This window comes from Musa acuminata, chromosome BXJ3-2, assembly GCF_036884655.1.
Source record: "Musa acuminata AAA Group cultivar baxijiao chromosome BXJ3-2, Cavendish_Baxijiao_AAA, whole genome shotgun sequence".
In the NCBI taxonomy this organism is placed as follows: domain Eukaryota; kingdom Viridiplantae; phylum Streptophyta; class Magnoliopsida; order Zingiberales; family Musaceae; genus Musa; species Musa acuminata.
The window spans coordinates 13,689,163-13,757,500 of NC_088350.1; the positions used below are offsets into that span (position 1 = coordinate 13,689,163).

Genomic DNA, 68,338 nt, shown 5'->3' on the forward strand with positions numbered 1-68,338 from the left:
GGCCTTCGCCTATTGAAGGAAGGCCTCTAGTTGACGTCGGTGACCTCATCGGTGGAGGAAGCCAAAAGTGGAGTAGGTCAAGACTGACCGAACCACTCTAAATCTCTGGTTTGCGTTTATTTTGAGCACTTTATCATTACTGCAAACCTCCTACATAGCTACTGCTCTCTGCGCCTTTACGAACAAGTTTCTAAGTGCTGATCTTTCCGAATCTGCATTCAGACGTAAATCGGTGTTTTCATACATTACAGTTTACGTTTACGTTTTGATTCTGCAAAACTATCTTCTGCGCTTTTACGAACGAAGTTTCTAAGTTCAGATCCCTTTAAAACTGTGTTTTAGACGTACACTACTTTTAAACGTAAAACTACGTTTAGACGTAAAACTGCGTTTAGACGCAAACTGCGTTTAGACGTAAAACTACGTTTAGACGTAAAACTACGTTTAGACGCAAACTGCATTTAGACGTAAAACTACGTTTAGACGTAAAACTGTGTTTAGATGTAAAACTACGTTTAGACGCAAACTGCACTGCGCTTAGACGCAATCTGATCTTAGACGCAAACTGTGCTTAGACGCAATCTGCATTTAGACGCAAACTGAATTTAGACGCAAACTGTGCTTAGACGCAAACTATTTTAGACATAAACTACACTTAATCATAAATATTCTTAGAATCAGCTTTTGCATCAAAATAGTTTTTATCAAACGAATGCAGCTTTCGTTTTTAATCGCTGAAAGATTTCCGCTGCACTAATTCACCCCCCCCGCTCTTAGTGCTCTCGATCCTAACACAAGCATTCTCCAAATCACTAAAAATAGGTGTCATTGGAAAGCTGTTTCAATCTATTTTTAGATGAACTCAGATTTATAATTTTTTGAGTTCTTAACAGGAAGTTACAACAAATAGAGTAAAGGAAGGTCAGAATTGATCATCCCTGTTTTGCAGACTTGATAGAATCAATTTAAACAGAAGTTTCAGAAGGCAAACATACTTCAAAATTTCCAACTAGGTGTCAAAAGAAAGTTATGCGAATCTAGTTTCCAAAGAACTAAGCTTTGCATAATCCTAGAGAGTTATGAGCAATTTAGTAACAGAAGGTCAGAAATTTCAGTCCCTATTTTGCAGAATCTGTAGGGTTAATTGAAATAGAAGTCTTAGTAGGCATTTAAACTCCAAATCATTCAATCTTAGTGTCAAAATAAAGATATTTGAGTCTACTTTTAAATGGAATAGGATTTTCCTAAATCAGAGTTTAGTGATAAAAGTTAGATCCAAAACAATGTATGGAAGTCAGATTACCGAAAAATTTCAGATTCATGGCTTTGTATCAAAAGGAAAGAACGGTTTGATACTAAGCTGAAATCTTTTGCATTATGAAGAATTAAAAGGAAAACAGAGATTAGGAATTCTGTAGGAAGAGGTTAGAACACTTGCCTTAGATGAGTTTGATTCCCAAATATAGGGAGTTGATGCAAAACCTCAAACAAAGTTTCCTCTTCTTCTTCTCCTTCTTCTTCTTCTTCTTCTTCTTCTTCTCTTCTTCTTCTTCTCCTCAAACTAACGTTGGCCGAAAACTTTCTTTTTAATGGTGCCTTAAATTACTTAGGTTTGGCTCATGCTAAAATAGTGAGGTGGCAAGCATGCATGGGGGTTTAGGTGTCAACTTTAGAATAAATGCTAAGTGGCTCATCCTTGTTAATGACACATGTCCTCCATTTTATTTTATTTTATTTTTATTTACTCAATTCTGAATATTCTATAAATCATCTCAAACATTTAATATTTACTCTTAGGTCCTTAGCCATAAACTTTAATATAATATTATTTAATAAAAATAATTATTAAATAATCCTCATATTTACAAACAAGCATTTACTAATTTTTTTTTTTTAAATGGGGGATGTTACAGAAATTGGGATATACGATCTCCCTAGGTAACACAATCTACTCTATACGTAGTTTTAAGTTTCACGAATTTTGCGCACCAATCTTCTCACGACGACGAACCACTTTTTGGGAATCGAGGATTTTGTTTTCTTGTTCTTCCGCTGCACATGTGATGTCGCCCCCAAGATTTCCCAACAGTGGTATCAGAGCTAGGTTGTTCATGCGAATGATTGTTTTTGAACTACGTGTGTTGTGTTTAGGAAGAATTTTGACGTCAAAATCGTTGACGCAAAAACTAGGAAGGGCAGCAACAATTGCTTCCCTCGATCTACGTGCGTGTAGCGCAGCCAAAGGCGGGCAGCACAGGGGCTGCGTTCGACGGGGCTGGCTGCCGCCGCTACTCCCGCGGGCGAAACTCCCCCCGCCCCCCCCCCCCCCACAGGGGCGGCCACCCGGCGGGACAGCACCGCTTGCGGGCGTTGCCCCACCGGCAGAACTGCCCGCGAGGGGGCGCCCACCTGCAGCGGCAGCGCCGCCAACGGGCGTGCCGCCTGCAGGCGAGGGCAGCACCCTCGCCCCGCCGCATAGGTCGCCGCCAGCAGGGTGGCGGCGACGACAGCAGTAAGAGGGAATTAGGGTTTTAGGCAAAAGGACAGTTTTGCCCTTGTGAATTTGAGAAATTCTCGTTTCTGTCTTTTATCCAAATTACGAAAATACCCTTAGGAATTAAGAAATTCCCTACATGTCCCAGATTTCAAAAAATATTAATTAATTAAAAAATTTAGTTGATTATTATTTTTATTATTATCTTGTAGTCCTACATGATGATGATTATTTATACATGTGATGTATGATGTGTGGACGGATGATCATGGACCGTGTGATGTGTGTACTTGTGATTATTATTATTGAGGTATGCGAGCCTCCATTATATTTCTCGTTTATTATCGGGCCTGCGTGCCTATGATTAAGTTGTAATCACATGAGGAGGCACAGCGGGAGCGTGGATGCGATAGCGGGACCCACGAGGCGGACGATTGCGATGCATCAAGATGCATCAAAATGTTGACGGAATCGACGAGGACGAGTTGGACGATCACAGGGCATGGAGATGCACCGTTGCACACATAGATCTTGATGTGAGTGATTAGGCCTACTGGCTCGGGCCTATTCATATTAGGTTGTGGTCCATGATCATCTGGTGTGATTGCTTATACGCATACTAGATATGTATATATATTTGCATGCGATGTAGATATATATTAAATATGTATATGTGTGACATGTCATATTAGGAGACCAATCATAGAAACATCTCTCGATAATATTGAGTCGGTAAACGTGAGGCAATTAGATTGACCCACGTGGCCTTCCATCGTTATAAGTAGGAACCGATTCCCGGTATAGGTTGAGTTGGTCGAGTCCCTCGAGACTCACCTATATCGCGATTCGCTATCTTGCTTACGACATAGAGATGTCACTGGTGACCTGAGGGCATGGTATGCTTGGTCGAGTCCCTCGAGGGTATATCATCAAATCAGACTCATCTTGTAACGAAGGTGTTGACTTAACCGAGCATCATGATTGGTCGAGTCCCTCGAGGCCATGGTGATTCGGAGGCCGAACAGGATGGGAATCACAAGGAGTTGTAATCAGCAAGAGTTGCCTACCTTTTAGGCTTAATGTGATTGGTCAAGTCCCTCTAGGTTACACTAAGACGCTGATTGGATCCTGATCCCCACTAGAAGTCTGCCGGAGACTTCCATTTCACATGTTGAGGGTGTCGCGTGACTCGTTAGTAAAATAGTGGGAGCATATTAAGATAGAAGTCCATATCTTGATAGTTTATTTCTTGCAAAATCTGCATGTTATTCATTTCAGCTACATCTTTATTTTCAGAAAATGTCGCTTTCAAATCCCTTACGTGGCATACTTGATGTCAACCGCCTCACTGGTCCAAATTATACGGATTGGCTCCGTAACTTGAGAATTGTTCTCACGGCGGAGAAAATCGTGTATGTCCTTGATACAGTGATGCCTACGCCCAAAGAAGGGGCAAACGAGGATGAGATCGCTCGTTACGTGAAGTACATTGATGACTCCACTCTTGCTCAGTGCTATATGTTGGGCTCTATGACTCCTGATTTACAGAGACAACATGAAAAGATGGATGCCAGATCCATTCTCCTACATGTCCACAAATTGTTTGAGGAACAGGGAAGGACTCAGCGATATGAGATATCCAAGAGCCTCTTCCGCGGTAGGATGACTGATGGGACACTGGTTCAGAACCATGTCCTAAAGATGATTGAGTGGATAGAGAAACTCACAGGTCTAGGAATGGTCCTAGAGGATAACTTGTGTGTGGACATTGTGCTTCAGTCCCTACCAGATTCCTTTTCACAGTTCATAATGAATTTTAATATGAACAAGCTTGAGGTGACTCTCCCAAAGCTCCTCAATATGTTGAGGGAGGCAGAGAGTACTATTAAGAAAGAGAAGCCAGTTCTCTACATTGGTGAGACCAAAAAGAAAAGGAAAGCAGAAAGGTCCCTTAAGAAGGGAAAGGGCAAGGGCAAACCAAGTAAAGCAAAGGATGCTAAGAAAGACTCAGCAAAGGACAAAGGCCAGTGCTTCCACTATGGTAAAGATGGGCACTGGAAGAGAAACTGCAAAGAGTACTTTGCAGAAAGGGCGAAACAAAAGCTTGATGAAGCTTCAGGTACATTCATGATCGGTCTCCATTTGTTAGACTCTTATGATAACACATGGGTATTGAATACCGGTAGTGCTTATCATATATGCAATTCGTTGCAGGTTCTGGCAAGGCCTAGGAGACTAGAGAGAGGCGAGATGGACCTCAAGATGGGTAATGGAGCAAAAGTTGCTGTAGTAGCTGTTGGCGAGGTCGCCCTACATCTGCCTAGTGGAGCTTTTATTGCATTAGATGCATGTTATTTTATTCCTTCTATTATCAAAAACATTATCTCCATTTCATGTTTAACAGTTAGTGGATATAAATTTGTTTTTGAGAACAATGGTTGTTCGATATTATTAGATGATAAGATCATCACGAAAGGAACATTGCATAATGGTTTATTTATGTTAGACACTACTCCACATATCATGAATGTAAATGTGTCCAAAAGGAAACGAGATGAGTTGAACAGTACATACCTGTGGCATTGTAGGCTAGGTCACATCCATAAAAGAAGGATTCAAAAGTTACTAAATGATGGATATCTAGATCCATTCGACTATGTGTCATATGCAACTTGTGAGCCTTGCATTCGTGGAAAACCGACCAACTCTCTATTTAGTGGAACTGGAGAGAGAGCCACTGAACTGTTGGAACTCATACATAGTGATGTATGTGGACCCATGTCAACTCATGCCATTGGAGGTTACTCCTACTTCATTACATTTACTGATGATTTCTCAAGGTATGGATATGTGTACTTAATGAAGTACAAGTCCGAGGCTTTTGAGAAATTCAGAGAGTATAAGAATGAGGTGGAGAACCAGACTGGAAAGAGTATCAAAACTCTTCGATTAGATTGAGGAGGTGAGTACTTAAGTACAGAGTTTACTCAGTTCCTCAAGGACCATGGGATATTATCCCAATGGACACCTCCTTATACACCTCAGCTCAATGGTGTCTCTGAAAGGAGAAATTGTATATTATTAGATATGGTACGGTCCATGATGAGTTTCGCTGACCTACCCATCTCATTCTGGGGATATGCCCTAGAAACCGTAGCTTACCTTCTGAACAGAGTTCCAACTAAGTCGGTAGTGTCTACACCATATGAGATATGGAAAGGGAAGAAGCCTGATCTTAAGATTGTTAAGATTTGGGGCTGCCCTACCCATGTTAAAAGACACAACCCCGATAAGTTAGAATCAAGGACAGAGCGATGCAAATTTGTGGGATACCCGAAGGAAACTTATGGGTATTATTTCTATCATCTCGAGGACCAACAGGTCTTTGTAGCTAAGAGAGCAGTATTCCTTGAGAAGGAACACATTCTTGGCGGAGACAGTGGGAGAATGATAGAGTTGAGCGAGGTTGGAGAACCAAGCTCAAGCACCACTCTACAGCCCGAGTCTGTTTAGGTACCTAATATACAAGTTTCAACTTTACGTAGGTCTGATAGAGTATCCCATCCTCCTGAGAGATATGTGGGACATATTAGAGGAGAGGATGTTAAGGATATTGATCCTCAAACCTACGAGGAAGCTATTATGAGTATAGACTCCGGGAAGTGGCAAGAAGCCATGAATTCTGAGATGGATTCTATGTACTCTAATAAGGTTTGGAACCCAGTTGATGCGCCCGAAGGTATTATACCCATCGGTTGCAAGTGGATCTTTAAGAAAAAAGATCGGAGTAGATAGAAAGGTAGAGACCTATAAAGCAAGGCTAGTGGCTAAGGGGTATCGTCAAAGGCAAGGTGTTGACTACGACGAAACCTTCTCACCCGTAGCAATGCTAAAATCCATCAGAATTCTATTGGCTATTGCAGCACACTATGATTATGAGATCTGGCAGATGGATGTGAAAACCGCATTCCTCAATGGGAACCTCGAGGAGGAGGTGTATATGATGCAACCTGAGGGATTCGTGTCCAAGAACTGCCCAGATAAGGTGTGTAGGTTGCTTAGATCTATTTATGGACTAAAGCAAGCTTCCCGAAAGGTAAGTGTGTACAAAAAGGTAAGTGGGAGCGCTATCACCTTTTTGGTGTTATATATGGATGACATCCTGATCATTGGGAATGATGTAGGAATGCTATCCACAGTAAAGGCTTGGTTATCTAGACATTTCTCCATGAAGGACTTAGGGGAAGCATCCTATATCTTGGGGATTAGAATCTATAGAGATAGATCTAATAGGATTCTTGGCTTGTCCCAATCCAGGCACATAGAAACTATTGTCAAATGATTTGGCATGGAAAATTCCAAGAGAGGTCTCATACCGATGAGACATGGGATATCGCTTTCTACGAGTATATCCTCAAAGACTCTAGAAGAAAGGGCGAACATGGATATGATACCTTATGCCTCAGTAATAGGGTCTATCATGTATGCCATGCTATGTACTAGGCCTGATATAGCGCATGCTCTGAGTGTCACGAGTAGGTATCAGGCGGATCCAGGCTTGGAGCATTGGAAAGCAGTAAAGTGTATCCTTAAGTACTTGAGAAGGACTAAGGATCTTTTACTAATATATGGAGGTAATAGTCTTAAGGTTGAAGGCTACACTGACTCTAGTTTTCAGTCTGATGTCGATGATAGCAAGTCGAATTCAGGGTATGTGTACACCTTGAATGGAGGAGCAGTGTGCTGGAAGAGTTCCAAGCAAGATACCACTGCTGACTCGATCACAGAGGCGGAGTACATTGCTGCATCAGATGCAGCAAAGGAGGGAGTCTGGTTGAAGATGTTCATCATAGATTTGGGAGTCATTCCGGATAGCGAGAAGTCGACTTCCTTATATTGCGACAACTATGGGGCGATTACTTAAATAAGGGAACCCGGGTCTCATCAGAAGTGTTCTGAGGAGGTTCCAGCTTATCAGAGAGATCGTAGCCCAAGGAGATGTAGCAGTGGAAAGAGTTCCATCCGAAGATAACATTGCAGATCCATTGACAAAGCCATTATCTCATTTTGTCTTTAAGCGTCACAGGGGTCTGATGGGGATCAGACACATAGTTGATTGGCTTTAGGTCAAGTGGGAGATTGCTAGTCATAGGTGCCTAGCAAGCCAATCACGTGAGTGATGGCACGTGTGACTTGATACAGAATCTTTTTGCTTATTATATTTTGGCGTATATCACTTTATAACTATTGCATAAATGCATACATATATTGTGATGTCCTTGGATTTGTGCAATTGGAATCAGATCGTGATGAGATCAAGATAATGAGATCGATTCACCTTTCAACACATATCTTAAATAATCCCGGTCATAGGTTACTCGAGAGAGACATCGTGATAACCGGACAGACTGGTGTGCTATATACCCGTCCATATGATGGATGCAGCTGGTCTCATAGCTGCTCGTGTAGGGACACTAGGGATACAGTACAGGTGCTCATTGGAGAATGAGTTCACTGATTGATTTGCTTACGGAATGCTGGATGGTTGATGATGCCTTATTGTCAGACAGCGATTCCGTAGTCCTAGTGGTATATCTGGTCCTTAGACTTGAGACACCAAGGGTGTCCTGTATGAGTGCTCCACTCTTTGATACCAGACCTATAGGTTTGGTTGTCCCAGATCTAGTACAGCTGGTAATTGGGAGTGGTAGTCAACCTTACGAGGGCTATTGAGTGTCGATAGAGGATCATCCACTCTCGGCGTCATGAGAGGAATATCCCATGTGTTCTTGCTCAGACAAATCCCTGGCCAGGGTCATTCAGGTTGAGAGAGAAAGAGTTCTCTGGGAGAATCCGATTAGAGCGAGACTCGAGTAGAAACCGTATGGGTCTGACAGCACCATGCTCGATATACGATCTCTAGGATATTAGATGGATGAGGGACTATAGGTACAAGGTAACTAAGGATAGACAGGTCCAATGGATTGGATTCCCCTGTATCGTCTGGGGACTACGGCGTAGTGGCCTAGTACGTCCGTAGTCGATGAGTCGAGTGAATTATTACAGAGATAATAATTCACTGAGTTAGAAGGAGTTCTGACAAGTATGACTCACAGCTAGCTCGATATTGGGCCTAGAGGGTCACACACATATGGTAGGCATTGCCATGAGTAGAGGTTCGGATATGAGATATCCGACGGAGCCCTTGTCTTATTGGATGCAGATCCAATACCCACTACGGGAGGACCCATTAGGGTTTGACAGGGGACCTCTATAAATAGGAGGGATTCAGAGCCTCATGGGCTAGAGCCTTTGCTTACCTTTCCTTTTCTCCTCTCCCTCTCCACCTCAGAGCAGGCCTTGTGTTTTGAGGAGCGTCGTCGCAACCCTGCTATGTGGATCACCGCTAGAGAGGAGGATGCTTGACCTCCTTCACTCTCTCCTAAGGATCTGCAAGAAAACAGGGATATACGATCTCCCTAGGTAACACAATCTATTCTATACGCAGTTTTAAGTTTCGCGGATTTTGCGCACCAATCTTCTCACGACGACGAACATCTTTTTGGGAATCGGGGATTTTGTTTTCTTGTTCTTCCGCTGCGCATGTGATGTTCATGCGAATGATTGTTTTTGAACTGCATGTGTTGTGTTTAGGAAGAATTTTGACGTCAAAATCGTTGACGCAAAAACTAGGAAGGGCAGCAACAGTTGCTTCCCTCGATATGTGTGCGTGCAGCGCAGCCGAAGGCGGGCAGCAGAGGGGCTGCGTCTGCTGCAACCGGTCAGGTTCCCTTATTTTTAGTAATCGCCCCATAGTTGTCGCAATATAAGAAAGTCGACTTCTCTCTATCCAGCATGACTTCCAAATCTGTGATGAACTTCTTTAACCAGACTCCCTCCTTTGCTGCATCTGATGCAGCAATGTACTCCGCCCCTGTGGTCTAGTCAGCAGTAGTATCTTGCTTGGAACTCTTCCAGCACACTGCTCCTCCATTCAAGGTATACACATACCCTGAATTCGACTTACTATCATCGACATCAAACTGAAAACTTGAGTCCGTGTAGCCTTCAGCCTTAAGGCTACACTTTACTGCTTTCCAGTGCTCCAAGTCTGGATCCGCCTGATACCTGCTCGTGACACTCAGAGCATGCACTATATCAAGCCTAGTACATTGCATGGCATACATGATAGACCCTATTGCTAAGGCATAAGGTATCATACTCATGTTCGTCTTTTCTTCTAGAGTCTTTGGGGACATACTCGTAGAAAGCGATATCCTATGTCTCATCGGTATGAGACCTCTCTTGGAATTTTTCATGCCAAACTATTTTGACAATGGTTTCTATGTATTTGGACTGGGACAAGCCAAGCATCCTCTTGGATCTATCTCTATATATTCTAATCCCCAAGATATAGGATGCTTCCCCTAAGTCCATTATGGAGAAGTGTCTAGATAACCAAGTCTTTACTATGGATAGCATTCCTACGTCATTCCCAATGATCAGGATGTCATTCACATATAACACCAAAAAGGTGATAGCGCTCCCACTTACCTTCCTGTACACACAAGGCTAATCTTCATTCTTAATGAAGTTATAAGATCCGATTGCCTCATCAAATCTTATGTTCCAACTTCGGGAAGCTTGCTTTAGTCCATAAATGAATCTAAGCAACCTACACACCTTATCTGGGCAGTTATTGGATACGAATCCCTTGGGCTGCATCATATAAACCTCCTCCTCGAGGTTCTCATTGAGGAATGCGGTTTTCACATCCATATGCCAGATCTCATAATCATAGTGTGCTACAATAGCCAATAGAATTCTGATGGAATTTAGCATTGCTATGGGTGAGAAGGTTTCGTTGTAGTCAACACCTTGCCTTTGACGATACCCCTTAGCCACTAGCCTTGCTTTATAGGTCTCTATCTTTCCATCTACTCTGATCTTTTTCTTAAAGATCCACTTGCAACCGATGGGTACAATACCTTCGGGCGCATCAACTAGGTTCCAAACCTTGTTGGAGTATATAGAATCCATCTCAGAATTAATGGCTTCTTGCCACTTCCCGGAGTCTATACTCATAATAGGCTCCTCGTAGGTCTGAGGATCAATATCCTCAACATCCTCTCCTCTAATATGTCCCACATATCTCTCAAGAGGATGGGATACTCTATCAAACCTATGTAAAGTTAAAACTTGTTAGGTACCTAAATAGACTCGGGCTGTAGAGTGGTGCTTGAGCTTGGTTCTCCAACCCCACTCAACTCTATCATTCTCCCACTATCTCCGCCAAGAATATGTTCCTTCTCAAGAAACACTGCTCTCTTAGCTACAAAGATCTTTTGGTCCTCGAGATGATAGAAATAATACCCACAAATTTGCATCGCTCTGTCCTTGATTCTAACTTATCGGGGTTGTGTCTTTTAACGTGGGCAGGGCAACCCCAAATCTTAACAACCTTAAGATCAGGCTTCTTTCCTTTTCATATCTCATATGGTGTAGACACTACTGACTTAGTTGGAACTCTGTTCAGAAGGTAAGCTACGATTTCTAGGGCATATCCCCAGAATGAGATGGGTAGGTCAGCGAAACTCGTCATGGACCGTACCATATCCAACAGCGTACGATTCCTCCTTCCAGAGACACCATTGAGCTGAGGTGTATAAGGAGGTGTCCATTGGGAAAATATCCCATGGTCCTTGAGGAACTGAGTAAACTCTGTACTTAAGTACTCATCTCCTCGATCTGATCGAAGAGTTTTGATACTCTTTCCAGTCTGGTTCTCCACCTCATTCTTATACTCTTTGAATTTCTCAAAAGCCTCGGACTTGTACTTCATTAAGTACACATATCCATACCTTGAGAAATCATCAATAAAGGTAATGAAGTAGGAGTAACCACCAATGACATGAGTTGACATGGGTCCACATACCTCACTATGTATGAGTTCCAACAGCTCAGTGGCTCTCTCTCTAGTTCTACTAAATGGAGAGTTTTCCACGAAGGCAGGGCTCGCAAGTTACATATGATACATAGTCAAATGGATCTAGATATCTATCATTTAGCAACTTCTGAATCATTCTCTCATGGATGTGACCTAACCTACAATGCCATAGGTATGCACTGTTCACCTCATCTCGTTTCCTCTTAGACACACTTACATTCATGATATGTGGAGTAATGTCTAACATAAACAAACCTTTATGCAATATTCCTCTCACCAATCTCCCCTCGGCTTTGCTAGAATTTACAATAAATTATAGATGTGATAAGCAATACTGGTATCCAATACCAATGCACTATCACAAAAATCTGACAATTGGAGATTGATCATGAATGTACCTGAAGCTTCTCCAAGCTTCTATTTTGCCCTTTCTATAAGGTACTTTTTGCAGTTCCTCTTCCAGTGCCCATCTTTACCATAGTGGAAGCACTAGCCTTTGTCCTTTGCTCGGTCTTTCTTAGCAACCTTTGCTTTACCTGGTCTGCCCTTGCCCTTTCCCTTCTTAAGGGACCTTTCTGCTTTTGTTTTCTTTCTGGTCTCACTAGTGTAGAGAATTGGCTTCTCTTTCTTAATAGTACTCTCTGCCTCCCTCAACATATTGAGGAGCTCTAGGAGAGTCACCTCAAGCTTATTCATATTAAAATTCATTATGAACTGTGAAAAGGAATCTGGTAGGGACTAAAGCACAATGTCCACACACAAGTTATCCTCTAGGACCATTTCTAGACCTGTGAGTTTCTCTATCCACTCAATCATCTTTAGGACATGGTTCTGAACCGGTGACCCCTCAGTCATCCTAGCGCGGAAGAGGCTCTTGGATATCTCATATCGTTGAGTCCTTCCCTGTTCCTTAAACAATTTGTGGATATATAGGAGAATGGATCTGGCATCCATCTTTTCATGTTGTCTCTGTAACTCAGGAGTCATAGAGCCCAACATATAGCACTGAGCAAGAGTGGAGTCATCAATGTACTTCACGTAGCGAGCGATGTCATCCTCACTTGCCCCTTCTTCGGGCGTAGGCATCACTGTATCAAGGACGTACAAGATTTTCTCCGTTGTGAGAAAAATTCTCAAGTTACGGAGCCAATCCGTATAATTTGGACCATTGAGGCTGTTGACATCAAGTATGCCATGTAAGGGATTTGAAAGCGGCACTTTCTAAAAATAAAGATGTAGTAGAAATGAATAATATGCAGATTTTGCATGAAGTAAACTATCAAGATATGGACTTCTATCTTAATATGCTCCCACTATTTTACTAACGAGTCATGCGACACCCTCAACACCTGAAACGGAAGTCTCCGATAGACTTCTAGTGGGGATCAGGATCCAATCAGCGTCTTAGTGTAACCTCGAGGGACTCGACCAATCACACTAAGCCTAAAAGGTAGGCAACTCTTGCCGATCACAACTCCTTGTGATTCCCGTCCTGTTCGGCCTCCGAATCACCATGGCCTCGAGGGACTCGACCAACCATGATGCTCGGTTAAGTCAACACCTTTGTTATAAGATGAGTCTGATTTGATGATATACCCTCGAGGGACTCGACCAAGCATACCATGTCCTCAGGTCACCGGTGACATCTCTATGTCGTAAGAAAGATAGTGAATTACGATATAGGTGAGTCTCGAGGGACTCGACCAACTCAACCTACACCGGGAATCGGTTCCTACTTATAACGATGGAAGGCCACGTGGGTCAATCTAATTGCCTCACGTTTACCGATTTAATATTATCGAGAGAGATGTTTCTATGATTTGGTCTCCTAATATGACATGTCACACATATGCATATTTAATATATATCTACATCGAATGCAAATGTATATACATATCTAGAATGTGTATAAGCAATCACACCAGATGATCATGGACCACAACCTAATGTGATTAGGCCCGAGCTAGTAGGCCTAATCACTCACATCAAGATCTATGTGTGCAACGGTGCATCTCCATGCCCTGTGATCGTCCACCTCGTCCTTGTTGGTTCCGTCGACATCTTGATGCATCTTCATGCATAGCGATTGTCCGTCTCGTGGGTCCCGCTATCGCATCCTTGCTCCCGCTGCGCCTCCTCATGTGATTATAACTTAATCATAGGCACGCAGGCCCGACAATAAACGAGAAATATAATGGAGGCTCATAGACCTCAATAATAATAATCACAAGTACACACATCACATGGTCCATGATCATCCGTCCACACATCATACATCACATGTATAAATAATCATCATCATATAGGACTACTAGATAATGATAAAAAATAATAATCAACTAAACCTTTTAATTAATTAGTATTTTATGAAATCGGGGACATATAGGAAAATTTTGAATTCATAGGGGTATTTTCAATATTTGGACAAAAGACAGAAACGAGAATTTATCAAATTCCGAGGGGCCAAACTATCTTTTGCCCAAAAAACCCTAATGCCCTACTCCCCTTTGTTGCTGCTACCGCCACCACCCTGCTGGCGGCGGGCTGTACGACGGGGCAGGGGCGTCGCCCCTGTAGGTGGGCGCCACCGTGGGTTGGCGCCCCTAAGGGTGGCACTGCCCCCACGAGCGCTGTGCCCGCGGGTGGAGTGCCCCGCCGGGCAGCCAACCTTGCGGGGGGGTTTGCCCGCAGGAGTAGCGGCCGCAAGCTCCGTTGCCCTGTGGCGCCTCAGCCCGCGGGCGCTGCGGCCGCAGGCGCCTCGCCCCGCGGTGCCTCTGCCAGCGAGTCCAGCACTCGCAGGCGTCGCCCTTGCGCGCGGGCACAGTGCCCGCATGTAGGTGGCCGCCTTGCCCATAGCCCTGCCTACCGGTAACATGCGGCAATGACCGCGGGTGGGGCACCCGCAAGCTGGCAGCCCCACCGGCTGCAAGCAGGCCGTCGGTCGGCTATTGTAGGGGCAGCCCCTGTGCTACCTGCCTTCTGTTGGGAAATCATGGGGGCGACATCACATGCGCAGCGGAAGAACAAGAAAACAAAATCCAGATTCCCAAAGAGATGTTCGTCGTCGTACGAAGATTGGTGCGCAAAATCCGTGAAACTTAAAACTGCGTATAAAGTAGATTGTGTTACCTAGGGAGATCGTATATCCCTGTTTCCTTACAAATGCTTAGGAGAGGGTGAAGGAAGTCAAGCGTCCTCCTCTCTAGCGGTGATCCACACAGTAGGGTTGCGACGACGTTGCTCAAGACTCCAAGCGTGCTCTAAGGTGGAGAGGAAGAGGAGAATAGGAAAGGCAAGCAAAGGCTCTAGCCTATGAGGCTCTGAATCCCTCCTATTTATAGAGGTCCCCTGTCAAACCCTAATGGGTCCTCCCCTAGTGGGTATTGGATCTACATCCAATAAGACAAGGGCTCCGTCGGATATCTCATATCCGAACCTCTACTCATCGCAATGCCTACCATATGTGTGTGACCCTCTAGGCCCAATATCGAGCTGGCCGTGAGTCATACCTGTCAGAACTCCTTCTAACTCAGTGAATTATTATCTCTGTAATAATTCACTTAACTCATCGACTACGGACGTACTAGGCCACTACGCCGTAGTCCCCAGACGATACAGGGGAATCCAATCCATTAGACCTGTCTGTCCTTAGTTACCGTGTACCTATAATCACTCATCCATTTAATATCCAAGATATCGTATATCGAGCATGGTGTTGTCAGACCCATACGGTTTCTACTCGAGTCTCGCTCTAATCGGATTCTCCCGGAGAACTCTTTCTCTCTCAACCCGAATGACCTTGGCTTGGGATTTGTCTGAGCAAGAACACATGGGATATTCCTCTCATGATGTCGAGAGTGGATGATCCTCTATCGACACTCAATAGCCCTCGTAAGGTCGACTACCACTCCCAATGACCAGCTGTACTAGATCTGGGACAGCCAAACCTATAAGTCTGATATCAAAGAGTGGAGCACTCATAGAGGACATCCTTGGTGTCTCATGTCTAAGGACCAGATACACCACTAGGTCTACGGAATCACTGTTTGACAATAAGGCATCATCAACCATCCAGCATTCCATAAGCGGATCAATCAGTGAACTCATTCTCCAATAAGCACCTGTACTGTATCCCTAGTGTCCCTACATGAGCAGCTATGAGACCAGCTGCATCCATCATATGGACGGGTATACAGCACACCAGTCTAACCAGTTATCACGATGTCCCTCTCGAGTAACCTATGACCGGGATTATTTAGGATATGTATTTAAAGGTGAATCGATCTCATTATCGTTATCTCATCACGATCCGATTCCCATTGCATAAATCCAAGGACATCACAATATATATATGCATTTATGCAATAGTTATAAAGTGATATACGCCAAAATATAATAAGCAAAAAGATTCTGTATCAAGTCACACGTGCCATCACTCACGTGATTGGCTTGCTGGGCACCTATGACTAGTAATCGCCCACTTGACCTAAAGCCAATCACCTATGTGTCTGATCCCCATCAGACCCTTGTGATGCTCAAAGATAAAATGAGACAACGGCTTTGTCTATAGATCTACAATGTTATCTTCGGATGGAACTCTTTCCACTGCTACATCTCCTCGGGTTACGATCTCTCTGATAAGTTGAAACCTCCTCAGAACACTTCTGATGAGACCCGGGTTCCCTTATTTGAGTAATCGTCCCATAGTTGTCGCAATATAAGGAAGTCGACTTCTCACTATCCGGAATGACTCCCAAATCTATGATGAACATCTTCAACCAGACTCCCTCCTTTGCTACATCTAATGCAGCAATATACTTCGCCTCTGTGGTCGAGTCAGTAGTGGTATCTTGCTTAGAACTCTTCCAGCACACAGCTCCTCCATTCAAGGTGTACACATACCCTGAATTCGACTTGCTATCATCGACATCAGACTGAAAACTAGAGTCAGTGTAGCCTTCAACCTTAAGGCTATTACCTCCATATATTAGTAAATGATCCTTAGTCTTTCTCAAGTACTTAAGGATACACTTTACTGCTTTCCAGTGCTCCAAGCCTGGATCCGCCTGATACCTGCTCGTGACACTCAGAGCATACGCTATATCAGGCCTAGTACATAGCATGGCATACATGATAGACCCTATTGCTGAGGCATAAGGTATCATATTCATGTTTGCCCTTTCTTCTGGAGTCTTTGGGGACATACTGGTAGAAAGCGATATCCCATGTCTCATCGGTATGAGACCTCTCTTGGAACTTTTCCATGCCAAACCTTTTGACAATGGTTTCTATGTACCTGGACTGGGACAAGCCAAGCATCCTTTTGGATCTATCTCTATAGATTCTAATCCCCAAGATATATGATGCTTCCCCTAAGTCCTTCATGGAGAAGTGTCTAGATAACCAAGCCTTTACTGTGGATAGCATTCCTACGTCATTCCCAATGATGAGGATGTCATCCACATATACCACCAAAAAGGTGATAGCGCTCCCACTTACCTTCCTGTACACACAAGGATATTCTTCGTTCTTAACGAAGTCATAAGATCTGATTGCCTCATCAAATCTTATGTTCCAACTTCGGAAAGCTTGCTTTAGTCCATAAATGGATCTAAGCAACCTACACACCTTATCTGGGCAGTTCTTGGACATGAATCCCTCAGGTTGCATCATATACACCTCCTCCTCGAGGTTCCCATTGAGGAATGCAGTTTTCACATCCATCTGCCAGATCTCATAATCATAGTGTGCTGCAATAGCCAATAGAATTCTGATGGATTTTAGCATTGCTACGGGTGAGAAGGTTTCGTCGTAATCAACACCTTGCCTTTGACGATACTCCTTAGCCACTAGCCTTGCTTTATAAGTCTCTACCTTTCCATCTACTACGATCTTTTTCTTAAAGATCCACTTGCAACCGATGGGTACAATACCTTCGGGCGCATCAACTAGGTTCCAAACCTTATTGGAGTACATAGAATCCATCTCAGAATTCATGGCTTCTTGCCACTTCCCGGAGTCTATACTCATAATAGACTCCTCGTAGGTCTAAGGATCAATATCCTCTACATCCTCTCCTCTAATATGTCCCACATATCTCTCAAGAGGATTGGATACTCTATCAGACCTGCGTAAAGTTGAAACTTGTGTATTAGGTACCTGAATAGACTCAGGCTGTAGAGTGGTGCTTGAGCTTGGTTCTCCAATCTCGCTCAACTCTATCATTCTCCCACTATCTCCGCCAAGAATGTGTTCCTTCTCAAGGAACACTACTCTCTTAGCTACAAAGACCTTTTGGTCCTCGAGATGATAGAAATAATACCCACAAGTTTCCTTTGGGTGTCCCACAAATTTACATCGCTTTGTCCATGATTCTAACTTATCGGGGTTGTGTCTTTTAATGTGGGCAGGGCAGCCCCAAATCTTAACAACCTTAAGATCAGGCTTCTTCCCTTTCCATATCTCATATGGTGTAGACACTACCGACTTAGTTGGAACTTTGTTCAGAAGGTAAGCTGCGGTCTCTAGGGCATATCCCTAGAATAAGATGGGTAGGTTAGCGAAACTCATCATGGACCGTACCATATCTAATAACGTACGATTTCTCCTTTCAGAGACACCATTGAGCTGAGGTGTATAAGGAGGTGTCCATTGGGATAATATCCCATGGTCCTTGAGGAACTGAGTAAACTCTGTACTTAAGTACTCACCTCCTCGATCTGATCGAAGAGTTTTGATACTCTTTCCAGTCTGGTTCTCCACCTCATTCTTATACTCTCTGAATTTCTCAAAGGCCTCGGACTTGTACTTCATTAAGTACACATATCCTTACCTTGAGAAATCATCAGTAAATGTAATGAAGTAGGAGTAACCTCCAATGGCATGAGTTGACATGGGTCCACATACATCACTATGTATGAGTTCCAACAACTTAGTGGCTCTCTCTCCAGTTCCACTAAATGGAGAGTTGGTCAATTTTCCACGAATGCAAGGTTCACAAGTTGCATATGACATGTAGTCGAATGGATCTAGATATCCATCATTTAATAACTTTTGAATCCTTCTTTCATGGATGTGACCTAGCCTACAATGCCACAAGTATGCACTGTTCACCTCATCTCGTTTCCTCTTAGACACATTTACATTCATGATATGTGGAGTAGTGTCTAACATAAACAAACCATTATGCAATGTTCCTTTCGTGATGATCTTATCATCTAATAATATCGAATAACCATTGTTCTCAAAAACAAATTTATATCCACTAACTGTTAAACATGAAAGGAGATAATGTTTTTGATAATAGAAGGAACAAAATAACATGCATCTAATGCAATAAAAACTCTACTAGGCAGATGTAGGGCGACCTCGCTAATAGCTACTACAGCAACTTTTGCTCCATTACCCATCTTGAGGTCTATCTCACCTCTCTCTAATCTCCAAGGCCTTGCTAGAACCTGCAACGAATTGCATATATGATAAGCACTACCGGTATCCAATACCCATGGGTTATCATAAGAGTCTGACAAATGGAGACTGATCATGAATGTACCTGAAGCTTCATCAAGCTTTTGTTTCGCCCTTTCTGTAAGGTACTCTTTGCAGTTCCTCTTCCAGCGCCCATCTTTACCACAGTGGAAGCATTGGCCTTTGTCCTTTATTGGGTCTTTCTTAGCAACCTTTGCTTTACCTAGTCTGCCCTTGCCCTTTCCCTTTTTAAGGGACCTTTCTGCTTTCCTTTTTTTTCTGGTCTCACCAACTGGCTTCTCTTTCTTAATAGTACTCTCTGCCTCCCTCAACATATTGAGGAGCTCTGGGAGAGTCATCTCAAGCTTGTTCATATTAAAATTCATTATGAACTATGAAAAGGAATCTGTTAGGGACTGAAGCACAATGTCCACACACAAGTTATCCTCTAGGACCATTCCTAGACTTGTGAGTTTCTCTATCCACTCAATCATCATTAGGACATGGTTCTGAACCGGTGTCCCCTCAGTCATCCTAGCGCGGAAAAGGCTCTTGGATATCTCATATCGTTGAGTCCTTCCCTATTCCTCAAACAATTTGCGGACATGTAGGAGAATGGATCTAGCATCCATCTTTTCATATTGTCTCTGTAACTCAGGAGTCATAGAGCCCAACATATAGCACTGAGCAAGAGTGGAGTCATCAATGTACTTCACGTAGCGAGCGATCTCATCCTCGCTTGCCCCTTCTTCGGGCGTAGGCATCACTGTATCAAGGACGTACATGATTTTCTCTGAGAACAATTCTCAAGTTACGGAGCCAATCCGTATAATTTGGACCAGTGAGGCGGTTGACATCAAGTATGTCACGTAAGGGATTTGAAAGCGACATTTTCTGAAAATAAAGATGTAGTAGAAATGAATAACATGCAGATTTTACAAGAAATAAACTATCAAGATATGGACTTCTATCTTAATATGCACCCACTATTTTACTAACGAGTCACGCGACACCCTCAGCACGTGAAACGGAAGTCTCCGGCAGACTTCTAGTGGGGATCAGGATCCAATCAGCATCTTAGTGTAACCTCGAGGGACTCGACCAATCACACTAAGCCTAAAAGGTAGGCAACTCTTGCCGATCACAACTCCTTGTGATTCCCGTCCTATTCGGCCTCCGAATCACCATGGCCTCGAGGGACTCGACCAACCATGATGCTCGGTTAAGTCAACACATTCGTTACAAGATGAGTTTGATTTGATGATATACCCTCGAGGGACTCGACCAAGTATACCATGCCCTCAGGTCACCGGTGACATCTCTATGTTGTAAGCAAGATAGCGAATCGTGATATAGGTGAGTCTCGAGGGACTCGACCAACTCAACTTACACCAGGAATCGGTTCCTACTTATAACGATGGAAGGCCACGTGGGTCAATCTAATTGCCTCACGTTTACCGACTTAATATTATCGAGAGAGATGTTTCTATGATTTGGTCTCCTAATATGACATGTCACACATATACATATTTAATATGTATCTACATCGCATGCAAATATATATACATATCTAGTATGTGTATAAGCAATCACACCAGATGATCATGGACCATAACCTAATGTGATTAGGCCCAAGCCAGTAGGCCTAATCACTCACATCAAGATCTATGTGTGCAACGGTGCATCTCCATGCCCTGTGATCGTCCATCTCGTCCTCGTCGGTTCCGTCGACATCTTGATGCATCTTCATACATTGCGATCGTCCGTCTCGTGGGTCCCGCTATCGCATCCACGCTCCCGCTGCGCCTCTTCATGTGATTACAACTTAATCATAGGCACGTAGGCCCGACAATAAACGAGAAATATAATGGAGGCTCGCAGACCTCAATAATAATAATCACAATTACACACATCACACGGTCCATGATCATCCGTCCACACATCATACATCACATGTATAAATAATCATAATCATGTAGGACTACTAGATAATAATAAAAATAATAATCAACTAAACCTTTTAATTAATTAATATTTTCTGAAATCAGGGACATGTAGGGAATTTCTGAATTTATAGGGGTATTTTCGTAATTTGGACAAAAGACAGAAACTGGAATTTCTCAAATTCCGAGGGGTAAAATTGTCTTTTCTCCAGAAAACCCTAATGCCCTACTATCCTTTGCTGCTGCCGCCGCCGCCGCCACCCTGCTGGCGGCGGCCTGTGCGGCGGGGCGAGGGCACTGCCCTCGCCTGCAGGCGGCACGCCCGCTGGCGGCGCTGCCGCTGCGGGTGGGTGCCCCCTTAGGGCGCCGCTGCCTCCGCAGGCGGTGCTGTCCCGCTTGGCGGCCGCCCCTGTTGGGGGGGTTTCGCCCACGGGAGAAGCGGCGGCAGGCGCCGCTGCCCTGCGGCGCCTCTGCCCGTGGGCTGCCAGCCCCGCCGGCAGCAAGCCTGCTGCAAGCAGGCCGCCGGCCGACTGCTGCAGACGCAGCCCCTGTGCTGCCCGCCTTCGGCTGCGCTTCACGCACGCAGATCGATGGCAACAACTGTTGCTGTCCTTTCTCGCTTTTGCGTCAACGATTTTGACGTCAATATTCTTCCTAAACACAACACACGCAGTTTAAAACCAATCATTCGCACGAACAACCTGGCTCTGATACCACTGTTGGGAAATCATGGGGGCGACATCACATGCGCAACGGAAGAACAAGAAAACAAAATCCCGATTCCCAAAGAGATGTTCGTCGTCGTATGAAGATTGGTGCGCAAAATCCGTGAAACTTAAAACTGCGTATAAAGTAGATTGTGTTACTAGGGAGATCGTATATCCCTGTTTCCTTGCAGATCCTTAGGAGAGGGTGAAGGAGGTCAAGCGTCCTCTTCTCTAGCGGTGATCCACACAGCAGGGTTGCGACGACGCTCCTCAAGACTCCAGGCGTGCTCTGAGGTGGAGAGGAAGAGGAGAATAGGAAAGGCGAGCAAAGGCTCAAGCCTATAAGGCTCTGAATCCCTCCTATTTATAGAGGTCCCCTGTCAAACCCTAATGGGTCCTCCCCTAGTGGGTATTGGATCTACATCCAATAAGACAAGGGCTCCGTCGGATATCTCATATCCGAACCTCTACTCATCGCAATGCCTACCATATGTGTGTGACCCTCTAGGCCCAATATCGAGCTGGGCGTGAGTCATACCTGTCAGAACTCCTTCTAACTCAGTGAATTATTATCTCTATAATAATTCACTTGACTCATCGACTACGAACGTACTAGGCCACTACGCCGTAGTCCCCAGAAGATACAGGGGAATCCAATCCATTGGACCTGTCTGTCCTTAGTTACCGTGTACCTATAATCCCTCATCCATATAATATCCCAGATACCGTATATCGAGCATGGTGTTGTCAGACCCATATGGTTTCTACTCGAGTCTCACTCTAATCGGATTCTCCCGGAGAACTCTTTCTCTCTCAACCCGAATGACCCTGGCCAGGGATTTGTTTGAGCAAGAACACATGGGATATTCCTCTCATTATGCCGAGAGTGGATGATCCTCTATCGACACTCAATAGCCCTCGTAAGGTCGACTACCACTCCCAATGACCAGCTGTACTAGATCTGGGACAGCCAAACCTATAAGTCTGGTATCAAAGAGTGGAGCACTCATACAGGACATCCTTGGTGTCTCAAGTCTAAGGACCAGATACACCACTAGGACTACAGAATCGCTGTCTGACAATAAGGCATCATCAACCATCCAGTATTCCGTAAGCGGATCAATCAGTGAACTCATTTTCCAATAAGCACCTGTACTGTATCCCTAGTGTCCCTACACGAGCAGCTATGAGACCAGCTGCATCCATCATATGGACGGGTATACAGCACACCAGTCTATCCGGTTATCACGATGTCCCTCTCGAGTAACCTATGACCGGGATTATTTAGGATATGTATTTAAAGGTGAATCGATCTCATTATCGTGATCTCATCACGATCCGATTCCCATTGCACAAATCCAAGGACATCACAATATATATATGCATTTATGCAATAGTTATAAAGTGATATACGTCAAAATATAATAAGCAAAAAGATTTTGTATCAAGTCACACATGCCATCACTCACGTGATTGGCTTGTTGGGCACCTATGACTAGCACCTTCGACTGCGTTGCATGCACGTAGATCGAGGGCAGCAACTATTGCTCCCCTTCCTTGTTTTTGCGTTAAAATTCTTCCTTAACACAACACACACAGTTCAAAACCAATCATTCGCACGAACAACCTAGCTCTGATACCACTGTTGGGAAATCTTGATGTGGCGACATCACATGCGCAGCGAAAGAACAAGGAAAAACAAAATCCTCGATTCCCAAAGAGATGCTCGTCATCGTGCGAAGATTGGTGCGCAAAATCCGGGAAACTTAAAACTGCGTATAGAGTAGATTGTGTTACCTAGGGAGATCGTATATCCCTGTTTCCTTGCAGATCTGAAGGAGGTCAAGCGTCCTCCTCTCTAGCGGTGATCCATACAGCAGGGCTGCGAAGACGCTCCTCAAAACTCTAGGCCTACTTTGAGGTGAAGAGGGGGAGGAGAATAGCAGAGGCAAGCAAAGGCTCTAGCCTATGAGACTCTGAATCCCTCCTATTTATAGAGGTCCCCTGTCAAACACTAATGGATCCTCCCTTAGTGGGAATTGGATCTGCATCCAATAACCCAAGCCTTTTAGATTAGTGGATCTCTATCCAATAATCTCTCAAGGGCTCTTATTGGATCTCGTCCATGGGATCTAATAATTCAGGGGTTTATTGGATATCCAATAAGACAAGGGCTCCGTCGGATATCTCATATCTGAACCTCTACTCATCGCAATGCCTACCACATGTGTGTGACCCTCTAGGCCCAATATCGAGCTGGCTGTGAGTCATACCTATCAGAATTCCTTCTAACTCGGTGAATTATTATCTTTGTAATAATTCACTTAACTCATCGACTACGGACATACTAGGCCACTACGCCGTAGTCCCTAGACGATACAGGGGAATCCAATCTATTGGACTTGTCTGTCCTCAGTTATTGTGTACTTATAGTCCATCATCCATCTAATATCTCAGAGACTGTATATCGAGCATGGTGCTGTCAGACCCATACGGTTTCTACTCGAGTCTCGCTCTAATCGGATTCTCTTGGAGAACTCTTTCTCTCTCAACCAAAATGACCCTGGCCAGGGATTTGTTTGAGCAAGAACACATAGGATATTCCTCTCATGACGTCGAGAGTGGATAATCCTCTATTGACACTCAATAACCCTTGTAAGGTCGACTACCACTCCCAATGTCTAGCTGTACTAGATCTGGGACAGCCAAACCTATAAGTCTGGTATCAAACTGTGGAGCACTTATACAGGACATCCTTGGTGACTCAAGTCTAAGGACCAGATACACCACTAGGACTATGGAATCGCTCTCTGACAATAAGGCATCATCAACCATCCAGCATTCCGTAAGCGGATCAATCGGTGAACTCATTCTCCAATGAGCACTTGTATTGTATCCCTAATGTCCCTACATGAGCAGCTATGAGACCAGCTGCATCCATCAAATGGATGGGTATACAGCACACCAGTCTGTCCGGTTATTACGATGTCCCTTTCGAGTAACCTATGACCGGGATTATTTCGGATTTGTGTTTAAAGGTGAATCGATCTCATTATCGTGATCTCATCACGATCCGATTCCCATTGTACAAATCCAAGGACATCACAATATATATATATATATATATATATATATGTATGTATATATATATATATATATATATATATGTATTCTTGTATGTCATATCTGAACATCAATAATCTTGGATTAGAATCCACATAAAAAATTTCCTTTCAAATTTCAAGATCTTGAAGATAACGCTCCAAAATTAATAAGTTTTAATTGAGAATGACATTCTTTCCGAGTGTAAGAACTTTAAGGTAGGAAAGGATGCGAGGAAACAACATAAGAATGGAATGCAGTGTGGACCTTACCCTTACATTAATTTTAGGCTCCACCATCAGTCTAAAAGTTAGGTGGATGACTTTCTAACACAAAACTGCTCTCAAAACACAAACTCTCTCTTTGATATTTTGTAGGAAAGAGTACTGTCATCCAATCTCTCAGTGTTTTCTTTTTGACTAAACCTTGTAGATCTGTGTAGCTAATTGGGTTTCCTGAAGACAGCAAAACTCTATTAATGCTACTAACTTGGGAGAACAAGTTAGATTTCAACTGCAGCTTATATAACATAAATTTCTATTCTGCGATCCCATTTTATGGCTTCTCACACTGCAACTTGGATAACATTGCTTATGAATTGCATGGATACTCTTTTTTTTTTTTTATTATTGGTAGCTAATAGAGGCTTTAATACTATGTTCTTTTGTTCAATCTGCATCAACTAAGACAATTCATATCATGGTGATATGCTTGTGCAGGATATCAACGAGTGGCCGATCATTGACCCTTTGCCCTCCTACGGTAGAGGAAGAGATGCGACTGGGGGTAGATACAGTAATCTCATCATGGGATATAACCTAACCGATGTGGTCATAACAGGTAGTATATACGTTGCATATTTCCGGTACTTCTATCACATTACTTCTAAATTCATAAAGCCTGCGTCGTGTTGTCATTCCATGATCCCCTAAAATTTAGATAAAAAAAATTATTTTTAGTCAAAAACTATAACATTTAATTCAGTTTATGATGTTTTGGCGTGCTTTGATTGACAAGAAGACACATATATATCATCATCTAACTTGTTTGCATCATAGATGGGGAACAGAATATAATTTGATTGCAACATACCACGTCCTGATGCTAACAAGTTTTATTGTTATTTTTAGGGAATAATGGAACTATCGATGGACTCAATTAGGGAATAATGGAACTATCGATTGAAACCTGGTGGAAAATGTTCCGTAACAAAGAACTCAATTACACTCGTGGATACCTCATTGAATTGATGTACTGCAAACAAGTGCTGATTTCCAACATTACATTGGTTAACTCTCCATCGTGGAATGTCCATCCAGTGTACAGCAGGTTTATATTAATAATCTACTTTCAGAACACTTGAAGGCTTCTTTTGCTTTCCATTCTATTGTTACAATCTGATGTTAACGTGAATGAATGCACTGTCCAGCCACGTAATCGTCTCAGGCATCACAATTCTTGCACCGGTCAACTCTCCCAACACTGATGGGATCGATCCAGGTGGATATCGTACCTACATTTACTTGGGTTGTAGATTCTATGTTGCTGTTTCGATTGATTCTTTTTGGTGGTTTCTCTCTTCTTCGCAGACTCATCCTCCAATGTCCGCATTGAGGGCTGCTACATAGTCTCAGGCGATGACTGCATCGCCATTAAAAGCGGTTGGGATGAGTACGGGATTGCATTCAACATGTCAAGCAAACACATAGTGATCAGACGGCTCACCTGCATCTCCCCCACGAGCGCTGTCATTGCCCTGGGAAGCGAGATGTCGAGAGGAATCCAAGATGTCCGGGCCGAAGACATCACGGCCATCCACTCCGAATCCGGCGTCAGGATCAAGACGACCATCGGAAGGGGAGCTTACGTGAAGGACATATTCGTGAGAAGAATGAATCTGCACACAATGAAGTGGGTCTACTGGATGACGGGCACCTACGGGCAGCACCCGGACGACAAATTTGATCCGAAAGCCATTCCGGTGGTGCAGAATATCAGTTACAGCAACGTGGTGGCCGAGAACGTGACCATGGCCGCGAAGCTGGAGGGGATTCCCGGCGCGCCCTTCACCGGAATATGCATCTACAATGTGACGGCGGAGGTGGTGAAGTCGAAGAAGCCGATTTGGAACTGCACCGACGTGGAGGGCGTATCGAGTCACGTGACGCCCACTCCCTGTGCGCAGATTCCGGAATATCCAGATCGTATAACGCATTGCCCCTTCCCTGAAGATGATCTACCTGTGAATGGTGTTGGGCTAGAGGAGTGTGCTTATCAGAGAGCTAAACCATGAGTTGAGATGCTTTCTACAACTCATGGTTTAATGGCATAACCTATGATGTCCTGAAGCTTGGCAGATTAAAATGTTTGCCTTGAACAAAGGCAGATGTAATTGATCATATATCATACTTGGGAGGAACAAAGGCAGATGAAATATCCAATAATATTTCATTGCTATAAATATGGATTATTGAAAAATGAGACATGTTATTTATTTGAATACTTTTCTTCAACTTGGAAGTGTTATATTCTTTATTTGATACCAATAGTTGAAATGAATTTTTCAAAGAGAGGATGACTTATGATTGTCACTAAAACAATTGATTTTATCCCTAACATTTGAATTAATAACCAAATCTATCTTCACTTTCAAATACCACGTAAGCACCCTATGTTGTAGAGGACAGATCGATTTATTTGAGGAGAACTTTTTCTATGATCATATCTGAATTATGTTATGCATGAACAGGCTTCGTTAGATCCTATAGAATAAAATAAGTGAGGTGGGATGATTCAATATTCTATTTATTCCACTTCCTTATTTACAGTATGGAAACATATTCATTTCCTCTTCATCGATCCAAATCTATAACACTATCATAGTGAAATAAGAGATATAAGGAAGAACATTGGTTGGACTTTATTAGTAACAAGTAAATATTTTGTACGTAAAAAAATTAAGATATTAGGGGGATAAACACCAATAAAAAAATATGAGGCAATCCAAAAAACACTTGATTATGATCAAATTTATAAGCCGACTTGGATATCGAGCATTTACCTATAAGAACTAAATTAGTTGCAATAAATAGTTGCAACCCTAGAAAATAGAATATAGTAAATCTTTTCTTATATAGAGTCATTATATATGATATGTGAAGATATGTATGAAAAGTAGATTTTATACGGATCTATTTTTGCCATTCATTTCATTCTTGCTCGAGCCGAATGATGAAAAATTATCATATTTGGTTCCTTCAGGGGGTGGATCCATAAGAATTCACCTATCCCAATAACAAAAAAACTTGACTAGAATGATAATATATTAAGAGGAAGTTCGCAGGGTGGCCATGGAAGGCCTAGGTTGAACGTTGGTGAGGAAGTTCTGCTCGAACACCCTGGTGAGCTGGTCAAAGGACAAGACCGAAGATTGGCGCAGTCGGTTGAACCACGCTCGTACCAGTCCCCTCAGGGTGGTCGGAAATGCCCGGCACATCAATGCATCGGAGGTGCCATAGAGGGCCATCTGAGCCCGAAATGCAGAGACATGCTCGGCAGGATCGGAGTCGCCGTCATACGTCTCCAATACCGATAGCTTGAAGTTGAGGGGTACCGACTTGTCCTGTACTTCCTATGTGAAATGGGACCTGCCTGAGCCACCTTTGCTAGACTCGCTCGGTGATTTTTGGAACTCGCACTATAACTCATCTAGGTGTTGGTTGACCCGGGACAGTTGGGCCCTGAGCGAGTCATCCACCAAGTCAAACGATACAGGGTCTGGCTCGAAATGGGGTAGTTTGACTTAGCAGGGTGCGGGAATGCTCTGCTCGGGCAAAACTCTCGGGTCCGTCGCTTGCTCTCGGGCTTCCCCCATCCCGACTTGCTACCCATTCGGCCTCTTTCGGGTCGAGTCCATTGGGAGAGCCACTAGCCACACAATCTGAGGAATGAGCGGAGCGAGCGTCCGCATCATGCCCACCATGGCTTGCACTTGTTTGGTCAGGGTGATGAATGCCTCGGGTGTCACGGCCGAGGGTCCCATGGTTAGTCCAATAATATGTGTATATTGGATCTTTTGAGACAATTATTGGTCTTAGAATGTAATTCTGATCGGTCAAGAAAAATACATGTCAATATAATTTTTTTTTTAGATTAGTTAATCTATCTTGGAAGGTAAAAATGGGTAGAGTAAACCTATTTTTATTTTATTTAAAATTAATGTCCTCTTCCTCTGCATGTAGGAAATGAATAAAATAAATCGATTAAATCACAAAAAGTGCTTCCATAGAAGTTAAACTTCCATTCATCTACATCTCTTGTTTCTTATTCTCATTCCTCCTTCCTATTGTAAGCTTTCTAATCTTTTCTATTGCAAGTGCTCCGATCCGTTCTATTGTAAGTGTTCCGATCCTTCTTATTGCAAGCTTTCTAATCTTTCCTATTGCAAGTGTCCTAACCTTTCCTTACTGTAATTTTATCTCTACATTTGCTTTGAATATGAAGAACTTTGAATTGTTCAAGTCTTGCATTTGATATATCTCCTGTTTAGACGTAACGATTTGAATCTTTGAAACTTCCGAGATTCTGACCTTTCTACCTTGTTATGGTTATAACTTTATGAACTGACCTATGATTTGGACAAAACTTATTTAATCTGAATATAGACTCATAATCCTTTCTTTTAATAGCTTATTTTAAGAATTCGGAGTAAGTTTGCCTGTCCAAACTTCTATTTCAAGTAAGCCTACGAATTCTGCAAAACGAGGATCGTAATTTCTGACCTTTTGATACTGAACTGCCTATAAGTCCTTGTTGGAAACTTTGATTTATTCCAAACATATTTCATTTTAAACTAGACACGTAGATATTTCATTTGATACTTAGATTGAAAGATTTAAAGTCCAAATGCTTGCCCAGTTTTCTATTGAATCTGACCCTGTGAATTCTATAAAATTGAGATTTGTTCTTTGATCTTGGGTTACTAAATCTATTGTAACTCTTTGTTGAAAACTTCGATTCATACAAAAATTATTTTATTTGAAATAAGATTGAAATATCTTTCACAATAGCTTTCTTGAGTATATTGGAGCACGATTGATAGTTTGAATCATTTGTTTAATGTGCCTCTCGAATTCTGTTAGAAATGGAGCTATGGTCGATTTCACATATTCTGGTTTCATTCCTTTGGAAATTGATTTCATTTAGCTTTCTTGTCTAATTGAGCTTTATATTACTGCTTTGAATTATTGTATGCTATTGTCTTTAAAATTATTTGCATTCTTGAAAATTATTGTGTAACATTTATGCTATATCGCATTAACTCATATAGGCACATGTATATCCCATTGTTCCACATTTGCTTTCGATATGTGCCTATTCCAGTTTCATTCCTTTGGATATTGAATTCTATCTAACCTTCTTATTTGAATTCAGTTATATGTGACTGCTTGGAATCCTTGAATGCTCTTGCTTTCATTTCCTTTCAAATCTGAATACATTTGTGACAGATTATGCTTGCATCGTATTGACTCGTAAAGGCGCATGTACATTTTGTTGTTCCGCGTGTGCTTCCGATATGTGCTATTTATTGTTCATACTATCTTTTTGTACTTTGTGTTTATGGGATACTGTGAACCTTTGTCAAAAATAGTAAAGAGAGTTATGCATAGAGCCTGCGATACTTTACCGACCCCCTCTGACTTCACCTAGACGTGGGTGGATGGAGCTTCCAGACGTGGGAGACTTCTGTCTAGTGGTCATTCAGAAATAAATGAAGTACATTCTATCTGTGGTCTCACTACACTTTCTGTATGTTTGATATGATATCCAGAGCTTTGGTTATGTATTTATGTATGTGCTTTGGATAAGAAAGATATGAATGTAACATCAAATACGACGTTTCAACTTCTGTTTTGTATTCGTTCTTTGATATGCTCTGAAATGGTTCATATGCTGTTGATATATTCTGAAATATTTCCTACGCTATTGATATATTCTGAAATGCTCCCTATGCCTCTGAAATGTTCCTACGCCATTGATATGCTTTGAAATATTCCATATGCCAATGATATGTTCCGAAATATTTCATTTGTCATTGATATGCTCCGAAACATTTCATACGCCATTGATAAGCTCCGAAATGTTTCATTCGTTATTAATATACTCCGATGATTCAATATTGTATTTATTCCACTTCCTTATTTACAGTATGGAAACATATTCATTTCCTCTTCATCTATCCAAATCTATAACACTATTAGAGTGAAATAAGAGATCTAAGGAAGAACATAGGTTGGACTTTATTAGTAATAAGTAAATATTTTGTACGTAAAAAAATCAAGATATTAGGGGGATAAACACCAATCAAAAAATACGAGACAATCCAAAAAACATTTGATTATGATCAAATTTATAAGCCAACTTGGATATCGAGCATTTACCTATAAGAACTAAATTAGTTGCAACCCTGTAAAATAGAATTTAGTAAATCTTTTCGTACATAGAGTCATTATTTATGATATGTGGAGATATGTATGAAATGTAGATTTTATACAGATCTATTTTTACCATTCATTTCATTCTTGCTCGAGTCGAATGATGAAAAATTATCATATTTGGTTCCTTCAGGGGGTGGATCCATAAGAATTCACCTATCCCAATAACAAAAAAACTTGACTTGAATGATACTATATTAAGAGGAAGATCATAGGGTGGCCATGGAAGGCCTAGGTCGCACGCTAGTGAGGAAGTTCTACTTGAACTCCCTAGTGAGCTGGTCAAAGGACGAGACCGAGGATTGGTGTAGTCGGATGAACCACGCTCGTACCGGTCCTGTCAGGGTGGTCGGAAATGCCCGGCACATAAATGCATCGGAGGTGCCATAGAGGGCCATCTGAGCCTGAAATGTGGAGACATGCTCCGCGGCATCGGAGCTGTCGTCATATGTCTCCAATGCCGACAGCCTAAAGTTGAGGGGTACCGACTTGTCCTGTACTTCCTATGTGAAAGGGGACCTGCCTGAGCCGCCTTCGCTAGACTCGCTTGGTGATTTTTGGAACTCACACTAGAACTCGTCCACGCGTTGGTTGACCCAGGACAGTTGGGCCCTGAGCGAATCGTCCGCCAAGTCAAACGATACGGTGTCAGGCTCGAAGTGGGGTAGTGTGACTTAGTAGGGTGTGGGTATGCTCTGCTCGGGCAGACCTCTCTAGTTCGTCGCTTGCTCTCGGGCTTCCCCCATCCCGACTTGCTACCCACTTGGCCTCTATCGGGTCGAGTCAGTTGGGGGAGCTGCTAGCCACACGATCTGAGGAATGAACGGAGCGAGCATCTGCATCATGCCCACCATGGCTTGCACTTGTTTGGTCAGGTTGAGGAATGCCTCGGGTGTCACAGACGAGGGTCCCATGTTTAGTTCGAGGGGTGACAACCCTAGGTCATTGGAAAGGTGCCAGTAGCGATCTAGCGTCGAGGACGGGATCCCCCCATCTCCGAAGGTGGGGAGGGACTGATTTCCGGGCTCGATGGAGGGGAGACCGGTCGGTGGTTCTCCCTCGGGGAGAGCTTCTACGACATGCTTCTATGGCATGGCCCTCTTTCTAGCGCCAAAATGTTAGTGAACAAGTATACCATGGCTGATGAGTTAGCACGGTTTGGTCCACAGGTCAATGTCGGGAGCCTTCTATCGAGTGAGCTTGATGACGAGGTGGTCGTGCCCTCGGGAAGGGATGCTTGTTAGCATTGGTTGGGCTTTGGTCGAGTGACGGCTCGTCCTTGCGCATTGGATAGTGACCCTTGGGTTGAGACGCTCGCGGCTCGCAAGTGGTCATTCGCTAGCAAAATGGCCCTCGTCGGGTGATCCCCGACTTGGCCCCTTCGATGAGCAAGTCAGTACTGGGTGGATTATTTTCTATTTTTCTTCCCTCCTCTCTCCTCTGGCCGGATGCTGGCCAGGGGTTTTATACTATTGTACGAGGGTTAATAGCACGTCGGTTCGACGTGGCCGCTGACTCTCGAGGGATGGGACGACACTTATAACCGAGCTCTTGAGATGGGACATGTGGAACAGCTTATTGGTACAGTTCTGACTTGACATGTGGCTTCAGCTGTGACATATCTTGGGCCCAAAATACACCGTATCAAATAATACTATATTAAGAGCTAAAATGGCTAAAGAGATAGGGCATAATTATTATGGAGAACCCGCATGGCCCAATGATATTTTATATTTTTTTTCGATAGTAATTCTAGGTACTATTGCATGTAATGTAGGCTTGGTAATTCTAGAACCATCATTAGTATTGTAGGCTTTGAAAATATTACCCAAATGGTACTTCGTTCCCGTATTATAAATACTCCATACAATGTCCAATAAGTTATTAGGTGTTTTTTTTAATGGTTTCAATACCAATGAGATTATTGACAGCACTTTTTTTTAAGAATATTAATAAATTTTAAAATCTATTTCATCATCCAATAGCTACAATAGTCTTTTTGATTAGCAGCTCTTTGGTTAGGTATTGGGGCAACATTATCTATTGATAAATCACTAACTTTAAGTATTTGTTAACTTAATTCAACTATGAAATACCTGGATATAAGTATCTAAGAATAGTGACTTCAAAGTCACTATGCTTAGATACATTAATTTGATTATGATAATTTCTTGAAAATACATATTGTACCAAAAAGATTAAAAATAAAATTTCTTCTTTCTTTACAAATTTTTCTTTCTATTTTTATTAGAAAAAGAAGATGAAATAATTGTAATGGATTTAAAATGAAAATTTATTCTTAGGTAAATCAATTGTGAAATGCTTTTGTAGAGTGTCCAATATCTCTTTTACATCTTCTATGTGAATATATTCATTTCTCATATTGTTGGGTCCAGCCCATATGTGGGCTTGGACAATTGGGCCTATTGAGCCCAAATCACTAATTTAAGAAAGGGCAAAAGGTGAGGGTAGCAAAAAAAAAAGAGAGCATGTGGTGTGTGTGTGTGCAGATGAGCGTGCAGCGAGCGACGGCGCATAGAGAGAAAAGAGGAGAGAGAAAGATTAGGTTTCCGAGTTTTCTATTTGACGATCGGCAGCCAAACGTTGTCAGTTTTGACCCAAACTTTATGTGGAGAATCCTTGCAGCAAACTCTACAATTCTAATGTGTTGATCTAAAATTTACCCCCTCTAAGGTACTTTCCTGCTATATCCATTCTGTGAGACCTAGAATTCTCTTTTGAGGAGATCCATCCGATATGCTAGAGCTAAGATCTATGTTCTTGATGTTATTCTGATCCTCTTATTATTCTAGAGAAGACCTATTGTAAACCTGTTATCATTATTATTGATAGCGGAAGTTTAAAATGGACTACGGTCCCGTGGTTTTTCCCACATTAGGTTTTCCACGTTAAAAGATTTGGTATCACTATGTGATTGATTATTTGCTCTATTGTTTATGCTGTGCTGGTTATATTTTCATTTGGATATCAAGTTGGTATTTTGATGAGGAACCCATTTTGATACACAAAGAGGGAAAAGAATATTCCGCTTTAACAGGTTTTTTCCCAACAGGAAGAAAATAGGTTGGACTTTATAAGTAATAAGTAAATATTTTGTTCGTAAAAAAATCAAGATATTAGGGGGATAAACACCAATAAAAAAATATGAGATAATCCAAAAAATACTTGATTATGATCAAATTTATAAGCCGACTTGGATATCGAGCATTTACCTATAAGAACTAAATTAGTTGCAACCCTGGAAAATAGAATTTAGTAAATCTTTTCTTACATAGAGTCATTATATATGATATGTGGAGATATGTATGAAAAGTAGATATTATATGGATCTATTTTTACCATTCATTTCATTCTTGCTTGACTTGAATGATGAAAAATTATCATATTTGGTTCCTTCAGGGGGTGGATCCATAAGAATTCACCTATCCCAATAATAAAAAAACTTGACTAGAATGATACTATATTAAGAGGAAGTTCGCAGGGTGGCCATGGAAGGCCTAGGTCGCACGCTAGTGAGGAAGTTCTGCTCGAACTCCCTAGTGAGCTGGTCAAAGGACAAGACCGAAGATTGGCGCAGTCGGTTGAACCACGCTCGTACCGGTCCCCTCAGGGTGATCGGAAATGCCCGGCACATCAATGCATCAGAGGTGCCATAGAAGGCCATCTGAGCCTGAAATGCGGAGACATGCTCCGCGGCATCGGAGCCGCCGTCATATGCCTCCAATGCCGATAGCCTAAAGTTGAGGGGTACCGACTTGTCCTGTACTTCCTATGTGAAAGGGGACTTGCCTAAGCTGCCTTCACTAGACTCACTCGGTGATTTTTGGAACTCGTGCTAGAACTCGTCCAAGCGTTGGTTGACCAGGGACAATTGGGCTCAAAGCGAGTCGTCCGCCAAGTCAAACGATACGGTGTCAGGCTCGAAGTGGGGTAGTGTGACTTAGTAGGGTGCGGGTATGCTCTGCTCGGGTGGACCTCTTGGGTCTGTCGCTTGCTTTCAGGCTTCCCCCATCCCGACTTGCTACCCACTCGGCCTTTGTCGGGTTGGGTCAATTGGGGGAGCCACTAGCCACACGATCTGAGGAATGAACGGAGCGAGCGTCTGCATCATGCCCACCATGGCTTGCACTTGTTTGGTCAGGCTGAGGAATGCCTCGGGTGTCATAGCCGAGGGTCCCGTGGTTAGTTCGAGGGGTGACAACCCCGGGTCATTGAAAAGGTGCCAGTAGCGATCTAGTGTCGAGGCTAGGATCCCCCCATCTCCGAGGGTGGGGAGGGACTGATTTTCAGGCTCGACGGAGGGGGGACCGGTCGGTGGTTCTCCCTCGGGGAGAGCTTCTACGATATGCTTCTGCGACATGGCCTTCCTTCTAGCGCCAAAATATTAGTGAACAAGTATACCATAGCTGATGAGTTAGCACGGTTTGGTCCACGGGTCAATGTCGGGAGCCTTCTATCGAGTGAGCTGGATGACGAGGTGGTCGTGCCCTCGGGAAGGGATGCTTGTTGGCATTGGTTGGGCTCTGGCCGATTGATGGCTCATCCTTGCGCATTGGATGGTGACCTCTGGGTTGAGACGCTCACGGCTCGCGAGTGGTCATTCGCCTGCAAAAATGGCCCTCATCGGGTGATCCCCGACTTTGGCCCATTCGATGAGTAAGTCAGTAGTGGGTGGATTGTTTTCTATTTTTCTTCCCTCCTCTCCCCTCTAGCCGGATGCTGGCTAGGGGCTTTATACTATTGTATGAGGGTTAATAGCATGTCGGTTCGGCTTGGCCGCTGACTCTCGAGGGATGGGACGACACATATGACTGAGCTCTCGGGATGGGACATGTGGAACAGTTTCTTAGTACGCTTTTGACTTGACGTGTGGCTTTAGTTGTGACGTGTCTTGGGCCCAAATACACCACATCAAATAATACTATATTAAGAGCTAAAATGGCTAAAGAGATAGGGCATAATTATTATGGAGAACCCGCATGGCCCAATGTTATTTTATATTTTTTTTAGTAGTAATTCTAGGTAATATTGCATGTAATATAGGCTTGGTAATTCTAGAACCATCATTAGTAATGTAGGCATTGAAAATATTACCCAAATGGTACTTTGTTCCCGTATTATAAATACTCCATACAATGCCCAATAAGTTATTTGGTGTTCTTTTAATGGTTTCAAGACCAATGAGATTATTGACAACACTTTTTTTAAAGAATATTAATAAATTTTAAAATCTATTTCATCATCCAATAGCTACAATAGACTTTTTGATTAGCAGGTCTTTAGTTAGGTAGTGGGTGGATTAGCAGCTCTTTAGTCGGGTGATCCTCGACTTTGGCCCCTTCGATGAGCGAGTGAGTAGTGGGTGGATTGTTTTCTATTTTTCTTCCCTCATCTCCCCTCTTGCCGAATGCTGGCCAGGGGCTTTATACTTTAGTACGAGGGTCGATAGCACGTCGGTTTGGCGTGGCCGCTGATTCTTGAGGGATGGGACGACACTTTTGATCGGTCGTCATCTCGGGTGGCATGCGGAGCAGTGTCAGACGGCACCGCCCCGAGCTCTCAAGATGGGACATGTGGAACAGCTTCTTGGTATGCTTCTAACTTGATGTGTTGCGTCAGCTATGACGTGTCTTGGGTCCAAAATACGTCGTATCAAATAATACTATATTAAGAGCTAAAATAGCTAAAGAGATGGGGCATAATTATTATGGAGAACCCGCATGGCCCAATGATATTTTATATTTTTTTCAATAATAATTCTAGGTACTATTGCATGTAATGTAGGCTTGGAAATTCTAGAACCATCATTAGTAATGTAGGCTTTGAAAATATTACCCAAATGGTAATTCGTTCCCGTATTATAAATACTCCATACAATGCCCAATAAGTTATTAGGTGTTCTTTTAATGGTTTCAATACCAATGGGATTATTGACAGCACTTTTTTTAAAGAATATTAATAAATTTTAAAATCTATTTCATCATCCAAAAGCTACAATAGTCTTTTTGATTAGCACATCTTTAGTTAGGTAGTGGGTGGATTAGCAGCTCTTTAGTCTGGTGATCCTCGACTTTGGCCCCTTCGATGAGCAAGTCAATAGTGGGTAGATTGTTTTCTATTTTTCTTCCCTCCTCTCCCCTCTTTTTGGATGCTGGCCAGGGGCTTTATACTATAGTACGAGGGTCGATAGCACGTCGGTTTGGCGTGGCCGCTGATTCTTGAGGGATGGGACGACACTTTTGATCGGTCGTTGTCTCGGGTGGCATGCGGAGCAATGTCAGACGGCACCGCCCCGAGCTCTCGAGATGGGACATATGGAACAGCTTCTTGGTACGCTTTTGACTTGACGTGTGGCGTCAGCTATGACGTGTCTTGGGCCCAAAATACGTCGTATCAAATAATACTATATTAAGAGCTAAAATAGCTAAAGAGATGGGCCATAATTATTATGGAGAACCCGCATGGCCCAATGATATTATATATTTTTTTCAGTATTAATTCTAGGTACTATTACATGTAATGTAGGCTTGGTAATTCTAGAACCATCATTAGTAATGTAGGCTTTGAAAATATTCGTTCACGTATTATAAATACTCCATACAATGCCCAATAAGTTATTAGTTGTTCTTTTAATGGTTTCAATACCAATGAGATTATTGATAGCACTTTTTTTAAAGAATATTAATAAATTTTAAAATCTATTTCATCATCCAATAGCTACAATAGTCTTTTTGATTAGCAGCTCTTTAGTTAGGTATTGGGGCAACATTATCTATTGATAAATCGCTATCTTTAAGTATTTTTTAACTTAATTCAACTGTGAAATACCTGGATATAAGTATCTAAGAATAGTGACTTCAAAGTCACTATTCTTGGATACATTAATTTGATTATGATTATTTCATGAAAATACATATTGTGCCAAAAAGATTAAAAATAAAATTTCTTCTTTCTTTACAAATTTTTCTTTCTATTTTTATTAGAAAAAGAAGATGAAATAATTGTAATGGGTTTAAAATTAAAATTTATTCTTAGGTAAATCAATTGTGAAATGCTTTTGTAGAGTGTCCAATATCTCTTTTACATCTTCTATGTGAACATATTCAATTTTCATAAGATCTTCTTGATTCTTATTCAAATGGTCCAATAATATGTGTATATTGGATCTTTTGAGACAATTATTGGTCTTAGAATGTAAGTCTGATTGGTCAATAAAATACATGTCAATATATTTTTTTTTTATTTTTTTTAGATTAGTTAATCTATTTTGCAAGGTAAAAATGGGTAGAGTAAACCTATGTTTATTTTATTTGAAATTAATGTCCTCTTCCTTTGCATGTAGGAAATGAATAAAATAAATCAATTAAATCACGAGAAGTGCTTCCATAGAAGTTAAACTTCCATTATTTATTCCCATTCCCATAATAATGAATACTATGATTCGTATTTCGAATAGGCATAGATTTATCATCTTTAAGATAACTTCCATTTTGAGAGTTATTCACGATCTCACCTAATTTATAATTCAATATATAAATAAATTGATTCCGTCAGGTTAGTTATATGTTGTTTTGTGTCAACTATATCCACATAAGATGGTGAGATGATATCTGGAGCAGTTCTGTATTTAGGGCCCTTTATGCAAATGGATGCATCTCTAACTCTATATATATTTACTTCTCAATACAATTTCTTTCAAATTTAGTAAAATTTTATGTATCAATTCTTCAATACTTATTATCGTAGAATATTCATGCAACACTTTTTCATAGTTTGCACATGGGATACATGTTCCTTCTAATTCTCAAATAAAGCCCTTTGCATTGCAATAGCTATGGTATTGGCTTGACCTTTCATAAGCGAGGATAGAACGAAAAGACTATTATAAAAATATTTATGTCTACTCTTGATTCAACATACCTCTACTGTAGTTTCTAGTGGATCCTGCTACTTCCTCTCAAATCATACTATACTAATACTATTATTTAATCATATCATTGAATCATTTATTTCTCTTGAAATCATTTGTTACATCACGTACAAAACTTAATTATATACCACTTCTACGAATGGCTCGTAATATGACTAGCAATTGCCACTAATCATTATATCACCACATTATAGTTTATGCCTTAATGGTATAAACTATAATGTCATGATATAAGAAGTACTGCAGGGGCAAATAATGTTAGTCAAGATAGCCAGATAAGAATCATGATGTAGGCAAGAAAGAAAAATAAATTTAAACTAAAACATAAAAATGAATCATGTTATAACTTCTCAACGAAAGTGATATTGCCACAAAGAAAGAAGGAAAGAATGCCTATCATGGAGCAAAAACTTGGGAGATCCAATCTAATCACATGCTAAGTAAAAGGATCAACATGCAAGGCAGTCTCGCCATTAAAAAATATCCTACATAAAACATTATAGAAGTCCAACAAAAAATGAAAGTGTTAAAAGGGTGCAATCTGATGTAAGACATGTGGAAAGATGCTATATTATACAAGGCTACTGTATCAGATGATGTGAGCACCAATGAAAATTTTTTTTTCACATTTAGATAAGAATTTAAATCGATAATATACAAGAATAATTTATGCATCATAAATTAGAAAATAAAAGATCTAAGGTATTTAATCTTAAGAACTTAGGTTCTGATATCAATTGTAAACATAAAATCTGTAATATGCTATATGTAATATGAAAAAAAATTAATTCAGAAATAAAATTAAATAATAATAATATATCGGATCCCCAATGTATATCTTTCGATATCATCCGGATAGAACTTTATGAAATCTATATGGACACCATCTTCGAATCTAAAACCCACTATATATCAATCTAAAAAGAGAACTAGATTCTCTTTTTTCACTCTTTATATATTTTTTTTCATATGATGACTTAGATTCGGAAGTTCAATAAAACAAAATAAGTATTAAAAAGGTATAATCTTACAATTTACCCTAGTTGGATGTGATACTAGTTACAAGGCTACTATATCAGATAATGTAAGAACCAATTAAAAAAGAAATTCCCATGATATGGTTCAATGTATTGTTAGAGTAACAATAATTTCAGAAAAAAAATATGCCAAAGGGTCAAGCCAAAACATTATAATGATAACAAATAGGGCTGAAAATATTATAATGATAACAAATAGGTCTGGTGTCATGAGTAAGAACATAGCAACCATTGTACAAGCCTATAAGGGCCAACTTGAAACAAATTAATCTTAATATGATGATAATCAATCCATTTAAGTTTATTAGAGCAGAGAGACAGATTAATTCATGATAGCTTTTGTCAAGTACAAATGGTTAAGACTTTACGATTTTATTATTGTGGTAACAAAAGGCTTATGTGTTGCTCAATAATATGTCAACTAAAATATATCATTGGAGTAGGACAAATCACATTTTAAAGGAGAGACCAGACTGTCTCAACAAACATGTTATTTTCAACCAAGGACAATATAACTATCTAAAATTATGCATACTCTAGTTTGTAGTATAAATAATCTATAATTAGCTCGAATCAACATACTGAAATTAACTAATTATATAACATAATTTATAATTAGCCTTCCTCTCTCTCTCTCTCTCTCTCTCTCTCTCTCTCTCTTCATCTCTCTCTATATATAGAACAAGAGCCGAGTCGTGGAAGCATTCTGTTTCCGACACATCTCTCTGACAATGGAGCACTCACCGCCAATATTCCGTGTAACACCTCTTCTCCTTTTCTTTTCTTTTTCCCAGTAATCCTAACTCAAAGCTTTAATCCTTCAAACTCCAACTTTTCTCGGTTACGTGTAGGTGTTGATGATTTTAGTGCTGTGGACGGTGGTAACAGCGGCGTTCATAGGGATCACTGAGGGCCATCACCACCACCGGCGGGCAGGTGGTGCGACGGAGCTAGAAGCCTTCCACTATGCGGCGGCGGGGGCAAGAGGACGCCGGGCCCACGTGGCCAGCCTGACGGACTTCGACGGGGTGGGCGACGGGGTGACCTCCAACACGGCGGCCTTTGCGGCGGCCGTGGCCAACCTTAGTAAGGTGGCGTATGACGGCGGCGCGATGCTGGTGGTGCCGGCCGGCCGGTGGCTCACCGGGCCCTTCAACCTCGCCGACCACTTCACCCTCTTCCTCGACCACGACGCCGTCATCCTCGCCACTCAGGTCCGCCTCCCTCCTCCGCCCCCTTCCCTCACCTTCTCCTCCATCTATTTTGATGTAGAGTGCATGTTCATAATCGTTCACGGCTTGTTTGCCATTACCATCGCCTCTATCATCCTCGGTGGTGATTATGGCTAGTAGCCCTTCCCATCGAGTCTGTTCATCTGATAGCTCTCGCCAGATGAACGGTGACGATGAAGAATAGATTCGTCACTGGTGAGCCCCACCAGAACGTTACATAGCGAGTGTATACTATTCTAACGTTTCATTCATCTCATCTCCAAGGAGAATTCACAAGTCTAATCCGATGTGCATAGTCACCGCTTTGGACTGATGAGGGAAAAGAAGTGAACTAAGCCACTACAAATCTAAATTTGTCTTGATAATATTAATTTCTAAAATAATTACAATTTGTATGGTAGATTTTTGACTATTTAGTATCTCTACTTTGATCTCTCAAAATAAGAAAACAGTAATATTTGTTTTGTTTTATTATTATTATTATTATTATTATTTCTCTTGTATGTCATATCTGAACATCAATAATCTTGGATTAGAGTCCACATAAAAAATTTCCTTTCAAATTTCAAGATCTTGAAGATTACGCTCCAAAATTAATAAGTTTTAATTGAGAATGGCATTCTTTCCGTGTAAGAACTTTAAGGTAGGAAAGGATGCGAGGAAACCAGCATAAGAATGGAATGCAGTGTGGACCTTATCCTCACATGAATTTTAGGCTCCACCATCAGTCTAAAAGCTAGGCGGATGACTTTCTAACACAAAACTGCTATTTAGACTCTCAAAACACAAACTCTCTCTTTGATATTTTGTAGGAAAGAGTACTGTCATCCAATCTCTCAGTGTTTTCTTTTTTACTAAACCTTGTAGATCTGTGTAGCTAATTGGGTTTCCTGAAGACAGCAAAACTCTATTAATGCTACAAACTTGGGAGAACAAGTTAGATTTCAAATGCAGCTTATAGAACATAAATTTCTATTCTGCAATCCCATTTTATGGCTTCTCACACTGCAACTTGGACAACATTGCTTATGAATTGCATGGATACTCTTTTTTTTTTTTTGTTTATTGGTAGCTAATAGAAGCTTTAATACTATGTTCTTTTGTTCAATCTGCATCAACTAAGACAATTGGTGATATGCTTATGTAGGATATCAACGAGTGGCCGATCATTGACCCTTTGCCCTCCTACGGTAGAGGAAGAGATGCGGTTGGGGGTAGATACAGTAATCTCATCATGGGATATAACCTAACCGATGTGGTCATAATAGGTAGTATATACGTTGCATATTTCCAGTACTTCTATCACATTACTTCTAAATTCATAAAGCCTGCGTCGTGTTGTCATTCCATGATCCCCTAAAATTTAGATAAAAAAAATTATTTTTAGTCAAAAACTATAACATTTAATTCAGTTTATGATGTTTTGGCGTGCTTTGATTGACAAGAAGACACATATATATCATCCTCTAACTTGTTTGCATCATAGATGGGGAACAGAATATAATTTGATTGCAACATACCACGTCCTGATGCTAACAAGTTTTATTGTTATTTTTAGGGAATAATGGAACTATCGATGGACAAGGTGAAACCTGGTGGAAAATGTTCCGTAACAAAGAACTCAATTACACTCGTGGATACCTCATTGAATTGATGTACTGCAAACAAGTGCTGATTTCCAACATTACATTGGTTAACTCTCCATCGTGGAATGTCCATCCAGTGTACAGCAGGTTTATATTAATAATCTACTTTCAGAACACTTGAAGGCTTCTTTTGCTTTCCATTCTATTGTTACAATCTGATGTTAACGTGAATGAATGCACTGTGCAGCCACGTAATCGTCTCAGGCATCACAATTCTTGCACCGGTCAACTCTCCCAACACTGATGGGATCGATCCAGGTGGATATCGTACCTACATTTACTTGGGTTGTAGATTCTATGTTGTTGTTTCGATTGATTCTTTTTGGTGGTTTCTCTCTTCTTCGCAGACTCATCCTCCAATGTCCGCATTGAGGACTGCTACATAGTCTCAGGCGATGACTGCATCGCCATTAAAAGCGGTTGGGATGAGTACGGGATTGCATTCAACATGTCAAGCAAACACATAGTGATCAGACGGCTCACCTGCATCTCCCCCACGAGCGCTGTCATCGCCCTGGGAAGCGAGATGTCGGGAGGAATCCAAGATGTCCGGGCCGAAGACATCACGGCCATCCACTCCGAATCCGGCGTCAGGATCAAGACGACCATCGGAAGGGGAGCTTACGTGAAGGACATATTCGTGAGAAGAATGAATCTGCACACAATGAAGTGGGTCTTCTGGATGACGGGCACCTACGGGCAGCACCCGGACGACAAATTTGATCCGAAAGCCATTCCGGTGGTGCAGAATATCAGTTACAGCAACGTGGTGGCCGAGAACGTGACCATGGCCGCGAAGCTGGAGGGGATTCCCGGCGCGCCCTTCACCGGAATATGCATCTACAATGTGACGGCGGAGGTGGTGAAGTCGAAGAAGCCGATTTGGAACTGCACCGACGTGGAGGGCGTATCGAGTCACGTGACGCCCACTCCCTGTGCGCAGATTCCGGAATATCCAGATCGTATAACGCATTGCCCCTTCCCTGAAGATGATCTACCTGTGAATGGTGTTGGGCTAGAGGAGTGTGCTTATCAGAGAGCCAAACCATGAGTTGAGATGCTTTCTACAACTCATGGTTTAATGGCATAACCTATGATGTCCTGAAGCTTGGCAGATTAAAATGTTTGCCTTGAACAAAGGCAGATGTAATTGATCATATATCATACTTGGGAGGAACAAAGGCAGATGAAATATCCAATAATATTTCATTGCTATAAATATGGATTATTGAAAAAATAAGACATGTTATTTATTTGAATACTTTTCTTCAACTTGGAAGTGTTATATTCTTTATTTGATACGAATAGTTAGAAATGAATTTTTCAAAGAGAGGATGACTTATGATTGTCACTAAAACGATTGATTTTATCCCTAACATTTGAATTCATAACCCAATGTATCTTCACTTTTAAATACCACGTAAGCACCTTATGTTGTAGAGGACAGGTCGATTTATTTGAGGAGAACTTTTTCTATGATCATATCTGAATCATGTTATGCATGAACAGGCTTCGTTAGATCCTATAGAATAAAATAAGTGAGGTGGGATGATTCGATATTCCATTTATTCCACTTCCTTATTTACAGTATGGAAACATATTCATTTCCTCTTCATCGATCCAAATCTATAACACTATCAGAGTGAAATAAGAGATCTAAGGAAGAACATAAGTTGGACTTTATTAGTAACAAGTAAATATTTTGTACATAAAAAAAGTAAGATATTTGGGAGATAAACACCAATAAAAAAATATGAGTCAATCCAAAAAACACTTGATTATGATCAAATTTATAAGCCGACTTGGATATCGAGCATTTACCTATAAGAACTAAATTAGTTGCAATAAATAGTTGCAACCCTAGAAAATAGAATTTAGTAAATCTTTTCTTACATAGAGTCATTATATATGATACATGAAGATATGTATGAAAAGTAGATTTTATACGGATCTATTTTTGCCATTCATTTCATTCTTGCTCGAGTCGAATGATGAAAAATTATCATATTTGATTCCTTCAGGGGGTGGATCCATAAGAATTCACCTATCCCAATAACAAAAAAACTTGACTAGAATGATACTATATTAAGAGGAAGTTCGTAGGGTGGCCATGGAAGGCCTAGGTCGCATGTTGGTGAGGAAGTTCTACTCGAACTCTCTGGTGAGTTGGTCAAAAGACAAGACCGAAGATTGGCGCAATTGGTTGTACCATGCTTGTACCGGTCCCCTCAGGGTGGTCGAAAATGCCCAGCACATCAATGCATCGGAGGTGCCATAGAGGGCCATCTGAGCCCGATATGCGGAGACATGCTCCGTGGAATCGGAGCCGCCATCATATGTCTCCAATACCGACAGCCTGAAGTTGAGGGGTACCGACTTGTCTTGTACTTCCTGTGTGAAATGGGACCTACCTGAGCTGCCTTCGCTAGACTCGCTCAGTGATTTTTGGAACTTGTGCTAGAACTCGTCCAAGCGTTGGTTGACCCGGGACAACTAGGCAGGGTGCAGGTATGCTCTGCTCGGGCGAACCTCTCGGGTCCATCGCTTGCTCTAGGGCTTCTCCCATCCCGACTTGCTCCCCACTCGGCCTCTATCGGGTCGAGTTAATTGGGGGAGCCGCTAGCCACGCAATCTGAGGAATGAGTGGAGCAAGCGTATGCATTATTGCCACCATGGCTTGCACTTGTTTGGTCAGGCTGAGGAATGCCTCGAGTGTCATGGCCGAGAGTCCCATGGTTAGTCCAATAATATGTGTATATTGGATCTTTTGAGACAATTATTGGTCTTAGAATGTAATTCTGATCGGTCAATAAAAATACATGTCACTATAATTTTTTTTAATTTTTTTAGATTAGTTAATCTATCTTGGAAGGTAAAAATGGGTAGAGTAAACCTATTTTTATTTTATTTAAAATTAATGTCCTCTTCCTCTGCATGTAGGAAATGAATAAAAAAATCAATTAAATCACGAGAAGTGCTTCCATAGAAGTTAAACTTACATTCATCTACATCTCTTATTTCTTATTCCCATTCCTCCTTCCTATTGCAAGCTTTCTAATCTTTCCTATTGTAAGTGTTCCGATCCTTTCTATTGCAAGTGTTCCGATCCTTCCTATTGCAAGCTTTCTAATCTTTCCAATTGTAAGCGTCCTAACCTTTCTTTACTGTAATTTTATCTCTACATTTGCTTTGAATATGAGAAACTTTGAATTGTTCTAGCCTTATATTTGATATATCTCCTGTTTAGATATAACGATTCGAATCTGTGAAACTTTCGAGATTCTGACCTTTCTACCTTGTTATGGTTATAACTTTATGTACTGACCTCTGATTTGTACAAAACTTATTTGATCTGAATATAGACTCATATCCTTTCTTTCGAGCTTATTTTAAGAATTCAGAGTAAGTTTGCCTGTCTAAACTTCTATTTCAAATAAGCCTACGAATTCTGAAAACAAGAATCGTAATTTCTGACCTTTTGATACTGAACTGCCTAAAAGTCACTGTTGGAAACTTTGATTTATTCCAAACTTATTTCATTTTAAACTAGACAAGTAGATCTTTCATTTGATACTTAGATTGAAAGATTTAGAGTCCAAATACCTGTCCAGTTTTCTATTGAAACTGACCCTGTGAATTCTATAAAATTGAGATTTGTTCTTTGATCATGGGTTACTAAATCTATAGTAACTCTTTGTTGAAACTTCGATTCATACAAAAATTATTTTTTTTGAAATAAGATTGAAATATCTTTCACAATAGCTTTCTTGAGTATATTGGAGCACGATTGATAGTTTGAATCATTTGTTCAATGTGCCTCTCGAATTCTGCTAGAAATCGAGCTTTGGTCGATTTCACATATTCTGGTTTCATTCCTTTGGAAATTGATTTCATTTAGCTTTCTTGTCCAATTAAGTTTTATATTACTGCTTTGAATTATTGTATGCTCTTGTCTATAAAATTATTTGTATTCTTAAAAACTATTGTGTAACGTTTATGCTATATCGTATTAACTCATATAGGCACATGTATATCCCATTGTTCCGCATTTGCTTTTAATATATGCCTATTCCAGTTTCATTCCTTTGGACATTGAATTCTATCTAACCTTTTTATTTGAATTGAGTTATATATGATTGCTTGGAATTCTTGAATGCTCTTGCTTTAATTTCCTTTCAAATATGAATACATTTGTGAAAGATTATACTTGCATCGTATTGACTCGTAAAGGCGCATTTACGTTTTGTTATTTCGTGTGTGCTTTCGATATATGCTATTTATTGTTCATACTGTCCTTTTGTACTTTGGTGTTTGTGGGATACTGTGAACCTTTGCTAGAAATGATAAAGGGAGTTATGCATAGAGCCTGCGATGCTCTACCGGCCCCCTCTGACATCACCTAGATGTGGGTGGATGGAGCTCCCAAACATGGAAGACTTCTGTCTGGTGGTCATTCAAAAATGGATGAATCACATTCTGTTTGTGGTCCCACTACACTTTCTGTATGTTTGATATGATATCCAGAGCTTTGGTTTTGTATTTATGTATGCGCTTTGGATAAGAAAGATATGAATGCAACGTCAAATACGACGTTTTAGCTTCTGTTTCGTATTCGTTCTTTGATATGCTCTGAAATGGTTCATATGTCGTTGATATGTTCTAAAATATTTCCTACGCTATTGATATGTTTCGAAATGCTCCCTATGCCTCTGAAATGTTCCTACGCCATTGATATGCTCCGAAATGTTTCATTCGCTATTGATATACTTCGATGATTCAATATTATATTTATTCCACTTCCTTATTTACAGTATGGAAACATATTCATTTCCTCTTCATCTATCCAAATCTTTAACACTATCAGAGTGAAATAAGAGATCTAAGGAAGTGTTGGGTCAAGCCCATATGTGGGCTTGGACAATTGGGCCTATTGAGCCCAAATCACTAATTGAAAGAAAGGGCAAAAGGTGAGGGTAGCAAAAAAAAAGAGAGCGTGCAGCGTGTGTGTAGATGAGCGTGCAACGAGCGGTGGTGCAGAGAGAGAAAAGAGGAGAGAGAAGAAGAGAGAAAGATTAGGTTTCTGAGTTTTCTGCTTAACGATCGGCAGCCAAACATTGTCAGTTTTGGCCCAAATTTTATGTAGAGAATCCTTCCAGCAAACTCTATAATCCTAACGGTATTGATATATAGTTTACCCTCTCTAACGTACTTTCCTGCTATATCCACTCTGTGAGACCTAGAATTCTCTTTTGAGGAGATCCATCCGATATGCTAGAGCCAAGATCTATGTTCTTGATGTTATTGTGATCCTCTGATTATTCTAGAGAAGACCTATTGTAAACCTGTTATCATTATTATTGATAGTGGAAGTTTAAAATGGACTACGGTCCCGTGGATTTTCTTAGGGTTTTCCACGTTAAAAGATTTGATCTCACTGTGTGATTGATTATTTGCTCTATTGTTTATGTTGTGCTGGTTGATATTTTCATTTGGATATCAAGTTGGTATTTTGATGAGAAACTCATTTTGATACACAAAGAGGGAAAAAAATATTCCGCTTTAACAGGTTTTTTCCCAACAAGTGGTATCAGAGTAATAGGTTGTTTGGTGCTAGTTTCTCTTGTGTGATTGAAATGGAGCAGTCAGATGGTATGATTAAATTGAACTTATCAAATTATTCCACTTGGAGGCATCTGATGGAAGATTTGCTCAATTGCAAAGATTTATATAAGCCTATCAAGGTTAAAGATAAACAACCAGCACAACATCAACAATGGACGATGAAGAATGAGAAGTTCAACATAGAAAAGCTATTGCCTATGTTAGAAGATGGATGAATATAAACTTGCATGAGCATATTTCTGATGAAACCAGAGCTGATGTTGTTTGGCAAAGGTTAGAAAACCTCTTTGCGAACAAGACAGTGGGAAATATAATTTCTCTCCTCAGAAAGCTTGTAAATTTGAAGTATAAAGATGGTGGTAACATTGTTGAACATATAAGCCTATTTCAGAGTCTTGCAAACAAGTTGGTTGCTATGAAAATGAATAGAGATGATGAGATGCAAGGATTACTACTTCTCAGCTCTTTACCAGAAAGTTGGGAAACGGATGTGGTGACTATTTGTAACTCCACACTAGAGGAAACTCTAACTATAGATATGGTTAAAGATAGTTTGCTAAATGAAGATGCTAGAAGGAAAAAATAGGGTGAATCTTTTTTTGGGGCATTTGTTACTGAAAAACAAGAAAAACGAGGAAAAAGTAATAGCAGAAACCTACATGGATATAGAGGAAGATCTAAGTCTAGAAGAGATATCAAATATTTTCACTATAATAGGCCAGGTCACATGAAGAAAGAGTATAGGTTTTGGAAGCGAGAACAGAATGAAATGAAGAAAAATGTAAAAGAGACTAATATAGTTGCTACTGAAGGTAATATCACTATTGTCTGTGATGAAGGTTGTGTTAGTCTTGTAGCTTAGGACAGTAATTGGATAATTGACTCTGGTGCTTTATTTCATGTTATTTCTCATGGTGATTTCTTTAGATCTTACACTGTTGGTGATTTTGGTAATGTTAGAATGGGAAACAGTGGTACATCTAATATTGTGGGTATTGGAGATATTTGCTTGGAGACCAGTATTGGGAGCAAATTGATACTCAAAGATGTAAGGCATGTTCCAGATATTCATCTTAACTTGATATCTATAGGTAGACTTGATGATGAGGGCTTTGCACACTATTTTGATGAAAGCAAATGGTAACTCACTAAAGGTTCTCTGATTGTGGCAAGAGGAAAGAAACTTAACTCTTTTTATGTCATAGAAGCTAAGCTACATAAAGGAGAGATTAATGCAATTCAAAAACGTGAAAGTATAGATCTTTGGCATAAGAGGTTTGGACATATCAACAAGAAGGGACTTCAAACTCTTGCTAGAAAGTAGTTCTTACCAGAGTTGCAAGGTACATCTCTTAAAGCTTGTAATTATTGCTTTGCTGAAAAAACACTTAGAGTTGCATTTCAGACATATCCATCATCTAGAAGATCAAATGTTATTGATTTAGTTTATACTGATGTTTGTACTATGCAAACTAGAACTCTTGGAGGTGCTCTTTATTTTATTACTTTTATTGATGACCATTCTAGAAAAGTGTGAGCTTTTGCTTTGAAATCTAAAGACCAAGTACTCGATGTTTTCAAGGAGTTTCATGTTAGTGTTGAAAGAGAAACTGATGGAAAACTAAAGTGTATTCGATCAGATAATGATGGCGAGTACAGGGGTCCTTTTGAGAATTATTGTAGGTTTCATGGTATCAGGCTTGAGAAAACAATTCTTAAAACTTCTCAATAGAACGGTGTGGCAGAAAGGATGAACAGAATCATTTAAGAAAGGATTAGGTGTATGCTTTCCCACACCAAGTTACCAAAGTCATTTTGGGAGGAGGCTATGAGAACTACAGTTGATCTGATAAATCTTTCTCCATCAGTTCCTCTGAAAGGTGATGTTTTAGAGAGAGTATGGAGAGAAAAAGATATATCTTATAATTACTTAAGAGTCTTTGGGTGGAAAGCATTTGTTCATAATCCCAAAGATAAGAGGTCCAATCTTGATAGTAAAGCAAAAGTATGTATCATCTTGGGATACGGTCATGAAGAGTTTGGGTACAGATTATGGGATTGTTAGGACTCTAGCTTGGAGAGTCCTCATTGAGAGGGACATTCATATAAAACTATTAGGACTCTAGCTAGGAGAGTCCTAATTGAGAGGGACATTCATGTAGGAGGTGTTTTCTTAGAGAAGAATTAGGAGTTGTAAGGGAATAGGAGTCTTGACTAGGAGTCATATTAGGAGTTGGTTAGAAGTAAGAGTCTTAAGTAGGAGTCCTATTACGGAGTCCTATTAGGAGTTAGGGTTTAGAAGCCCTATAAATAGCCATGTATTCCTTCTCTTTTCATAAGCGATAGATGAATCTTTTCTGCAGCCTTTGAGCAGCAACTTGGAGGGAGGAACCCCTATAGAGTTCCAAGGAGGCCGATCCCCTAAAGAGATCAACCCCAAGTTTAGAATCTGCAAGGGTTCTATCACCTGGTATCAGAGCAGCATTCTTGGCGTCTCGCTGCCCTTCCACAGCCATCCATCAACCCTCCACAACCATTCAAAGCAATTCCCACAATTGCTTAAAAGATCGTCACCGAATTCCGCCATCATCTCCACCACCGCGGATCATCCTTTGATCTCCCCGTGAATTGCAACAGGTTCTGGTTTCCTACCTTACTGCTGCTACAATTTAGTTATCCTTATTCAAAAAAAAAAAAAAAAAAAAATCGTTCTTATATTGCTACATAAACTTTTCGTCATAAAGTTTTCATCTCTACGACGAAAGATACATTGTAGAATTCCAGCCGCATAGCACCATCTGTTTGATCTTGCTACTATGCTTTTTCTATCCAAATTTCTACGAAATTTTTATGACATCTTTGACACTTCCTAACAGTGGATTTTCCTTTGGTTTCATCAAAAAATTCTCAATATAAACTACTGATCTTTTATGTCCAATCTGCTGCACTTGAATTGCAGAATTCAAGCCGCATAGCACCATCTGTTTGATCTTGCTACTATGCTTTTTCTATCCAAATTTCTACGAAATTTTTATGACATCTTTGACACTTCCTAACAGTAGATATCCCTTTGGTTTCATCAAAAAATTCTCAATATAAACTACTAATCTTTTATGTCCAATCTGCTGCACTTGAATTGCAGAATTCAAGCCGCATAGCACCATCTCTTTGATCTTGCTACTGTGCTTTTTCTATCCAAATTTCTACAAAATTTTTATGACATCTTTGACACTTCCTAGCAGTAGATTTTCCTTTGGTTTCATTGAAAAATTCTCAATATAAACTACTAATCTTTTATGTCCAATCTGCTGCACTTGAAAATCTATGTTGCAGAAAATTTCAGCTGCATATCGTTGCCTTAACCCATCTATTTGCAATCTTTTTTGAATGAAATTTCTTATACACTTCATAGATCATCTTGGCTTCCATCTAAGATTGATCTATTAAGAAATTCATCTCTAAAAACGATTTTATGTTGCTGCAAATTTTCATCGTAACCCGCTGAAATTTTTCGACGATAATTCTGCAATTGCAACTTGCACCAATTTCCTTGCTGTTATACTGCCAAAATTTTCTTGATTAAATTAGATATCCTTGCTGTCATATAAACTGTGATTTTGCTATCAATTCCCTCCTCAATTCTCTCAAGTTTTTGGTGGAAATTACGTCAAGAAACCGTTGTTTCTTCGACGACAATTCTACTCTTACAAGACAGCACATACTTGCTGCAACTTCCACGGATTTCTGTCAAACCTTTGCTACCATCTACCACAGATCCAAAACTTTCAACCACAGCCCTAAAACTCTACTAAACCACACCCTCAAATTGCACCCAAAACTGCCACAAAACAAGCCTAAATCGTAGCCTACATCCACCAATCCACCAACCCTTTTGACCATCACTTCTCTCAACCTATACATGCCTTTAACCTAACAACAAAAGAGAGATCTTAACATCATAGATTTGGAGGCATATATTATGGCATCTAAGGAGGTAATCAATGCTAAATTCGAAGCCTTGGAGGCGCGAATGGAGGATAAGATTCAGATGCTCTTTACCGAACTCAGATTGGGCCAACCACTAAGCCCGAAGAAATCACATCAAGGAGAGAGCTTTGCCCAATCACACCAACCCCAAAGATATGACTTCCAAGAGAGGGGAAGCTCTATGACCAACCCCAACTATCCATGCATGAGAGTGGACTTCCCTAGATGGGAAGAAGGAGACCCGATTGGTTGGATCTCGCGCGCGGAGCGATATTTTCGGTACCACAAAACCGCAGATGTATCTATGGTGAAAATTGCAGCTATACATCTTGAAGGGGATGCTATACAGTGGTTTGACTAGTTTGAACATACTTATGGAGTCCTTTCATGGCGTCAATTCAAAGAAGGATTGCTGATTCGCTTCAGACCAACCGATTACGAGAATATTGACGAACAACTAGCAAAGATCCAGCAAACCTCCACCATTCAGGAGTACCAAACCAGGTTTGAAAGGTTATCTAATCAAACTCATGATTGGTCTCAAAAATAGCTATTGAGGACCTTCATTGAGGGCTTGAAGCCGGAGATCCGAGGAGAAGTTAAAGCGCGACAACCGTATACGCTTATGGCAGCCATCTCTTTCGCACGACATCAAGAGGAGCAATTGAATCATGAAGCTCGAAGGACTAGGGTCGCTCCTCAACCAGTAATATTGAAGCCCTCAACCCCCCCTACTGTCGACCAAGTCCCTGCACCAAAGAGGTTAACAGGAGAAGAGCTTCGGGAGCGATATGCGAAGGGGTTATGTTGGCATTGTGATGAGCCGTGGAGCCGTGAGCATCGCTGTAGTAAAGGGGGACTTCTTATGATTGAACCAATAGAAGAAGAGTCATTGAACATCCAAAAGAGAGCCTTGAACATGAAGAAGAAGATGCAGAAGAAGAGCCACAACCGACCGAAGTTACGGTACATACACTAGCTAGCTACTCAAACCCGCAAACGATGAAAATTGGAGGCCTTCTCAAACAACAACCAATCACTATTCTCATCGACACGGGCAGTACTACTAACTTCCTAAATAGTAAGCTTGCTGTTTGGATATCATTACCTATCGAGAATCGCTGCAGGTTTGATGTTAAGGTCACCGACGGACGGATTTTGAATTGTGATCATAGGCGCTTGCAGGAGAAACTATTGCTGCAGGACCAAGAGATAATTGCAGATTTCTTCCTTCTCCCTCTTAACAATCATGAGGCAATGCTCAGAATTAAATGGTTGACGAGATTAGGTGATATTTCTTGGAATTTTATGAAACTAATTATGAAATTTTACAGTAAGGAGAAACAGGTGACATTGCACGGGAAACGTGGGGGCGACATAACAACGATTTGCACACAACAAATGGAGAATGTTTTGCATAAAACATGCAGCGGCTTTTTGGTACAACTTGAGCAGCAAACTAAGGGAGAGCCAACAGAATTTGAAGATCCAAATCTACTTCCTTTGCTTGCTGAATTTTCAAATATATTTGACGAACCGCGCAACCTACCTCTTACCTGTCGGCATGATCATTGTATAATGATTCTTCCAGGCAAATCTTCAGCAAATGCTCAGCCATATCAGTATCCACATCTCCAGAAGGATGAAATAGAAAGGATTATAAAAGAGATGTTCGAAACAGGAGTTATTCGGCCAAGTTGCAACCTCTACTCTTCGCCGGTGCTACTTGTACGCAAGAAGGACGGAAAAAGGCGAATATGTGTTGATTACCGAGCTCTCAATGGCATAATCATCAAGGACAAATACTTTATTCCAATAGTAGATGAATTGCTAGATGAAAGGGAGCACAAATCTTTACAAAGCTGGACCTTTGATCCGGGTATTATCAAATACGAGCATGCGAAGAAGACATACGGAAAACCACCTTTTGAACACACAACAATCACGAATTTTTGCTTTCTTCAACAAAAGGTGGAATATCTTGGGCATATCATATCAGAGGAAGGTGTGGCAGTGGACCCCTTCAAAATTGGAGCAATGCAAAACTGGCCGACCTCGAGAAACATAAATTTGTTAGGATCGAGAGCACTAAGAGGGGGGGGGGTGAATTAGTGCAGCGGAAATCTTACAGCAATTTAAAAGCTAAAGCTGCGTTCGTCCGATAAAAAATGATTTCGATATAAAAGCAGAATCACAGTGCAGTTTGCGTCTAAGCGCAGTTTTGCGTCTAAGCGCAGTTTGCGTCTAAACACAGTTTGCGTCTAAGCGCAGTTTGCGTCTAAGCACAGTTTGCGTCTAAGCGCAGTTTGCGTCTAAGCGCAGTTTGCGTCTAAACTCAGTTTTACGTCCAAACGCAGTTTTACGTCAAAACGCAGTTTTACGTCTAAACGCAGTTTTGCGTCTAAACGCAGTTTTACGTCTAAACGCAGTTTTGCGTCTAAACGCAGTTTTACGTCTAAACGTAGTTTTACGTCTAAATGTAGTTTTGCGTCTAAAAGCAGTTTTGAACCTTGAAGAGCGTTTTACGTAGAAAGCAATTTGCAGTTATAAATGGAATCCGAATGTAAGCGTAAACTGCAGTGTGAAGATCGTACGAAAACACGATTTACGTTTGAATGCAGATTCTGAAAGATCAGAGCTTAAAAACTCGTTCGTAAAGGCGCTGAGGGCAGTAGCAATGTAGGAGGTTTGCAGTAATGATAAAGTGCTCAAGGTAAAAGCAAACCAGAGATTTAGAGTGGTTCGGTCAGTCTTGACCTACTCCACTTTTGGCTTCCTCCTCCGACGAGGTCACCGACGTCAACTAGCTGCCTCCCTTCAATGGGCGAAGGCTAACTGCCCTTTTACAGTTTCTCTCCTTTTGATAGGCTCAGGAGACAACCTTTACAGATCCTTTCTCTCCTCTCTTTACAACTCAAGACTTGAAGAACAGAAGGAGGAGAACTTTAGGACTTTACACAAATTTGAGCTCTTAGAATCACTGAAAAGATCAAGAATTCGGTGTAGATCTGTATCTTTTCAGTGCTGAATGGGTGGGGTATTTATAGGCCCCAACCCAGTTCAAATTTGGAGCTCAAAACGATCAAATCGATCAAATCCCAGAATTCTGGGATCAGGCGGTTGCACCTCTTGACTGGAGAGGTGGCACCGCCTGGCAGAGCTCGAAGACTGAGCTCAGGCGATTGCTTCTCTCTGCCAGAGCTCGAAGACTGAGCTCGGTGATTGCATCACCTGGCAGAGCTCGAAGACTGAGCTTGGTGATTGCATCACCTGGCAGAGCTCGAAACTGAGCTCGGTGGTTGCATCACCTGGCAGAGCTCCAAACTGAGCTCAGGCTGATGCACCTCTCTGCCAGAGCTCGAAGACTGAGCTCGGTGATTGCATCACCTGGCAGGGCTCGAGACTGAGCTCAGGCTGATGCACCTCTCTGCCAGAGCTCGAAGACTGAGCTCGGTGGTTGCATCGCCTGGCAGAGCTCGAAACTTGAGCTCTGGCGGTGCTACCTCTTGGCAGAGGAGGTTGCACCGCCCAGTCTAGCTCGAAGACTGAGCTCTGGGCGGTTGCACCTCTCGGCTGGGGCGGTTGCACCTCCCAGCCTCGCAGCCCTGGCGGTTGCACCTCCTGGCTGGGGCGGTTGCACCTCCCAACCTCGCTGGAAGACATAGCCTGGGCGGTGCTACCTCCAACCCTGGCGGTGGCACCTCTTTCACTATTCCAGCTCACTTGGTTTGGCTCCAAACTTGGTCCAAACCAGTCCGAACTTGGGCCTAATTGGCCCCTACTTGGGTTATAGGATTAACACCTAATCCTAACCCTAATTAACGTGCTAACTATGAATTTAAAGACATTTTCTAAGCTTTTACAAAGTCCGCAAGTCAAGACTTCTTTTGGCGAGCTTCCGGCAAACTTCCGGCGGTCTTCCGATGAACTCTCGGAAACCATTCTGCGGACTCCCGGCAAGCTCCTAGACTTCACGATTTGTTCTTAGCGAGTTCCAACGAGCTTCTTCGGCAAGCTCCGATCTTTCTCGGCGAGCTCCGCGAACTCCCAACGAATCTTCGAACTTCCGTCGAACTCTCGAACTCGCAACAAATCCTTCGCGCTTGACTCCGACACTTTGTTTCGCTTTATGTCTTCATCGTTATCATAGTTAATCCTGCACAATTAAAACAAAACTTCGATCGAGACAATTAATCCTTAGCAATTAACCAAGTTGTCCGGCATGTCATTGGTCCCTCGACGCTTCGTCTGATTCTTCGGCGCATCGTCCTCTCCTGCGGCCTATTGCCCAATCGGCCAGTTGACTCCGCAACTCCGATATCCTTGGCACAATACCCGCTCTTCTTGGCCCGATGCCCGAGTCCACGGCCCGAAGCCTTCTGTCGATACGTCGACCGATCCACCGGCCCGACGTCCAATCTTCTGACATGTTCCTCCGGCACAACATGATTTTCCTGCTTTAATTGTCTCATCCTGATCAAAGCATCCTGCGTCACTCAAAACGCAGATTAAATCATAAACATATATCAAGTAGTTTCATCATCAAAATACGAGATTCAACAATCTCCCCCTTTTTGATGATGACAACCACTTGATGACGGAGTTAAACTTAACTCCCGGAGTTTAAACAAACTCCCCCTATCAATATGCCATATTGATAGAACCTTGAATTCAAACTGAATTCAAACCATTGCAATATTCATCTTGAATACTTGCAACACGTCAACATGAACATATGCATAAACTTATGCATGACATGTCATGTCATCAACATACTTCTCCCCCTTTGTCATCAACAAAAAGGAGAAGTATCACAATCAAGTGTTTGTGATATTGGTTCAACTTATTGCATGAAAATCATAATATCAAGTTTTATCATCATGCAATCTTTGGAGCTAGAAGATTTAGCAAGTATTACATCATGCTTAGAACATTCATGCTATCAAGTTTTAGATATGCAAGTTTCATAGCATATAAGATAGCAAGTTCTACATCATGTAAGCTAGCAAATTATAGATGTTCAAGAAGGCAACTCTTGCTTCTTGAAAATTTTGCTCACTTTGCTAGATGCGCAAGTTAGCATTTTTGCCTCTTTTGAGATAGCAACTTTTTGCTTCTCTTTAGACCAACAAGCTAGCAATTTTTACGATATACAAGTTTCACAATATATAAGCTAGCAAAAATTTCGAAAGCAAATACAAGATAGCTTTCTTGTGTAAGCTCATGATTCTTGCTTCCTATTGCAATGTGCAAATTGCAAGTTTTGCTTCAACTGGGATATTCAAGATAGTGATGTTCAAGAAGACAATTTTTCTTCTTGAAATGAGCAAATTAGCAATCTTTGCTACTTAAGATAGGCAAGCAAGCAATCAAGTTTTTGCATCTTCTTGACTTGTACAAGCTAGCTATCTCCCCCTTTGTCATTGTAAAAAAGGAAGAGAGAATACAGTTTTGTAGTTCTTTTTTCCTTTTACAACGATTTCAAAATCATGACAAAGGATGAATAATCAAGTTATGAATGTCAAGACAATTTTTCATCATGAATATTTTATCATTGCATGCATCATTATCATAAGTTGAAGTATTACATGCATGATATCATATCACCATTCATAATTACATTAATGTTTCAATATAGCAATTTCTTCTCAAAATGTGTAACTTGGCACTCATAGCATTTTAGATCATGATTTACATCATATGCAATACATCACAGCACAAGTATTGCATGCATAATTGCACATCATAAATGTTTCATATCATGATGGTATCAATTTTGTCAAATTATATCTTACCATGCATGATCAAAACTTCTCCCCATTTTATCATTGAAAACAAGAAGAAGGTAGGGGGAAGAGCATAAAAGTGTTAAATATTTCAATTATTTCAAGGCATTTACATCATAGATCAAGTCATGATTCATGATTCATCATAAAGCAAGTTAGTTTTCAATCATCACATAAGGCATTTAAGGAATTTTTGAAACATAGGAGAATGATTAATTTAAGCATACAATGTTTCAATCCAATTCAAGTCATGAATATCAATGCTTTCATATTGTGAGTATTAATTTATGAATACCACAAGATATTATTTGTGACTTCAATTTTGCAAGATCAAGATTATGATTTAGATAAAACTTATTCAAATCAAATCATTAACTTGAAATTCATAATCTAGTCATTAAAATTAATTTCGAGATTCACAAAATATCATGAAATCATTAATCTCGATCAGATAGGAAAAGCATTTTTTTAAGAGATTCTTTTTTTATCTAAGCATGCCTTAGTCTTTATATGCCAAATTAAGATAAGCATGAAAGTTCAAGACATAAGGCAAAGAAATCTTGTATTATGAAATATATGATATCAAGGCTCATGATTCATTCGAAAAGATATAGTACAAAGAGCAACTTGAAACATTCTTATCAAGATCACATTTTAAAATATTCCAAGTTTCAAGATATCAATATGACACTTCATTGAATTGCATTTCATTTGAAGAACTCCTTTTTGATAAATGTAGGGAGCATAATGAACGATCTTGATTTATAAAGAGCTTCATGTTATAATTATCTAGATCATGATTTTAATAATTATTCTCTTTAGCAAGGAATCACAAAAGCACTTTATTTTTGCATAAGAAATCTCATTGTATTATGATTTATAAATTCTTTTTCTACACATGAATCATAGGAGATATGAATGTGAAACAAATCTTTGCAAGCAAAAACACTATCATTCATATTTCAAGATGGAATTTATAAGCATGAATCATTTCCTCAAATCCATTTTAGAAAAATATTTTTCATAAGTGTACGAGAAAATCCGATTGTTGGGATACCAATTGTTAAGTGAATCCGAAAATAAAATTAACACTTTCATATATTCAGACACGATTTTTGCTATAGATTTTTGAAATTAAATCAAGAAGATCAAACAAGCTCATGATCATGGATAACTTAAAATCACATGCATAAAATTGTTAATAACCATTTAATATTACATCTTTATGCATTACTTTAAATCAAACGTGATTTCATTCAACAATGTTAATCAAACATGATACACATTATTACTTCTTAACCATGATCAAAATCATTTTGTTTGTTTATCATAAAATATGCAATATTATCATTTTCCAAATTATCAGCATGATCATAATTTTTGTATTTTTATTTTTAAACATGTAATTTTCAAGAAAATTAATTCTAAACTAAAAAGAATATATCATGAAAGCATCAAGTAATTTCAAAATAAACCAAAGGCATTTTAATTACCTCAACGTCGTAGGCTGGTAAGGCGTAGTTTGTCGCCTCGCTTTTGTTGACTTTCTCATCTTCGGAGGAGCTCGATTCATCCCAATTTTTGTTCTTCTTCTTGCGTTTAAAGCAAGTAGTTCCATTCTTTTTACTTTTTAATTTTCGTTTCATTTGTAGTTTAAGTTCACCATCACTTGAGCTTATGCTCGAGTGGTCTTCAAATGTTCTATGTCCCAAATCCTTCCTGTTCTTTGGAAGGTTGGTTTGTTCATCATTGTCCTCATCACTTGAGTCATCGCTCAAGTGGCATTCATTTGTCCAGAGTTCCAAATCCTTCCTGTTCTTTGGAAGGTGATTGTGTTCAACATGTTCATCATGTGCATTGTGCACCATTTCATATGTCATCAACGAACCAATTAGTTCTTCAAGTGGTAAGTTGTTTAGGTTTTTAGCTTCTTGTATTGCAGTTACTTTTGAATCCCACTTCTTAGAAAGAGAACGCAAAATCTTGTTTACGAGTTCAAAATTCGAAAAACATTTTCCAAGAGCTCTTAAACTATTGACGACATCCGTGAAACGGGTGTACATGTCGTCTATAGTCTCGCTTGGTTGCATTCGAAAAATCTCAAAATCATGCAATAAAAAGTTAACTTTCGAGTCTTTGACTCTACTAGTTCCCTCATGCGTGATTTCAAGTGTTCGCCAAATGTCAAAAGCTGTTTCGCACATAGAAATCCGATTGAACTCATTTTTGTCCAAAGCGCAAAATAAGGCATTCATAGCCTTTGCGTTTAAAGAAAAATACTTCTTCTCCAAATCCGACCATTCGTTCGTCGGTTTAGAGGGAAGTTGAAAACTGTTTTCAATGATATTCCATAAATCCAAATTCGTAGAAATCAAGAAAACTCTCATTCGAGTTTTCCAATAAGTGTAGTCCAATCCGTTAAACAACGGTGGACGAAAGACCGAAAAGCCCTCTTGAAAGCCATGAAGAGCCATTTCTCTCGGGTGTAAATCCGAAATGAGAAATACCCCGCTCTGATACCAATTGTTAGGATCGAGAGCACTAAGAGGGGGGGGGGTGAATTAGTGCAGCGGAAATCTTACAGCAATTTAAAAGCTAAAGCTGCGTTCGTCCGATAAAAAATGATTTCGATATAAAAGCAGAATCACAGTGCAGTTTGCGTCTAAGCGCAGTTTTGCGTCTAAGCGCAGTTTGCGTCTAAACACAGTTTGCGTCTAAGCGCAGTTTGCGTCTAAGCACAGTTTGCGTCTAAGCGCAGTTTGCGTCTAAGCGCAGTTTGCGTCTAAACTCAGTTTTACGTCCAAACGCAGTTTTACGTCAAAACGCAGTTTTACGTCTAAACGCAGTTTTGCGTCTAAACGCAGTTTTACGTCTAAACGCAGTTTTGCGTCTAAACGCAGTTTTACGTCTAAACGTAGTTTTACGTCTAAATGTAGTTTTGCGTCTAAAAGCAGTTTTGAACCTTGAAGAGCGTTTTACGTAGAAAGCAATTTGCAGTTATAAATGGAATCCGAATGTAAGCGTAAACTGCAGTGTGAAGATCGTACGAAAACACGATTTACGTTTGAATGCAGATTCTGAAAGATCAGAGCTTAAAAACTCGTTCGTAAAGGCGCTGAGGGCAGTAGCAATGTAGGAGGTTTGCAGTAATGATAAAGTGCTCAAGGTAAAAGCAAACCAGAGATTTAGAGTGGTTCGGTCAGTCTTGACCTACTCCACTTTTGGCTTCCTCCTCCGACGAGGTCACCGACGTCAACTAGCTGCCTCCCTTCAATGGGCGAAGGCTAACTGCCCTTTTACAGTTTCTCTCCTTTTGATAGGCTCAGGAGACAACCTTTACAGATCCTTTCTCTCCTCTCTTTACAACTCAAGACTTGAAGAACAGAAGGAGGAGAACTTTAGGACTTTACACAAATTTGAGCTCTTAGAATCACTGAAAAGATCAAGAATTCGGTGTAGATCTGTATCTTTTCAGTGCTGAATGGGTGGGGTATTTATAGGCCCCAACCCAGTTCAAATTTGGAGCTCAAAACGATCAAATCGATCAAATCCCAGAATTCTGGGATCAGGCGGTTGCACCTCTTGACTGGAGAGGTGGCACCGCCTGGCAGAGCTCGAAGACTGAGCTCAGGCGATTGCTTCTCTCTGCCAGAGCTCGAAGACTGAGCTCGGTGATTGCATCACCTGGCAGAGCTCGAAGACTGAGCTTGGTGATTGCATCACCTGGCAGAGCTCGAAACTGAGCTCGGTGGTTGCATCACCTGGCAGAGCTCCAAACTGAGCTCAGGCTGATGCACCTCTCTGCCAGAGCTCGAAGACTGAGCTCGGTGATTGCATCACCTGGCAGGGCTCGAGACTGAGCTCAGGCTGATGCACCTCTCTGCCAGAGCTCGAAGACTGAGCTCGGTGGTTGCATCGCCTGGCAGAGCTCGAAACTTGAGCTCTGGCGGTGCTACCTCTTGGCAGAGGAGGTTGCACCGCCCAGTCTAGCTCGAAGACTGAGCTCTGGGCGGTTGCACCTCTCGGCTGGGGCGGTTGCACCTCCCAGCCTCGCAGCCCTGGCGGTTGCACCTCCTGGCTGGGGCGGTTGCACCTCCCAACCTCGCTGGAAGACATAGCCTGGGCGGTGCTACCTCCAACCCTGGCGGTGGCACCTCTTTCACTATTCCAGCTCACTTGGTTTGGCTCCAAACTTGGTCCAAACCAGTCCGAACTTGGGCCTAATTGGCCCCTACTTGGGTTATAGGATTAACACCTAATCCTAACCCTAATTAACGTGCTAACTATGAATTTAAAGACATTTTCTAAGCTTTTACAAAGTCCGCAAGTCAAGACTTCTTTTGGCGAGCTTCCGGCAAACTTCCGACGGTCTTCCGATGAACTCTCGGAAACCATTCTGCGGACTCCCGGCAAGCTCCTAGACTTCACGATTTGTTCTTAGCGAGTTCCAACGAGCTTCTTCGGCAAGCTCCGATCTTTCTCGGCGAGCTCCGCGAACTCCCAACGAATCTTCGAACTTCCGTCGAACTCTCGAACTCGCAACAAATCCTTCGCGCTTGACTCCGACACTTTGTTTCGCTTTATGTCTTCATCGTTATCATAGTTAATCCTGCACAATTAAAACAAAACTTCGATCGAGACAATTAATCCTTAGCAATTAACCAAGTTGTCCGGCATGTCATTGGTCCCTCGACGCTTCGTCTGATTCTTCGGCGCATCGTCCTCTCCTGCGGCCTATTGCCCAATCGGCCAGTTGACTCCGCAACTCCGATATCCTTGGCACAATACCCGCTCTTCTTGGCCCGATGCCCGAGTCCACGGCCCGAAGCCTTCTGTCGATACGTCGACCGATCCACCGGCCCGACGTCCAATCTTCTGACATGTTCCTCCGGCACAACATGATTTTCCTGCTTTAATTGTCTCATCCTGATCAAAGCATCCTGCGTCACTCAAAACGCAGATTAAATCATAAACATATATCAAGTAGTTTCATCATCAAAATACGAGATTCAACAAAATTTGCTACATGGCTTTCTTGGTTTAACAGGCTACTACCGCAAGTTCGTGAAAAACTATGGAAAGATCAGTGCACCACTTACTTCCTTACTAGAAAAAGATGTCTTCCAATGGTTGGACAGAGCCTCCGTTGCCTTCGACAAACTTAAGGCAGCCATGACGACGACGCCGGTGCTAACACTACCAGATTTCAACTGACCCTTCATTATTGAGGCCGACACATCTGGAGTCAGAATTGGAGCCATTCTCATGTAAGATGGTCGACCACTCTCATACACTAGCAAGGCATTATCTCCCTCCGATCAAAATATGTCAACATATGATAAGGAGATGCTCGCCATTGTGCGCGCAGCAACGAGGTGGAGATTGTACTTGATCAGGCGATACTTTCAAATCAAGACCGACCATAAAAGCCTAAAATATCTCTTGGAGTAGAAGATATCTTCCCTCGAGCAGCAAAAATGGGTAACAAAACTTCTTGGATTTGATTTTGAAATAACTTACAAAAAGGGGAAAGAGAATGTTCTTGCAGATGCGCTTTCGCAGCTACCCGAGCAAGTTGAAGTTTCGACCGTTTCACTTCCGACCAGCGACTTCCTTGAGGATATTAAGATGGAATGGCAGGAAGATTCAGATACTAGTAAGATTATAAAAAAAATTGGAGGAAGCACCAAGCCCCATGGCTCATTACAATTGGGACTCAAAAGAATTACACTATAAGGGACGCATTGTGCTTGTGACAAATTCTACTTGCATCTTCAATAGCAGATTTTGGACAAAGTTATTCTATATGCAGGGTACTAAATTGAAAAGGAGTACGACATATCACCCACAAACCAACAGCCAACCAGAAGTTTTAAACAGGTGCTTGGAGACAGCCCAAAGCCACTCACCAAATATGACTACCCAAAGAGAACTCCAGACCCAGCCAAGTGCCATTATTGATCGACGGATCGTGACTCGACGACGACGACCCACTAATGAAGTGCTAATACAGTGGGCGAACCTACCAATAGAAGATGCCACTTGGGAGAACTATGACGACTTGAAGATCAAATTCCCAGAATTCATGAATCATCAGCCTCGAGGACAAGGCTGATTTGAAGAGGGCGGGTCTGTTAGGACTCTAGCTTGGAGAGTTCTAATTAAGAGGGACATTCATGTAAAACTGTTAGGACTCTAGCTAGGAGAGTCCTAATTGAGAGGGACATTCTGTTAGGACTCTAGCTAGGAGAGTCCTAATTGAGAGGGGCATTCATGTAGGAGGTGTTTTCTTAGAGAAGAATTAGGAGTTGTAAGGGAATAGGAGTCTTGACTAGGAGTCCTATTAGGAGTTGGTTAGAAGTAAGAGTCTTAAGTAGGAGTCCTATTAGGAGCTAGGGTTTAGAAGCCCTATAAATAGCCATGTATTCCTTCTCTTTTCATAAGCGATAGATGAATCTTTTCTGCAGCCTTTGAGCAGCAACTTGGAGGGAGGAACCCCTATAGAGTTCCAAGGAGGCCGATCCCCTAAAGAGATCAACCCCAAGTTTAGAATATGCAAGGGTTCTATCAGGGATCTAGTGAACAAGAAGATTATTAGAAGCAGAGATGTTGTGTTTCTTGAAGACCAATTGTTTAATGATGATGATAATATTGAGAAGTCAGAAACCTCTGTTTATATTCCTTGGAGTCTAGGTCCAGTTCCTTCACCTGTAGTTCATGATGATCATGGGGGAGATGAACAAGAAGATTGTAGTGAGAATACCAGTGATGATACACCTACAGTTGATGATGCTGAACCAACTAAACAAGCACCTCCACCACCAGTTGAGATTCCATTAAAAAGATCCACTAGAGAGCGACAACCATCTACCAGATATCCTCCACATGAGTATGTTATGCTTACTGATGGGGGAGAGCCAGAAATTTACCAAGAAGCTATTCTACATGAGAATAAGAATGAGTGGGTTAAAGCCATACAAGAAGAGATGAGATCCTTACTTGAGAACCACACCTATGACTTGGTAAAGTTGCTTAAAGAGAATAAAGCTCTCAAGAATAAGTGGGTTTACAAATTGAAGATTGAATATAATAGCTCACAACAAAGATACAAGGCACGACTAGTTGTGAAATGATTCAATCAGAAAAAAGGTATTGACTTTGAAGAAATATTTTCTCCAGTTGTGAAAATGTCCACTATCCGAGTTGTTCTTGGTTTGGCTGCCTGCTTGAATTTAGAAGTTGAGCAACTTGATGTAAAAATAGTATTTCTTCATGGTGACTTAGAAGAAGAAATTTATATGGAGCAACCAGAAGGTTTCAAAGTCAAGGGAAAAGAAAATATAGTGTGTAAGCTTAGGAAAAGCTTATATGGACTCAAATAGGCACCTAGACAGTGGTATAAGAAGTTTGATTTCTTTATGAACTCTTGGGTCCGTCGCTTGCTCTCGGGCTTCCCCCTTCCCGACTTGCTACCCACTCGGCCTCTATCGGGTCGAGTCAGTTGGGGGAGTCGCTAGCCATACGATCTAAGGAATGAGCGGAGCGAGCGTCTGCATCATGCCCACCTGGCTTGCACTTGTTTGGTCAGGCTGAGGAATGCCTCGGGTGTCACGGCCGAGGGTCCCATGGTTAGTCCAATAATATGTGTATATTAGATCTTTTGAGATAATTATTGATCTTAGAATGTAATTCCGATCGGTCAATAAAAATATATGTCAATATATATTTTTTTATTTTTTTTAGATTAGTTAATCTATCTTGCAAGGTAAAAATGGGTAGAGTAAACCTATTTTTATTTTATTTGAAATTAATGTCCTCTTCCTCTACATGTAGGAAATGAATAAAATAAATCATTTAAATCACGAGAAGTGCTTCCATAGAAGTTAAACTTCCATTCATCTACATCTCTTGTTTCTTATTTCCATTCCTCCTTCCTATTGCAAGCTTTCTAATCTTTTCTATTGCAAGTGTTTCGATCCTTTCTATTGCAAGTGTTCTGATCCTTCCTTTTGTAAGCTTTCTAATCTTTCCTATTGCAAGTGTCCTAACCTTTCCTTACTGTAATTTTATCTCTACATTTGCTTTGAATATGAGGAACTTTGAATTATTCTAGCCTTGTATTTGATATATCGCCTGTTTAGATGTAACGATTTGAATCTGTGAAACTTTCGAGATTCTGGCCTTTCTACCTTGTTATGGTTATAACTTTATGCACTGACCTCTGATTTGGACAAAACTTATTTGATCTGAATATAGACTCATAAAGCTTTCTTTCATTAGCTTATTTTAAGAATTCGGAGTAAGTTTGCCTTTCCAAACTTCAGTTTCAAATAAGCCTATGAATTCTGCAAAATAGGGATCGTAATTTCTGACCTTTTGATACTGAACTGCCTATAAGTCCCTGTTGAAAACTTTGATTTATTCCAAACTTATTTCATTTTAAACTAGACACGTAGATCTTTCATTTGATACCTAGATTGAAAGATTTAGAGTCCAAATTCCTGCCTAGTTTTCTGTTGAAACTGACATTGTGAATTCTATAAAATTGAGATTTGTTCTTTGATCTTGGGTTACTAAATCTATTGTAACTCTTTGTTGAAAACTTCGATTCATACGAAAATTATTTTGTTTGAAATAAAATTGAAATACCTTTCATAATAGCTTTCTTGAGTATATTAGAGCATGATTGATAGTTTGAATCATTTGTTCAATGTGCCTCTCGAATTCTGTTAGAAATCGAGCTTTGATCGATTTCACATATTCTGGTTTCATTCCTTTGGAAATTGATTTCATTTAGCTTTCTTGTCTAATTGAGCTTTATATTACTGCTTTGAATTCTTGTATGCTCTTGTCCTTAAAATTATTTACATTCTTGAAAACTATTGTGTAACGTTTATGCTATATCGTATTAACTCATATAGGCACATGTATATCCCATTGTTCCGTATTTGCTTTCGATATATGCCTATTCCAGTTTTATTCCTTTGGACATTGAATTCTATCTAAACTTCTTATTTGAATTGAGTTATATGTGATTGCATGGAATTCTTGAATGCTCTTGCTTTCATTTCCTTTCAAATCTGAATACATTTGTGAAAGATTATACTTGCATCGTATTGACTCGTAAAGGCATATGTACGTTTTGTTGTTTCGTGTTTGCTTCCGATATGTGCTATTTATTGTTGATATTGTCCTTTTGTACTTTGATGTTTGTGGGATACTGTGAACCTTTGCTAGAAATGGTAAAAGGAGTTATGAATAGAGCCTGCGATGCTCTACCGGCCCCCTTTGACTTCACCTAGATGTGGGTGGATGGAGCTCCCAAACATGGGAGACTTCTGTCTGGTGGTCATTCAGAAATAGATGAATCACATTCTGTCTGTGGTCCCACTATACTTTATGTATGTTTGATATGATATCGAGAGCTTTGGTTATGTATTTATGTATGCGCTTTGGATAAGAAAGATATGAATGCAATGTCAAATACGACATTTCAGCTTTTGTTTCGTATTCGTTCTTTGATATGCTCTGAAATGGTTCATATGTCGTTGGTATGTTCTGAAATATTTCCTATGCTATTGATATGTTCCGAAATGCTCCCTATGCCTCTGAAATATTCCTACGCCATTGATATGCTTTGAAATATTCTATTGATATGTTTCATTTGTCATTTATATGCTCCGAAACATTTCATATGCCGTTTATAAGCTCCGAAATGTTTCATTCGTTATTAATATGCTCCGATGATTCAATATTGTATTTATTCCACTCCTTATTTACAATATGGAAATATATTCATTTCCTCTTCATCTATCCAAATCTATAACACTATCAGAGTGAAATAAGAGATCTAAGGAAGTGTTGGGTCCAGCCCATATGTGGGCTTGGACAATTGGGCCTTTTGAGCCCAAATCACTAATTGA

The 68,338-nt window shown here is 40.9% G+C and overlaps 2 protein-coding genes across 2 annotated transcripts; both read left to right on the forward strand.

The window, feature by feature from the left end:
- The first annotated feature begins 26,072 nt into the window (after positions 1-26,072).
- Positions 26,073-26,953, forward strand: LOC135630752 (probable polygalacturonase). The gene is made up of 2 exons (XM_065137915.1): positions 26,073-26,160; positions 26,250-26,953. The coding sequence occupies exons 1-2, from the start codon at positions 26,073-26,075 to the stop codon at positions 26,951-26,953; spliced, it is 792 nt and encodes a 263-aa protein (XP_064993987.1).
- Positions 26,954-41,116: 14,163 nt separating this feature from the next.
- LOC135630753 (probable polygalacturonase) lies at positions 41,117-44,071 on the forward strand. Its single transcript, XM_065137916.1, has 5 exons — positions 41,117-41,356; positions 42,522-42,642; positions 42,933-43,107; positions 43,208-43,278; positions 43,368-44,071. The coding sequence occupies exons 1-5, from the start codon at positions 41,255-41,257 to the stop codon at positions 44,069-44,071; spliced, it is 1,173 nt and encodes a 390-aa protein (XP_064993988.1). The 5' UTR covers positions 41,117-41,254.
- Positions 44,072-68,338: the final 24,267 nt, after the last annotated feature.

Excerpts from the sequence above, each read along its gene's own strand:
- LOC135630752 (XM_065137915.1), top strand. The coding sequence starts at position 26,073 with ATGAATGCACTGTCCAGCCACGTAATCGTCTCAGGCATCACAATTCTT. Across the intron at positions 26,161-26,249 it reads CACTGATGGGATCGATCCAG|ACTCATCCTCCAATGTCCGC; the intron begins GTGGATATCGTA and ends TCTTCTTCGCAG.
- LOC135630753 (XM_065137916.1), top strand. The coding sequence starts at position 41,255 with ATGCTGGTGGTGCCGGCCGGCCGGTGGCTCACCGGGCCCTTCAACCTC. Across the intron at positions 41,357-42,521 it reads CCGTCATCCTCGCCACTCAG|GATATCAACGAGTGGCCGAT; the intron begins GTCCGCCTCCCT and ends ATGCTTATGTAG. Across the intron at positions 43,108-43,207 it reads GTCCATCCAGTGTACAGCAG|CCACGTAATCGTCTCAGGCA; the intron begins GTTTATATTAAT and ends TGCACTGTGCAG.